This window comes from Atractosteus spatula, chromosome 24 (assembly GCF_055471065.1).
Source record: "Atractosteus spatula isolate fAtrSpa1 chromosome 24, fAtrSpa1.hap1, whole genome shotgun sequence".
NCBI lineage: Eukaryota > Metazoa > Chordata > Actinopteri > Semionotiformes > Lepisosteidae > Atractosteus > Atractosteus spatula.
Window position 1 is genome coordinate 5802160 of NC_142729.1, and position 72089 is coordinate 5874248.

Genomic DNA, 72089 nt, shown 5'->3' on the forward strand with positions numbered 1-72089 from the left:
CACCATCTCTCTTCTTAAGCCCCCAGGAGTCGAATCGGCTCATCGTTGAACATTCTCAGGTATCCCAATTTTACCTCCTCCGCAAAATCCACAAACCCGACACCTCTGGACGCCCCGTTGTCTCAGCATCCAATTGTCTGACCACACTCATCTCTGCTTTTCATGACAGCCTTATGAGACCGCTGGTTGAAATGCTTCCTTCACATATCAAGGATACTAACCAAACCCTCCACCTTTTCAATGATTTTCAATTTCAGGGACCAGAATGTTACATTTCTACCATGGATATCACGTCTCTCTGCCCTGTCATTCTCCACAATTGCGGTCTTACAGCCCTCAAGCACATGCTAGACAAACGCACAGTGCTTGATCCACCCACCCACACCCTTGTACGACATGCAGAATTGGTCCTCATGCTGAATGCATTCTCATTTAATAACCTTTTTTACCAGCAAGTTAGTGGAGTCGCCATGGGCACCAGAATGGGACCCAGCTATGCCAGTATTTTTGTCGGCTGGGAAAAAGAATGCTTCTTCACTTCCTACACTGGCTTTGTCCCTGACCTCTACAAGTGATACATTGATGACTGCGTTTGTGCCGCCACATGCACTAACGACCAGTAATCAGTAATCACTTCCTGCATCACTTCACCAACTTCCACCCGTCCCTCAAATATACAGCTTATATATTCTCCGCTACTCTTCCGTTTCTAGACATAAACCTATCAATTAACCATCTCCGACTCTCTACTTCAGTCTATTACAAACCCATGGATTCACAGAGCTATCTCCTGTACAGCTCATTTCACCCCAAACACTAAAAACTCTCTCCCTTTTTCACAGTTTTTTTCACAGTTCCTTCGGCTACGACTACTCTGCATGACATGAATTTCCAGAACAAAGCACTCAAAATGCACTCCTTTTTCATCAACAGAGGATACCCCACCCATGTTATTGACAGGGCCCTCACCCGAGCCAAAACAGCCCCTGGACAATCAACTCAATCAGGAACCCCCGGCCTTACAACCTAACAATCCTGTGGTACTTCCCTTCCACCCCTACACACTTTCTATCCCTAGGACCATTAACGACAACACTTCCATCCTACAGGATAACCCCTCTATTGGTGCCCTCTTTTTTGACCGCCCCATCATCTCATATCGCCAACCATCTAATCTCATAACCTTCTTGTTCATAGCTCCCTCGACCACCCTCTGCAATCATCCACACCAGGCACTTTCCCCTGCAACAGAGGTCGCTGCATCACCTGCAAGTACGTATTGAAGAAAGATATGCGATGTAAAAAAGGGGTTAAATGATTTCTTTCTGCACAAAGACTTCTTTTGGTACAAAAAAGTCCATGCTTCAGCACTTCTGAGTTATAGCAGGGATGAGAGTTAACTGATAAGAGATTCCAAGTGCGAGGTCTTGAGAATGTTCAAACACAGGTGACCTCCCCCCATTACCATGGTAACAATTTGTGTTAGAAACGGCTGAAGTCTGCTATATTAACTGGAGCTCTGCACCTATAATCTATTTACAATTCTTTGATTGTATTGTTCCTTGCATGCAATAAAACTCACTTGTTCAGCTTCATCTCGGGATCCAGAAATCATTTGTTTTTTACAACAATTTTGGCACTGCGAGCAGGGTCCTGCAGAAGGCACGGAGATTTCCCATCGGCAGGAGAAACACTACAAAGAGGTAAGGACTCCATTTTTATCAAAAGTCCCAACTCTCTTGTCTGACTGATTGGGAAGACGCTCCCTGCAAGGATCGCCTGAGGTAATAGAGTGAACATGAGTTTCTGGTTTCCCCTGGTCCAGGGCAGACACCGGTGTACGTAACTGGGGGTTGGCTGTAAGCCCAGAATATAGTCTGGCAGGCAAAGAAACTGGTGTATTGCGCACAGGGTTCTGGACTGGGTGTGCCTTTTCTTGTTCATGAACATACACACAGCACTCAAACATAATACACCTCATAATAAAAGAGCAAATGACACAGTAGCAGGATTTAAAGGACGTTGAGAGCTGAGAATAGCTCTGACTGGAGCCCAGAACGTAAGTCCACCCTGGGGCAAAAGCAGCAATGCTGGAATTCTGGGGATTGCGAACTACTGATCCAGGAGGAGGGTTGCTCGTGTTCTCGTTCCTGAACAATGAATTTTAAGTCCTCTCTAAAAACTCTGAGAGGCATTAAGATCTGGAGGTAACAGATGCCCCTAGTTGCATGAGTGCAGCAATGCACAGGTTCTTCCAAGTAAAAAACACCTGCCTATGAGCTGTTACCTCCCACGACACAGTAAACCTTCAGAAAATGAACATGTGTGCTAATTGGCTGTTTGAGAAAGTGGTGGAGGTGTCTGATTATGTATCAGACAAATGCAAGTTAAAGGAAAAGGAGGAAAAATACAGGAAAAGCTGAGTTTATCGGGAGAGATCAGAGTGAAATAAAAAGTCAAGGGAGCTTACGGAAAAACTGAAAGCATTAAATGAAAGAAAAGATCATTTACTTACTACAAAAGAGGAGTTTGAACAAAAGCTAAAAGAGGCAGTGCAGGAGAATCAGAAGCTGAGGGAAGAATTAGTTCCTGGTCACACTGCACTGGTTAATGTGTTGCAACTGTCTACTAAATTATATCCTGCTCTTCCAACGGGGAACTAGCAGGCAGGTAACAACAAATATGATTGGGATCAATTCCCACATTGACCGTATGGAGATGGGGGTCTGATTGGGATGACGCTTGGTATGAGTGTGATAAAGAGGGATCAGGGTCTCCCCCATCAGAGGGAGAACGCCCTCAGGTCTGTATTCTCACACGAAGTGGGAAAGGAATTGGTGTAGAAAAGCCTCTAGGCGGAGCTGCCCAAACTCAGTCCCATACCCCGTCGGGGGGTTCCACTCTCGCACCCTCCTTCCCTAACCCCCCCGTACGATCAAATCCAAAACCGGAGGATATTGACCACTGGGCTAAAGTACCACACTCAAAATCAGGAATGCAGCGGACCTGGAGTGTGCTCCAGGAGTTAAAAGATACTTATGGACTTACTCCCCTGACTGCTGCCATAATCCTTCAAAGGACAGGGGAAAAGCGAGCCAGAGAACTTAGGCAGTGGTGTGAGGGTGACGGCAGGGGAGGGCGGTGGCTTAAACAACATTACCCACCAAAAACAGATCAGAAAAAGATACCTGCTTGTCAGCAGAAAGAGAGCGAGGATGTGTCTGATTTCACTGACTGCTTCGTCACAGTCTGGCTGGAACGCTCGGGGCTTAATGATGAAGATGATGTGAATAGTGATGCCTCTGCTGTGATTAAACAGATTAATTTAAGTGGCCTCAAGCCTGATATAGCCAAAACCCTTCAGCTGAAAAGAACCGGAAATGGGGCAAGATACGAATAAACAGTTCGATGAGATAGAATGGCACTATAAATTGAAAGAAATATGTATGCTAAAGTGCAGCAGTACAGTCAGAGTGGACACCCTCCGGCCAGAAGTGTGAAGCCGGCTCTAAACCCCGACTTCCTCCAAAAGGGGAAGGTGCTAAAGGCCTGTGCCATTATTATAAATGTTATGTACACTCTCAGTGAAATTGTAAAAAAACGAATGGCCATTGAAGCCGGGGCTGGAAAAAATTGTGACCCATCATTCGATTTCTCTGATAAGGAGGGACAAAAAAAGCCTGCTTTCATAATTACAGGATTTGAGTAAAGCAGACAAGCGTGCTATCAGGGATCTTTTAAACTAGCCCCCCCCCTAGTGGCCCCCCTACACCTATCTCAGGAGCTGGGTGAAAAGGAACTTAAGTAACAGTGTACAATTAATGGATCTCAAATGTCTTTTATGGGACACTGGGGCTCGTGTTTGTCTGAACAGACTGCTATACAGTGTGGTGTTGAATTTACAGGGAGGGAGCTAGAGGCCACTGGTGTGGGGGACAATCGAATAATACTCAAAGAGACTCAAAAACTAGAGATTAGACTAGGAGATGGAGAAGTAACATTTAACATCACCATGTGGGTAGGTCCTACCCCAGATCTTTTGGGGTAGGATGCTCTGAAATATCTCTGAAATTACTCAAAAGCTAATCAATACATCAACCATCTCACTCCCTTTGTAGCATCCCTCTGCTATTTTTCAACTGCTGACACCTGAGCACCTGAGGTGTTTTTGGTAATTGACATGGCTAATGGGTTCTGGTCCATTCCTCTACATCCAGAGGTACAAGATTGGTTCACTTTTATTATAGATGGAGAACAATATACTTGGACTACTGTAGGTTACCACAGGGGTTTCATAACAGTCCCGCTGTGTATCACATGGCACTTCGGAGGCATCTCCAGGAGTTGCCTCCGGTGGCCTCTGTCGTCCAGTATGTGGATGATATTTTAATCGCATCTCCCGATGAGAAAACCCACAAGAAGGACGTCTGAGACATTCTTGACCATTTGGCTGAAAAAGGGTACAAGGCTATGTTGTAACAGAAAGAATAAGGTTCTGGATCCCGAGATGAAGTAAAACAGATGAGTTTATTGCATGCAAGGAACAATAAAGCCGAAGTCTTCTTTCCCGCAAGAAACAACAAAACTGAAGTATTGTTCAATGTGCCGGTACAAACTTTTAGGTTATATAGTCTTTCCTTGCTGCTTCGGACGTCATTTGGTGTTATGGTAAGGGGGGGGGGGGGTCATGGTATTTGGCCAGTTAAGAGGCCCTGGCCAAATGGTCAGTTTAAGATTATGCCCCCAGGGGGTTCCTTACTCGCATCTGGAATCCTTATCAGTTAACCCCCTTTCCTTCCATAAACCCCTGTTGCTTAGAAGTCTAATTTTCAGGCAGAACTGACTTAAGTTATTAACCCTTTTTACATCTTGTCTCTTACTTCATTCCCCCCTTATAAAATATGGCATACGTCAGGACTGCCTATTTTTACACATACAATGTCAGGGCAGATCTTTCCTTTTTAGATGTACAGGCATGCATTACCATGACATTGTGCGTTCCACGGTTACAACAAGATGTTATTGATGTTTTTGTACAAGTGATAGTTACAATTATACACATAAAACAATCCTAATCCTACAAATACATAAAGTCCTACCCCAGGACCCAAACGCAGACCTCAGCCATGTGGAGATCTATCGTCAGGATCTTGGAATAGCAATATTGACCCAACTCCGATTATAATTTTTTGGCTGATAGATATGCCAACACCCAGAATGTATTGATACCATATCCCCAGTAATGCTCCTCAGGCCTAACAAGCACACTGTTGGTCTTAGGAAGCATCAGACACAGAAACGGTAACAACATCCTTCTTTCTGTTCACTCAGTCTCTGGTGCCGTGGGTCGGTGAAAGTGCGATGCGCGGATCCAGAGATCTCATCCTGTCACTCAGATGGCACAATTAGTAGTTAGTGGCACTTGATATGGTCCCTCCCAGCAGGATTGCAACGTCTGGCAGGGTATCTCTTCTTCACCTACACCCACTCGCCAGGTATCCGGTCGTGTCTCCCCTCTACTGGAGGTCCCCAAGCGTCCGGCACCTGTTCACGAGCCCTGTGCACCGCTTCAGTTAACAAACCTACAATACTTTAATAGAGAGTTAGTAAATTCATCAGTGCGTTAGCCAAACTTGGCCTCCAGGGAGTTTCTTTGGCTGCCCGTGATGATCTCAAATGGGATCAGTCTCACATTTCCGTTTGCTCCAGCCCGCAAACCGCACAGGACTGCAGGTAGAGCATCTACACACGGTGTTCCTTCAGTTGATATTTCCTTAGTTGGTCTTTCAGACTGTGGGTGATGGGGTCAATGTGACTTCCAACTTACCCCTAGTGAGGCAATTACAGCCTGGCACATCTTCCCAGTGTAGTATGCCCCTAGATCTGTATCCAAGGGGCAGGGCAGTCCGTACCACAGGATCATCTTTGTCATACACTTGGGTATGTGCCAGCCCACATCCCATCATCATACAACCCCACATTCTTTACACATTTGTTCTAAACACTATTAAACATCTATTAAAGGCCTCAACCTGAATTCTCCCTTTTCCCCAATAGAGGTTTCACAGGGGTCTCAGACTCCCGCTCTCTCAGTGCCGCTCGTCTGGCATCTGCATCTGCACGGTTGTTACCTTGAGTTACTAGAATTCTTTATTTATTGTGTTATTTACACCTTACTCAAGCTGCTTCTGTCGGCAGCTGTAAAACTACAAATCAGTTCAGAGACAAGCCCAGTATTCTTAACTGGAGTCCCTGCCGTTGTGAGAGAATCCTATTTCTCCATAGCCATCCAGAATTGTGGCCTACATGCAACAAATACGTACACTATATACATATACAGTAACCCTTTAACATCTTTCTTTTTACAATCTTCCATCAGTGCTCTTAACTGGCTTGCTGCGCTGAGGCAGTGGAGGGGCATTTTTCCGATTGTTAGCACCTTGAATTCTGTTGTAACAGCTCAGCCTGTTCTCTGTTCTCCCTCATGCATCAGAGAGGACCCATCAGTAAACAGTATTACATTTTCTTAAATTTTCACGGTCCCCCACCTTTTGGCTACAGCATCTAATGGTATAATAGTGCCTACCTCCATGCTCCTGCGTCAGCACAGCTGCCCAGAACCCTTTTTCCACACTTGCATACAAAGGAATGGTTGATCCATCTGAGGAAACCCCAGTCTCAGCACCTGTAAGAGAGCTTGTTTCAAATTATTACAGGCGGCTTTTGCTGCTGGAACCAAGGCAATCTTCTCCTTGTACTGCACTCCCCCCTTAAGCAGATCTGTTAAGAGTTGTGCTCACCCCATAAAGACATTGCACCCAGGCCCTGTTAAAATTTCACAATGCTAGACACAAAAGGGCCTTATCATAACTGCTTCTATTAGACACTCTAAAGCTGAAGCAACTCAGACTTGTGGGTTTCCTCGTCAGGGGAAGCACTCAGAATACCATCTACATACTGAGTGATCACAGTCAGTTGAAGCCACGTGATACCCTGTTCTTGATAGTCATTCCTTGTAATGCATAATATTCCAACCCAATAGATCTGGGATAAAACCACCCACATTCGCGTGATAAGTGCACGTGAATGTTAAAATCTGGTACTCGGCAAGTAAAACTTGTTGCCCCAATACTCCTGTGGCCTCCTGCCGTCTCCCCATATACATTACTCTATAGCATACTGTTGAACAGAGGAGTGAAACAAGCATGACAGTAGTGCTCCAGTACCCCCTAATAGAGAAACCAACACCCCATTAACAGTACATTTTTATCCACTGGACTGGGACAGACTTAGGGAGGCTACAAGGGATTTACAGGATCTAATCGTTAGGTAAACAGATCTTCTCACAAGACTATTTATTCTCCCCAGTCTCGATTCTAAACCTACAGCGTTTCAGCATGTCTGGTTTCGAGACATTCGAATAAATCCAAATTGTTTCCACTATTGCAACTAATTGTATAAAAATACAAAAACTGTTTATCTAACTACTTTTATGTCCACCTGTACTGTACTTATACGTTTCAGACGCTCTTATATTTTCCAATCTCCTTAAGTTGATTTTCGTCAAGTCTCTTTAGTTACGTCTCTAGCCAGTCCCGCTGGCTAAACACACTCGCACCGTCATTTAGTATACCAAAACTCACAGTTACACACATACATGCCGGCACACAAATTCATAAAACACACATACACATCGAGAATATATTTTTCTCTTCGTACTACAATAATAATAATTGCTTACACTTATATAGCGCTTTTCTGGACACTCCACTCAAAGCGCTTTACAGGTAATGGGGACTCCCCTCCACCACCACCAATGTGCAGCATCCACCTGGAAGAATACACAAGAATACACCACCACACAATGTGCTGTATTCTTGTTTTACTTCTACATTAATCCTTTTAATTCCTGAAGCGCATTCCAGGTTCGCTGCATTCCTAATTTCGGGTGTGGTACTTTAGCCCACCGGTCAATATCTTCCAGTTTTGGATTTGATCGTATGGGGGAATCAGGGAAGGGAGGTGCGAGTGCAGACCCCCTCGACGGGGTGCGAGACAGTTAGAGTGACGCTGTCATCAACAGCGCCAGCCCCCGCTACATCAGGCCCTCTCCCACTTAGGGTGAGAGTACAGGTCTGCGGGCACCCTCTGTTTAAGAAGGGAGTTCCTGTTCCGTCTCTATCACACTCGTACCAGGTGTCATCCTACTCAGACCCCCCGTCTCCATATGGTCACTGTGGGAATTGATCCCAATTATTTTCATTTCCTGCCTGTCTGTTCCCCTATGGGAGAGCAGGATATAACACATTAACTAGTGCAGTGCGACCAGGAACTAATTCTTCTTTTAGTTTCTGATTCTCCTGCACTGCCTCTTTCCGCTTTTGTTCATACTCTTTCGTAGCGAGTAAAGTATCTTTTCTTCCGGGTTTTTGTTTTCCCCGTAAACACACTTTTAAGAAGTCACATCCCAATTTCTTTTTTTTTCCCTCATGTATCTGCCACCACTGGTGCCGGCCGTGCACCAGGGTGGGAGCTACATGCTTGTGCTTTTGCCAATCAATACGCATATGCTTTCTTTACAGGCGTCTTCGCCCCAAACTCCCTCTGACAAACTCAGCTTTTCCAATATTTTTCTCCTTCTTTTCCGTCAGCTTACACTTTTCCGATATATAAACGGACCCTTCCACCACTTTCTCAAACCATCAGTTAGTACACATGTTCGGTCTCTTTTACTTTTGTTGTGTGTGAGGTAACAGCTCATACAGTAGGGGGATGCTTTCACTTGAAAAACCTGTGCATTCCTGCACTCTTTCAGCCAAGGGCGTCTGTTACCTCCAGATCTAAATGCCTCTCAGAGACTTTAGAGAGGACTTACACCGCACTGTTCACAGGTAAGGAACGAGACCTCGAAAACCCCCTTTCTTGATCAGTAATTCACCATCCCCAGAACGCCAGCATCGCTGCTTTTGCCCCGGGGTGGACTTACACACTGAGCTCAATCAGGGCGATTCTCGGGTCTCAACGTCCTTTAAATCCTGCTACTTAATGCTTTGCTCTTTTATTATGAGGTGTGTTTATGTTAGTGTCGTGCGTGTGTATATGTATTCACAAACAAGGAAAACACCAAAAACATACATATATATATCTTCTACTTCTGTTTCCTTTAAAACAAAAAACCACGCCACGCCAATCCGTGCACGATCAAGGCGTGGCTAATCTCAGGACCCCGGGTGCAATTAAGGCCCATACAGATCCTGAGCCTCAGAACTCCGGGCGCAATTAAGGCCCACACCAGTCCTGAATTACGTGCATTTAATGCACCACTCAGCTCCAGAACCCCGGGCCCAATTAAGGCCCACACCGATCCTGAGCCTCAGAACTCCGGGTGCAATTAAGGCCCACACCAGTCCTGAACTTCAGAACTCCGGGCGCAATTAAGGCATACACTAGCTTCGAACGCCTGTACACAATACTGCGGACCGCCTGCCAGACCAAATTCTGGGCTTACAGCAAACCACCCATTACATACACCGGTGTCTTCCCCGGGCCAGAGGAATTCAGGAACTCATGTTTACTCCGTCATCTCGGGCGATTCTCGCAGGGAGCAGAGACTTCCCAATCGGTCAGAGAGAGTCGGGACTTTTTTTTTAAAAAAAGAGGAGTCCTTACCTCTTAGTAATGTGAGCGCTGACCGTCTCTCCTGCCGATGGGAAGTTCTGTGCCTTCTGGAGCATCCGCCGACTACGCCAAATTTGTTGTAACAGAAAGAATAAGGTTCTGGATCCCGAAATGAAGTAAATGAAGTAAAACAGATGAGTTTATTACATGCAAGGAACAATAAAGCCAAAGTCTTGTTTCCCGCAAGAAACAACAAAACTGAAGTATTGTTCGATGTGCCGGTACAAACTTTTAGGTTATATAGTCCTTCCTTGCTGCTTCGAACGTCATTCGGTGTTATGGTAAGGGGGGGGGTCATGGTATTTGGCCAGTTAAGAGACCCTGGCCAAATGGTCAGTTTAAGATTATGCCCCCAGGGGGTTCCTTACTCGCATCTGGAATCCTTATCAGTTAACCCCCTTTCCTGCCATAAACCCCTGTTGCTTAGAAGTCTAATTTTCAGGCAGAACTGACTTAAGTTATTAACCCTTTTTACATCTTGTCTCTTACTTCAGCTAATTACGGCACAGATATGCCTGAACACTGTTCGGGAGCTCCGTTCATTTTTGGGCCTATGTAATTTCAACAGAAACTGGGTTGACACTTTTTCTGAGAGGGTACCCCGGTAGGGTATTACTCGGGACCCTTGGACGATGTTGCCAGGGACTGGGGACCATGTCTACACGCTGTTCAGACCGTCTGTCTAGCAGTGCAGGCGGTTAATAGCTAGTGCTAGACCAGCAACTGATTGTTCGATGCCCTCATACAGTGCACACCCTCATGTCCTTGAACTGGGTCAGCCAGGTTTTTCCTGCTTGATGGAGCAAGCTAATATTGCCATTGAGCATGAAGGGGCTCTAAATCCAGCCACTTTTCTACCTGAACCCTCAGAGGCCTATCTATTGGAACACAGCTTCACTGATGGAACTTTGTTTGTAGATTCCAACGGGGAATGAAAAGCAGGTTGGGCAGTCACTACTGAATATGATATGCAATGTGGGGGACGATTAGGGGTCCCAGCCTCAGCCCCGTGAGCTGAGCTGAAAGCTTTGGTTGAAGCCTGTAAGTTGTCAAAGGGCAAGACCTCCACTATATACATGGACTCGCGATATGCGTTTGGGGTATGTCATGACTTTGGAAGGTTGTGGAATAACAGGATTTTTTTTTGATTTAGTGTCTGAACTACTTGAGACTCTCCAACTCCCAAAGCAGGTAGCTGTGGTAAAGTGTGAGGACCACAGCAAAGAGAACACTCCTGAAGCCAGGGGCAATAAGTTGGCAGACTGGACACCATGTCAGGCCTCCCTGGGGAATGGAGGGAGTGGTTTATAGAAAGACCTCTTCAAATTGTTTCAGTTCGCACTATGAATATCCACACATTCCATGCAGAACAGCTCAGCGAGCTCCAGGCCCAGGCCCCAGGAATTAAGAAATGGACTTATATTGAACGCAATGTGGGGCTGCAGAAGGATGGGACCTGGAGGTGCCAGCGAACAGGCAGATCTGCCTCCCCCAGGCAGTTAATGCCCTATCTGGCACAACAAATACACTCTACAGGTCACCAAGGAGTTAGTCAGATGACTCTACGCTTTTCTCAGAGCTGGGTAGGGACAGGTTTTGCGTCCTTAACGGCTGATGTGGTGTGACACTGTGGAGAGTGCCAGAGAGCCTCTGGAGCTCCGCTGGTTCGGGCTCCAAATCTACGGCATCCTGCACCTGATGGGCCATTAATGCACTGGGAAATAGATTATTGTTCAATGCCATCCTGTAAAGGGAAGACAGGCCTCCTGGTGATGGTGGACCAATTTTCTAGATGGGTGGAGGCCAACCCTGTCAAACGAGAGACTGCTCAGGCAATGGCCAAATATCTCGTGAGTGAAATAACTCCCAGATGGGGACTCCCATGGACTCAGACAAGGGCACGCATTTTACTGGAAAAGTGTGCCAGGTGATGGCTGACCTCCTGGGGATCAAATAGGACCTGCATTGCCCTCATCACCAGCAGTCCTCCAGCAAGGTGGAACAGGTGAACCGAACTTTAAAAGACAAATTGACAAAGTACCACCTGGAAGGAACCCCCTGGGTGGACGCATTGCCCGCCGTTCTGCGTAGCATGCATGTGGGGACAAATCAAACTGTGGAGCTGAGCGCCTTTGAAGTGATCACGGAGTGCCCCATGAGACTGAGTAACTCCCTAGGACATGACAGAGTAAATTTATTGACTGAGCATATTAACTGATTCTTTATTACAGTATTGCAAGTTGCTGACAGAAGCCACCCACGGTGCCCGTGAGCAAGTCTTAGAGGTGTGGGGACTGCCACCTGAAGGAGGGCATGACCTCATCCCAGGAGAGTGGGTGTGGATCAAGAAATTTCCCTCACAGGCTCTCCAGGCAAGGTAGGAAGGGCCCTACCAGATCCTTTTGACTACTGATTCTGCAGTTCGAGTAGAGGGAAAAGATCGTTGGATCCACGCATCGTCTCCGAGCCTCATCTCCTAAATCAGACACAGGATGAAATAATTACTGTTATTAATGTTAATAGTTCCCGTGGGGCTGTCTTACGAGGATCAGTGAACATCATTCCCATTAAGGGGAACATGGGGTTAATTCCTTTTTAGTCCTGTCATATTTGACAACTGAGAAATCTAACCTGAGTTCCTGCTGGGTATGTACCACATTACCAAAATATGTACAAGGAGGACTTCCTATGGGGGTCATTCCTTGGCGTCTCGAGGAGGTCATAGGTATGATCATTTGGAGAGATGGTATAGTGAACTTTAATATGACAAACTATGGAGGTTGCAATGACACTGCTCTAAGTTGCACTATGTTGCAATATTTGCGCGAATGAGGCCTAGAGCCCACGAGCTTCGCAGGCTCTTATGCTTCTAAATATAACAGAAGCCATACACCACCATACATTGCTCTAAATAAGGAACGTGAGGGAAACATATGTTTTCAGCATACCGATGGCCTGCACTTGGTGGGGTTGAGTCGTTGCAACCTTACCATTGTTGTAGATATATCAACCTCTACCTTTCAAATTCCAGGATGGGATCGGCACACCCCACAGTTCGGTATAAGCTTCTTATTTTCAGAGGCATGGGGAGTGCCAAATGGAACATACTTTATTTTTGGAAAGTGAGCCTACCCATGGTTGCCAGCCCAGTGGTCTGGCTCATGTTATTTAGGATATGAGGAAACACATGAGTCAGCCTCACAGCCCCTTCAGACCTAATCATAGACCACAAAGAAATTGGCTGATTGGGTGTATTATTTAGGTATAATATTTCCCCAGTTTGGCACTGGATTTCTAGGTCGAGAACTGGCCTCCACTTTGGAGGAATTAGCAAATTCTACCTCGTCTGGCCTGAAGGCCGTCAATGATGAGATGGTAGCCCTCAAAACAGTAGCCATGCAGAACAGATTATGTACTGTCTGCCCAAGGGGGAACCTGTGCATCAATTGGCACTGAAAGCTGCACATATATTCCTGATAACTCCAAACACATCTCTGATCTGGCCCAGCACATTTACGACAAGGGACAAAAATATCTTGACTACTATACTGAAGATTGGAGAACTGGGTCTTGGTTGAGGTCCTGGGGCAGAACTTTGTTAAAGTATCTATTTGTAGGGTTAGTATTGTTTATATGTGTAATCGTAATCGTCACTTGCGCTAAGACTTTAATCACATCTTGCCATAACCATGTAACTCAAAGTTACGCATGCTTGTACTCCTAAAAAGGCGAGATCTGCCCTCACGTTGTTTGTGTAGAAAATAGGCAGTACTGAAAGTATGCCATATGTAAGAGGACCCGGGGAAGGGTCATTTATAACCGGTATTTCCGGAACGAAATGCTGAAAATACTCGATATAGACCTGGGCAAGATGGCCACCCAGGATAACCAGCTGACCCGCTATTGGGAAAAGTCTACACAGCGAAACAGGGAGACACAGCTGAACGACATTAGGAAACAGGATATAAATGCCCCAGAAGCGATGAGCTGGCGCGGAAGCCGATAAGGTGAAAGCGTGTTGGAAGAAGGAGAGATTTAGGAGTGAACTGAAAGGAACTTAAGAATAACGGACTATTGGATACGGTTTTGACTACGATTACGGATTACGGCTTGGATGCGGCGCAGAGTAGGGTGGACATCCGGATTTAGGAATTTGGATCGTTTAAGGATACTGGCTACGGATTGCGGATCGGACGTGGAGAGACGTACCAGCGAAGAACAAAGAAGACCCGTGTGGTGTGAGTTAGATCTCTTTTACGCCTGTTTTCCCCCGGCGACACCACAATTGGTGGAGGATGCAGGCAGCTCCAGCTCGGATTTGAGAATCAAGGAAAGCAAGTTTTTTTTTTTGTGTGTGTGTGTGTGGGTTTCGCTTTGCGGGTGTGGAGAATAACCATGGAACAATTAATACAGCAATTGTCCCAGGCCACCCTCGCCCAATTTCAGGCTTTAAAGGGACAACAAGAAGCTATCCAAGCGCAACGGGAGGCGAATCAACTTCAAAGCGAAACTAAAGAACGAATTGTAGAGGAGCAAAAATTAGTACGGGAAGAATTGCACCGATTAGGGGAAGAAATCCGGCAGGCCCCAGTAGCGGGGAGAGAAACCATTCGGGCTGAACAAATTGCGCTACAAAAGATGACAGAGCTTGATGATGTGGAAGCGTATCTAACCACCTTTGAAAGAACTGCCTTTCGAAATGCATGGCCCAAAGAGCAATGGGCCGGGAGAGTAGCCCCTTATTTAATTGGAGAAGGCCCAGGCTCAACAACAACAAATCTATAATAGGGGAGCGGTTGCGAGGGAATTTCAGACTGTGGACAGAGTACTGGTCTTAGTCCCAACCCCCGAGTGTAAATTCTTGGCATCCTGGCAGGGGCCTTATGAAGTAGTGGAAAAGGTGGGGCCGGTCAATTATAAGGTCAAGCAACATGACAGGAGACGGCAGCATCAAATCTAGCACGTAAATTTGCTGAAGAAATGGCATGGTTCCGAAGTTCTGCTCACTCACTTCTCCCCGGACCCTCTGGAAGAAGAAACGGGTGCGGTAGCCGTTGGAGACCTGGCTCCGGCTCAGAAACAGGAATTACAAGAATTCCTAACCCAAAACAAAGATGTTTTTTCCCAGACACCTGGTCGAACCCATCCTATACGACATAGGATTATCACGGAACCAGGGAAGAAGGTAAGACTACCCCCGTATCGAGTACCAGAAGTCAAAAGGAAATTGATTAAAGAAGAGGTGGGAAAAATGCTGGAGATGGGAATAATCGAGGAATCCCATAGTGAGTGGGCTAGCCCGATAGTTCTGATCCCCAAGCCGGATGGAACTATTCGATTTTGCAACAATTTCAAAAGGTTAAATGAGATTTCGCGGTTTGATGCATACCCCATGCCCCGTATAGATGAACTAATCGAGCGATTAGGTAACGCCCGATACATCAGCACCCTTGATCTTACGAAGGGATATTGGCAAGTACCGCTGGCCGAAGAGGAAAAAGCCAAAACCGCTTTTGCCACACCTAACGGGCTATATCAGTATAGGGTCCTTCCCTTCGGTTTGCATGGCACTCCCGCAACATTCCAAAGACTCATGGACCGAATACTGAGACCATGTCGTGATTTTGCAGCCGCCTACTTGGATGACGTCGTGATCCATAGCACGACATGGGAACAACATATACAACACCTGGAAGCAGTGACTGGAGCGTTGCGATAAGCAGGATTAACGGTCAACCCAAATAAATGTTGTCTGGGGGCTCGGGAAGCCAATTATCTGGGGTATACGATCGGGAGAGGATTGATCATGCCCCAAGATCAGAAGGTGCAGTTAATTAAGAACTGGCCCAAACCTGCTACAAAGAAACAAATCCGAACATTTTTGGGACTGGCAAGTTACTATCGACGTTTCATTCCAGGGTCTGCCTCCATTGCCGCTCCTCTGCACGACTTGACGAAGACGAGCTGTCCGGAGAAAATAAAATGGACCAACTTGGAAGAGAGGGCCTTCCGAGACTTGAAGACAACCCTCTCTTCTCAACCCGTCTTACAGGTACCAGACTTCAATAAACCTTTCATGGTGGGGTCAGTCTGGCGAGACAATATTCCCTGTGGGCCAACCCGCTACAAGCTAGGGCCAAAGACTAGTCAGTATACGGAAGTAGCAGGGGTGCTAATTACCCTCCAGTAGGCCGTGACACACTGCATTAAACAGCTTGTCATCTGTTGTGACTCGATCAATGCCCAGCACAGCTTCCTGTCACATCTTCCATATTAGAAGAGTAACAGCATAAAGAATGCCCGGGGCAAGGAGGTAAAGAATGAGGAATTAAGAAATGTTAAACTACTCTTCTTTAAGAGTGTTTCCACTTGTAAGATCACATGGCCTCAGCTATCATTTTTTGACACTAATGTGGCTGTGTCTATTCTATCTAATTGCATCTCTGACATAAAAATTTGGATGACTCAAAATTTCCTTCTTCTTAACTGTGACAAGACTGAAGTCATGCTTATTGGCACCCTCCATTAAATTCGTAAAGCCAATCTTGTAACCCTATCTGCAGATGGTTCTGTACTTGAGTTTCAGTCTAAATTGAAAAACCTTGGAGTGATATTCGATTCTGGATAAACATTCGACCCACATGTGTAGCATACTGTCAAAACATCTTTTTTTTTCACCTCAGAAATATCACTCGACTACGCCTTATGCTATCGCTAACTGTGGCTGAGAAGCTGATCAACACATTTGTGTTCTTTCAAATAGACTACTGTAATGCTCTACTCTCTGGGGTATCTAAATCTACTTTGAATAAACTGCAGTATGTCTAAAATTCAGCAGCCAGAATCCTGACCAGGTCTAGTGCAAGTGTTCACATTACTCCTATCCTGGAGTCCTTGCACTGGCTTCCTGTCAAATTCCATGTTGACTTTAAAATCCTCATGCTCACCTATAAGGCTCTGCATGGCTTGGCACCTCAATACCTGTCTGAACTATTATCACCCTACTCCCCACCTCGCAACCTTCGCTCTTCAAATTCTGGTCTCCTTACTGTCCCTCAAGCCCATCTACATTCTATGGGTGACAGGGTCTTCTCCTGTTATGCCCCCAAGCTCTGGAACTCTCTGCCCAAGGATATCGGAGAGTCACCTTCTCTAAACTCATTAAAATCCTGACTAAAAACCTTCTTTAGAAAAGCCTTTACTTAACTGTTCCATACTTCACCCCTCTGCTTTTCTTAGTACCACCATCCTCAGTCTCCTCTGTATATTGTAATTGTTTTATCTATACAGTATTCTTTTTATTTATTGTTGTTGACATTCTGTAAAGCGCTTTGAGAAGCCACATTAGTAGTATAATATTTTTATTACACATTCATGGTTATATAAGGTTATATTGCTCAAGCTTTTTTTAATACACATTGCATGCAAGTCATTTATTACAAACATTTTTACCATAACTATAAGGCTCACGCTTTTTTAATATACATTTCAAGTCAAGTCATTTATCACAAACACACATACCCTCAGATGAGAGAAAAAATGTCACAAAGACAACCATGTGGGTCTAGGTATTAATGATCGTCTCCTAGACGTTTCGGCAGTTATCTTAGAGGCCGGGTCGACCGTCGACATCTCTACAGGGGGTTTTAAAGTTTTGACAGACGCTGCACACCCCAGCGGGGCAGACTTGAGTTTTTCAAGTAGCTCTCTGTTGCCAGCGTTGGCTAGCGATGTGCCCGGTACGTTGATTTTGGCCATAGCCTCAATAAATACATCCCAACCTTTTGGCTTCTTACCGGTCACAACTGGTTGCTGCTGTGTGAGAGCTTTGACAAGATTAATCATGTGAGAGCCCTCAACGGGCGACCCCTTGTACACAAATTCTCCTTTTTCATTCCACGCTATTAACAGTTCATTGCGTGCTATAGTCTTTAACAATATCTTGGCATTTCTCCGGAACCGCTGAGACGCGCTGTCTATAATATACCCAAAATCAGCGTCGATCGATGACGACTGTGGTAGCGCGCGTGATAGATCGGTGGGAACGTTTTCGGGTAGTACAACAGTTAAAGTCCCCTTTTCAGAAGCCTCTTGACATACTAATGTCAGATACCGCTGTAATACTTGACTATACAATTTCACTTTTTCATATTCGGCCAGATGCGAGTTCTGAAAAATGTCTCTCATTTCATCATCCAACCTGCGGGTTGTTATTTGTCTCACATCGCTTTCGTTGCCAGACCGCTCCCGGAGTCGATCGAGCTGTTTCTGAGGTACAAGGTACATTTTTTCAGCGTGCTCCATTATCGGCGTTGTAGAAGCCCCGTAATCAATGGTACTGCAATACTCAACAGTGTCCCGATAAAACCGCCGGACTGGTTCCCAAGAGTCTCTTTCTTTTAAGAGAAAGACCCTTTCGACTCAAAGTCTTTATAAGCTTATGCTTTCTCTTCAGGGTCCCAAACTGCTTAGCAGATAACGGTATGTTCCCTTTCAAGGTATTCAAGGTGATTTCAGCTATGGCTTGTACAAGATCATTTGAAGTCCCGCAGAGAATAGCTTTCCGCTGATTGGGGCCGGTTTTTATCAGAAAATGTAAGAGAGTCAGGTTTCTCCGAACGCGTGAAGACATGTCGATGGACCGAACGTGTTTTTTCGACTGAGTCTATGGTTGCGAGCTCAACGACTTTTAGATTTTTTAAATACATAAGCCGCGGGTACATCTGGGGGGAAAACACCTGTTCGCAAGCGATAGTCATCTGGGGTGTCAGCATTTAAATCCACCAACAAGTAACCAAAAGGTTTTTTAGTAGCATCATCGAATGCTTCCAAAAACAATTTGTCTCTACCGGGGTACATCTGCCGGGACAGGGTTGTAATCTGTAGTTTATCTTTAGGGTTTTTAAACAGCACCATGTACTTTGTATTTAACTCTATTGTTCTACTTTTCCGGTCTTGACAAAACACATTTTGGACAATATACATAATGGTAAGGTTTCTGTGGTGTACGTATTTGGTAAAAGCTTTTTCTATCAAATTATTTTCACACGCAGACTCCATCAAATCATCAACTATAATAAAATTTACTTTATCAGGTGGCAGTAGCTGATCGGCGGAAAACGACGTCGGTAAAACTTCTATAAACTGAATGTATGGAAATTTCACAAGCAACTCCGCGTATAGAGGTTGCCGGCAGCTGTAACACCAGACAATGTTTTCGGGTTTACGAGTCATAACGGTATCACCGTTCTCCAAGAGTTGTTTTATAAAAAAACTTTTACCGCAATTCAAGGGTCCGGACAAAATGCATGAAAAAGGGTGCTTTAACCTGACATCCATTGTGTTAATATCCGTATGGCAACGATGTAAAATTTTCTTGCAGCACCTGTTTGTCGTACACCACTTTCTGGGTTTTCTTTAAGGTCTGGGTCTCAATGCGCCAATCCTTTTTAACACGCACAATCATCGGCTGTTGAATAGAAATGTGTTTAAATTCCTGGCACTCATCATAAGGGTTAAAGCCATAGTCAAAAACCGAGTCCTGCAGACTCTCAAAGTTAACTTTTTTGCAATTGTTCACATTGAGCGTAATACCTTTCACCTTTAAACAGGCTTTCCCTCCAGACAGTTTGTACCTGTATGACTTGGGTCCTGTTGATACAAACTCGGTGATGTGTTGACCAGCATCGATTTCGTTGGTCAGCTCACCCAAGTAGTCACCCAGTTCCGGATTCCACTCACCCTCACGGCTCACAAAGATAACAGAGTCTGTGTCATGGTACAGACAGCGGTCTTGCAAAGCATTTAGCAGCTTGTATAACTCCAAGCGGGTATGAAAATGTTAGTGTTTGAATGGCCTGTATAGTGGTCTTTAGTGTGTTTTCACGTAACACAGGCCGTGGTTTCATCCATAAACTCGCAGGCTGACACCTCATGATAAGGCACAAATAAGTACCTGAACAATTCATCGGTGTTTCTCACAATGGTGGTCTGTGGTAAATTGGGTCTGTGCCCATACTTGCCCCACAAACTGTTCAGGGCAATTTTTGAAAGCCATCTTTTGGCCGGATTCTTTTTAATGTTGCCGGGGTCCAGTCTGACACCCTCTTTTTCATAATATTCTGTGATATATCTTTGTTGTTTCGTGACATCAGTACACCACTCTGGAAACCCCGAAGCTTCCTGTTTCCCTTTCAGATGCAGCTTGATGTAGTCGGAAAATAGATTGTGTTAGGAATTTTTCAAAATGCCAAATTTCGTAAATTTTACCCACCCTATACCCCAGATCTAAGGCTGTCCGTAATTCCAGAGTGCACCAGAAGTTGGGAAGTCATGGTCAGCAGTATTATTGTACTGTGCTGTAAACTTGTTCTGTGCCTAGTCACATTATTTTATAGCGTTTTTATAGCGTTATCAAATCCGGTGGCGCTGTGTGTTAGTTTCCTGACTCCCATGTCACATGGTCTGTGATTGAAACCTGTGAAACTGGTTTAATTCGTCACAGCCAGCACTCCGGCAGAGAGGGGGTTGTACTCGTAAAATAGAAGCAGGCGAGATTTCCAGCGAAAGACACCCCCCCCACCCTCATACGATTCAAATTGTATTACAGCATTGTAATTACACATTGTAATTGTATTACACATTGTACACATGCTTAAAAGAGAAGAGAGAAAACGCAAGCCTTCTTCAGGTGTGAGGGTCTTCTGCTCAGAATGAAATGCTAAAATGTAATGTAGGCTCTGAATGGGTTCAATTATGATTTGGGCTTGATTAAGGTCACTGCCTTTCATCTAAAACCCTACTTGAATCCTTCTAAACTAAAAATCAGTGTTAGTGAGTTCTAAATAAAGAGGTATCCAGGCAACAGTGAAACGGGCGGACAGTCTGGGGAGATCGCCCGTTTTCCATGTAAATAGTTCCCTGGTTCCGCACCCCTTTCACCTTTCGGTGTTTCTCTCGCTCTCTCTCGGGTCACCTGATCATTAGCTCGAAAGATTTCAGTGCTTTGTGTATATTCTAATGGTAGTGGGGGCAGGGTGTGTGGGAACAGGTTTGGTTGAAATTGCATTGGAGATCTATGTTCTTCACACCTGAAACATTTTCTCTGAAAGCATTTTCTTCGCAGTTTAACCGATCTTGTTACAGCATGTTACAGTTTACTATTATTAACCATATTAATTTTAAGTGCTTAATGCCATTTTTTGACCAGGCACGAATATTCTTAAGTCCATATCTTCGCAAGGGAATCAGTGCAAATTGCAATACTAATTAAATGACCGCAGGCACTTTCCACCCCCTCTGCCAGCAGGAACATTCCTATTCTTAGCTCAGCAGCTCATTACAAACCAGGTTTTTTTACACAGCGATACAGCTTTGCGTTGTGAATCTGTTTTTCCGTGTTTACAAAGAAAGTGGAACACAGTGATACTACCTGCTATACAGATACATATGTTTAGATATTTAGACCCTTAAATTAATATCATTATTAATAATAATGATTATAATGATAATAATGATAATCGGCCAGTGAAAGCTCTGTTGTCCTTCACATCAATGCCTGAAACATTTTACCGAACCCAGGATTTTACAGAGAGGGAGGAGGCGCGGAGCTCAGCAGTACAGAACGAACATTCTGCTGCCTGGAGCGCTTATGGCAGCAATCGCGTCTGCATTTATAACTTAGTTTTTGAAATTAATCAAGCAATATGAAGCATCTCTTTTTACTTTTAAGTCCCTTAATTATCATTAAACACATCTTTCTCACCACTTAGACTACTTTTTGATACCATCCTTAGTCAAACCAGAAACGTGTTGTTCTGTCTAATGACATTACAAGTGGAAAGATTACAGATTTTAATCGTCTTTAATTTTGTTACGTTATACATTTTAGAAACGTTTCATCCATATAAACACCACAAAACTATTTTCGATTGTATTTCTGAATAGTATGTTACACTTAGTTCACTGTTTTAAATACATCTAATTAAGAAAGTTAGGTGTTAGCATAAACTATTAGCAATCAATAATATTAAATTTAGCACTGTAATAAGCTGTTGCACTTTCCCCCACATCTTGTAAAAATATATTTTCATTGTTCAAATATACATTAAGTCTGACTATCATATAATAAGTTAAATACAAAACTAAAGAAAAAATAGGGTTAAATATAATTCAAAATATTTTGCTAACAATGTTAACTGTTTATGAATAATAAAATGTATTAACTAAGGAGTAGGATGGCACAGTTGTTAGTATGTTTTTTGTTTTGTTTCTTTTTCATAAATACAACAGTAGTACCTGATGTCTTAGTGGCTTTCAAAATTAAATTATGCATGCAAACCTGTGAACTAGAAAGATGACTAAGATATCCATCCATTTATAATGGTGGCGAAGTGGTTAGCATTGCTATCTTGCACCACTGGGGTCCTAGGTTCAATTCCTGCCATCCTGTGTGTGTGGGGTTTACATGTTCTCTCTGGGTTACATGGTTTTTCTCCATATGTGTGATATGACTCCCTCTCGCACTCCAAAACATACTGGTAAGTTAATTGGTTTATGGGAAAACTGGCCCTGGTGTGTGTGTGTTTGTGTCTGTCTGTCCTGTGATGGACTGGCGCTATGTCCAAGGTGTATTCTGCCTTGTGTCCGTTGCTTACTGGGATAGGCTCCAAATCCTCTGTACTGGATAAAGAGATTAGAAATGGATGGAAGTAAAGGCACTGTGTGGATGGAACTATACACAGTGTTAGAAACCCACTATAAAATGGCAGCATCTCAATGAGAATAAAATATTTTATAGTGCTGGCTTAAGGAAACAGCCTTTCCACCTCTCTTGCACATCAGTATCCATACCTAGTTATTTAAACAAATTGCCTCTAATTATAAACATCTTAATATGCTGGCTCTGTGGATCCGCATCAGCTATGTTTGCCCATTCCTTCAATTCATGTGCATCCAACACACAGTTCAATGCCAGCAACTACACATAATCTAAAATACAATCCTTATTTCAGTGTCTATGTAAACATATAGTCTGTTAACTTCATCATCTTCATCAAAAGTATGCCTAACCCCATTAGGAAGTGTTCTTGTTATAAGTGTATTCCTCAGCTTTCCCCAAATTATCTTCTTCTTGCCAACATCTCTAGTCTTTTATCCTGCAATAACTCAGCCAACACTTAAATCTCCAAAAGCTGCTTGTGTTAATTTCTTTAAATCACAAATATCATGTGTAAATACTGGCCATGTAATACTCTGCATTGTGGAATAATAGTTTATTTTAAAGGGAACTAGAGAAACTAAGAACTAGAGAAATCAAGAAAGGCTTTTTTTCTAGAATTAATAAATGCACATCCTGTTCACTGGGGAAATTAAATCCACACTGAGCAATCTTCAATATGTTCAGAATATGACAGCAAGAATCCTATCAGGGATGCATTACACCTGTTTTCAAGTCCTTGCACTGGTTACCTATCAGATTTCGAGTCAACTTCAAAATCCTTATCCTCCTTATATACTGTCCTACAACTGTTATTATTGATCACCGAATTATTGTACTTGACATGACTTCATTCAGCCTTTCCTGAACGTCTATGACAGGCAGAGAGAGTGCTGTTTCTGGTGCGATCTTTTGCAGCTGACATTTCACTGTTTTAAACGAACAAGAAATTAGATTGCTCATAAATCAGTTATTCTATATAAAAACAGCGTAATTGCCCTCCGAAAATCCTCTTTTTCTTGTTCGTTTTAGAGACCTTGATCGAAACTGATTTTAGATGTCAGAAAGGATTTATTTTCTCTGTATTTCCTACATTGCTTTGTCGAGATTTTAACTTTATATCTAACTTTATATCTAGGCTCAGATTTCAACTATAAATCGTACAGTAATTAATAGCAGTAAATACTGATGTTTTGCGCCCTCTTACCACAAAAATATATGTTTTGTAGTTGGGATTAACTTTATTTCGTACGCGTAGCTACTCCGATTCGGACACCGAACAGTTAAAGATGGCGGCAAATCAGACACCCAGAGAGGGGGGGGGGGGGCGTCTTCTCGCCTCCATAACTAAAATGCCAAATAGGAGTGGCTTAAGCGACATACACAGTCGTGTAACTGACAGTTTGAGGTAGCCTATCGTGTAAATTTCGCTTTGTTGCTGATAGGTTAAGATTTCGAAACTCTGCCCCAAAGTCATGTGACTGATTTTTCACCCTGTTTCGTTGGTTAAACGCAATGATCACAAGCACCACCATGGTAACTGGGATGTGTAGTTTTTAATTCCGTTTGAATTATAACTGTACGTACTGTCTTCATATTTGGCCAGGGCTTTAAAGAGAAGGTGCGCCAAAAAATTTCGGTGCCGTCGTCTCCGCTTTAAAGGTACCCCCGTGCTGGAAGAATTTGACCTCGGAACGTTTGCCCAGCATAGTTATAGTGGACATAAAAACAAGAGTTCGCTGGCATTATATCCTAGAAGACACAGACCGGCGCCAGACCGGTAAATGCTTGATGAACTAGGGATTGGACAGTTTCCAAGTGCTTGTACAATCGATGGAAATGTTCAAATAAATGTGCAAAAGAAATAAACAAAATAATCATTCATTTCTTTATCATATTGGCTAGCTAATGTCCTCTCTTTGCTAGTTAGTGGCTGTGTTTCTGCGTTGGGTAGCAACGGGTGACTGTTCTCAGGCGGAAGATGTAAACAGCTTAATTTTCGTGTTAAATAATTTTTAAAAATTAAAATTCATTCTATACAGCAATCACATATTTGGGTACCGTTTCATAAAACTTTCATGCTTAAAATGTTTAGGGAGAAATGGAAGACTGGTGTGTATTTTTTCTTTAAACTATCAAGACCAGCCATACACAGTACAGTTTATGTACATACAGTAATGTTTATGTTCCTAAATTAATATCGTTTATGACCTTCAGATGCGTTATGCTCCTCTTCTTTTTATGCTCAGCTACTAAAATTTCCCTTTAGTGGTAAAATTCCATATAAATATTCAAAACTAAGCGGATTGAAATGTGCACAGTAAAGACATTAAATGATTAAATCTTTTCACTACCAACCAATGCACCACGAGTGCCCCTGTCGGTCATTTTGGCCAGCCAATCACTTACCGCGGTGCCCTACGGTGCCCTGCGGGTTGGTTACTGTACCGTGGGTTTTTACCGCTCATTTTGAATGGCTGCATCTGTAGATACTGAAATGAGGATTGTATTTTAGATTTTGTGTAGTTGCTAGCATTGAATTGTGTGTTGGATGCACATGAATTGAAGGAATGGGCAAACATAGCTGACGCCGATCCACAGAGCCAGCATATTAAGATGTTTATAATTAGAGGCAATTTGTTTAAATAACTAGGTATGGATACTGATGTGCAAGAGAGGTGGAAAGGCTGTTTCCTTAAGCCAGCACTATAAAATATTTTATTCTCGGTGAGATGCTGCCATTTTATAGTGGGTTTCTAACACTGTGTATAGTTCCACCCACACAGTGCCTTTACTTCCATCCATTTTCTAATCTCTTTATCCAGTACAGAGGATTTGGAGCCTATCCCAGTAAGCAACGGACACAAGGCAGAATACACCCAGGACATAGCGCCAGTCCATCACAGGACAGACAGACACAAACACACACACACCAGGGCCAGTTTTCCCATAAACCAATTAACTTACCAGTATGTTTTGGAGTGTGAGAGGGAGTCATATCACACATATGGAGAAAAACCATGTAACCCAAAGAGAACATGCAAACCCCACACACACAGGACGGCAGGAATTGAACCTAGGACCCCAGTGGTGCGAGATAGCAATGCTAACCACTTCGCCACCATTAGAAATGGATGGATATTTTAGTTATCTTTCTAGTTCACAAGTTTGCATGCATAATTTAATTTTGAAAGCCACTGAGACATCAGGTACTACTGTTGTATTTATGAAAAAGAAACAAAACAAAAAGCATACTAACAACTGTGCCATCCTATTCCTTATTTAATACATTTTATTATTTATAAACAGTTAACATTGTTAGCAAAATATTTTGAATTATATTTTACCCTATATTTTCTTTAGTTTTATATATTTAACTTATTATATGATAGTCAGATTTAATGTATATTTGAACAATGAAAATATATTTTTACAAGATGTGGGGGAAAGTGCAACAACTTATTACAGTGCTAAATTTAATATTATTGATTACTAATTGTTTATGCTCACACCTACAGTAACTTTCTTAATGAGATGTATTTAAAACAGTGAACTAAGTGTAACAAAACATTCAGAATACAATCGAGAATAGTTTTGTGGTGTTTGTATAGATGAAACATTTCTAAAATATATAACGTAAGAAAATTAAAGACGATTAAAATCTGTAATCTTTCCACTTGTAATGTCATTAGAAAGTACAAGTTTCTGCTTTGTATAAGGCTGGTATCAAAAAGTAGTCTAAGTGGTGAAAAAGCTGTGCTTAATGATAATTAAGGGACTTAAAAGTAAAAAGAGATGCTTCATATTGCTTGATTAATTTAAAAAACTAAGTTATAAATGCAGACGCGATTGGTGCCATTAAGAGCTCCAGGCAGCAGAACGTTCGTTCTGTACTGCTGAGCTCCGCGCCTCCTCCCTCTCTCAGTGCCGCGCCGGGTCTAAATATCTAAACATATGTATTTATATAGCAGGTAGTATCACTGTATTCCACTTTCTTTGTAAACACGGAAAAACAGATTCACAACGTGACACTGTGTCACTGTGTAAAAAAAAAACGGTTTGAACACCCTATATTTTAATGAGCTGCTGAGCTAAGAATACAGTAGGAATGTTCCTGCTGTCAGAGGGGGTGGAAAGTGTCCGCAGTCATTTAATTAGTATTACAATTCGCACTGATTCCCTTGCGAAGATATGGACATAAGAATATCCGTGCGTGGTCACAAAATGGCATTAAGCACAATTAATATGGTTAATAATAGTAAACTGTAACATGCTGTAACAAGATCGGCTAAAATGCGAAGAAAATGCTTTCAGAGAAAATGTTTCAGGTGTGAAGAACATAGATCTCCAATGCAATTTCAACCAAACCTGTTCCCACACACCCTGCCCCCACTACCATTAGAATATACACAAAGCACTGCAATCTTTCGAGATAATGATCAGGTGACCCGAGAGAGAGCGAGAGAAACATCAAGGGGTGCGGAACCAGGGAACTATTTACATACAAACGGGCGATCTCCCCAGACTGTCCGCCCGTTTCACTGTTACCTGGATACCTCTTTATTTAGAACTCACTAACACTGATTTTTAGTTTAGAAGGATTCAAGCAGGATTTTAGATGAAAGGCAGTGACCTTAATCAAGCCCAAATCATAACTGAACCCATTCAGAGCCTACATTACATTTTAGCGTTTCATTCTGAGCAGAAGACCCTCACACCTGAAGAAGGCTTGCGTTTTCTCTCTTCTCTTTTAAGCATGTGTACAATGCTATAATACAATTTAAAATAATTAAAAGTTTAAACAGTATCAACTAAACTCCAATAATATAAGTATCGAGTGGTATTAAATAAATACAGCCTTTTAGTATAGATTACAGTTTTCTAAAATGTATTTAAAAAATATAAACGATTACAATCTAATCTTTCCACGTTTGATCCCAAAATCCCAAGAAAAATACATCTAAACGGGGAGAAAGCTATGCTGAAAGTTTATTAAGATACTTAGAAGACAAAGACAACAATTTATGTTGCATTTGTCTGATTGTGAATCAAAAAATACATTTAATTAAACATGCGTTTGTGATTTAAATCAAAACGCGATTTAAATCAATATACATGTTTATATTGTAACGCATACTGTACAGCCTCCATTTCTCTATAAAAATTTAAAAGATCGTTTGCGCAGTCTAAGAGGGGGGGTCTGCTCTCAGTGACAGCTGACAATCCTCCATACACTCAAGTGAAAAATTAATAATGCCAATGTAAACATTGTATTTACAATTTGTTGATAATAGAAATGTTAGGTTCTCTAAAGCTTTGTGATAGTTGACCCAAGCAGCAAAAGATTAGCTACACTGGGAAGATACGACACCGAAGATATGATTAATAACCTTTTAAACCTGAAGGGAGATCTGAAGGGATGAGGAGAGGTGAAACAGCCCTACACATACAGAATCAACAGACATTGTACAGCGTGTACTACTGTGTTGCAGTAAATAAATATAATTATATCGTTATTAATTTCTTTAGATACGCGATTCCATATTATATTAGCAGAAAAGCTTAAAACGATCACTTTTTATACACGTTATTTCACGTTAGTTAAAGACTTCGATGCTTAAAATGTTTAGGGAGAAATGGAATACTGGTGTGTATTTTTTCTTTAAAGTACCGAGACCAGCCATATACTGTAATACTGTATGTTTATGTTCCAAAATTAATATCGTTTATGGCCTTCACACATGTCATGCTCCTATTCCTTTTATGCTCAGCTACTAAGATTTCCCTTCAGTGGTAAAATTCCATATAAATATTCAATACTAAAACGGGCACAGTAAAGACATTTAAATCGTTTTCACAATAACAAACACTACAGCCGTGAAAAAGCAACCGTTGAACTCAAAGGCTGTCTGCACTCCGTCAATTACTGCATAACCATCCAGAAAATATGGCCGACCTTGAACTCGCCAGGTGTGGTTAATGCGTGTTGGATTTTAACGTGCTCTGTGTGTTCGATGTACATAAGTCATTGAATGCTGGGTGTAGAAAATCGTTTTTGCAGGTTGTGGTAATTGTCATGGGGTAGCAACGCGATCGTCTCTTCCTGTAAAAACATAAGTCTGAACATTGCCATGCACACACTAGAGGTGGTCACAAACTGAAAGGGGTCAATGCACACAACGCAAGCAGCCCCCGACTCAGTCACACGCGCCTGTCTGGTCATGTTCATAACCTCGTCCCGAAACCTGACACAGCCTTCTCTTAGAATTGCTACATCCAGTTGGCAGTAGCGTTTCAGTTCAGTCTGTAAGTTAAACACAGTTCCCTTGCATTCTTCATACCAAACCAAATACTCTGCTTTCTCGCTCGGCAGCATATAGTTAACGCCGTAAAGTTCTGGCGGTGGCAATGGTCCTACATATTTTTGGTTTTCTGAAGTGTTCATCAAGTGTGGAAAATGCCCCTTAGCCCCTGTGAATCCCATGGTGGACGGCAATTTGCTTAATTTCATAGAGAGAAAGTTTAGAGAATCGATAAATCTGATGTTCAGAGCTTTTACGGTCATACACATTATTTTACCACCCTGATTAATTAGTTCAACAGCCATCTTTTCGTCTAGCAACTGTCTGATTGCTAGGTAATTGTCATATCCCTTGCCATTGTGGGATATGAAAGAATGGTTTTTAAACGCCCATCGATAAATTTACACACAAAATCCTTTAAGCAAGTTTCACCATAAAATTCCCAGCTTCGTTTATTGTTAATATGAAGGGCATGGACGTAAGTCGAAAAAAATGTACTTGCTTGAAATTTTGGGTTTGTCCAAAGGCGGTATGTAGCACAAGTGTGTGTCAGGGGTGTCGATTACGTTGTTACACCGCGAGCACAGTTTCTCTTTACATTTGTGACTTGCGAGGTTATAAACCCCACATTTCTCACAAGAGGACCTGCTCTCACACTTACTAACACCCGTCGCTACATTCTGAAAGTGTCTCGTCAAACACTGAGAGCTACGACAAAAGACCTTGCAGACCGGGCAATTCTGAATTTCTGCATCAATTTTGCAACACTGGGGATCTAAACAAGTTTTACAAGATTTAACACAGGTGTGCGCATTCTTGTGGCTATATGGTGCATGGCAGTTACTGCAAAAACACGCTGCCCCCACAAAAGCTTTTATATTTAAAACCCCATAGAAATGATCTTCATGCAGTAGAACAAAAAGTATTTTAGAATCTGGTGGTGTGGGACCTGTTGTAAAATATTTCCAATCACCCTGTTTGTGGTACAAAATTTTAATGACTACCTTTAAATGTTTTTCAAAAGCTGTAATGTCTGACAAACTAATTTTCCGATTCTCTGGAAAACCCAACTCTTTGTGCATTCATTTAGCGCCCTGTAACATTTCCCCATCAGTAAAACCTTCATTCAACAAACCGTACACACTACCGGCGAAACACAAATTACTGTCCAGGTAATGTAAGTCGATAAGGTGCGCTTTTTTCTGCTCAATTACCCTGCTGTACAGAACGGATTTAAATCTTCTGCGGGCCAATCCCTGCATATTCCTAACAATCGTCACTACTAATCGGAGGCTGTTATTGGTGAGAACTTCTGTGTGGCTCTGTAAGAGGTCTGAGATGTGGTTTAAAAAGTCGTCAGCATTTAATTCTCCGGAGCGCCTTCTGCGTTAGAACAAGGGTTTGTTAAACCCTCCTGAAGACAAATGCAACTATACAAAATCATTCGGGCCTACGGATGGCGAAAGTTCATCCATTATTCTCTGGATTGCACCATGCACAGCGTCTATAGTCTGTACATACGACGCTATTCTGTCAAGATTAACAAAAAAAAATTCTTCATAGTGCTCTGTTGCTCTAAAATTATTATAAGACCTGTTATAACTACGTATACGCTCAAGGAAAACTAAGGGGTCTCTATTCGCCGCCACCAACCTGATTCACATCGTTCATCACAACCGGTTCTTGGTTTTCAAAGTTATCACCATCCGGTTCGGCTACAGCACCCCCGGCCCTTAAGTTATTTTCCACCAATGCATTCTCATTGTGTGGTTCGGGCTGCCCTTGGGAAATCTGATGCCTCTCTCTGAATCTTTTGCGTCTCAACAAACATGCTTTTGACAGTTTAATTCTTTTATTAACATACAAATGCTTGATGTTAGTAAGAGGTCGGTCTTTTAACCAGTTTTTAGACCGCATGCTTAGTCATTTATCACTGGGGATCTTCGCCAATGAACCATGAAACAGCATTATCAGGTTTTGAAATCCTGAGTTTAGAGCTGCATCCTCTGTAGAAATTATGTCTAAGGGTTAGTAGCAAAAGACTGGATCGGTTTTGGAAACAAGGATTGTACACTTGCTAAAGCCAGTCTTAGGTGCTCTAAATCTCGCTTTTTATCCACCTCATTAGTGCTCACCATTGTTAGTAACTGTGCAATATACCTCACTGCATCTAGCGCATCACCAAATGCCAAGTCTCTAATTGCGTTGTTATTTCTCTCCAAAGGCTTGACACGTTTGGATTTGGTCAGCATATTAACGGCTGTCTTCGACGCTGTCACCACCTTAGGTCCCAGCGTTTCTTCCACATTTTTTTCTCCGCTTGTCGATACAGCTTCTGTGTGAATACAAATAAAATACTTTTTAATACCACGCCAATGCTCCATATCTCAAAATCAGAAAACTACACTAACTAGGATAAAAATAAATATAAAAGACTTTTTAACACACCAAACAATGCAATCTAAACGATCAAAATCAGAAAACTATGTTTACTAGGATGTTTACTGTGGGAGAATGTAACAAGCTACCCAGCCATGATGTTACCCTGATTTCCTTTAAGACACTGCTGGAGCTACTAGCAACCCGGTTAGATTAACTGCATATAGACATAAGACACAGACCAGTCATTTTTAACTTTAAATATGAAGTCTTAAAGGCTAAGCAGTTTAAAAAATAAGACTTTTTAATACCCCAAAACGGAAAACTACGTTAACTAGGATCTTTCAACAAATTAACATTCTAATAAAAGAAGTAACTGTTGCAAGAAGTGGTTCATACCACATCTTGACCACGCTTAAATTATATTAACCTTTTGAGGTTGATTTGCAACGTCTTGAGTTTGTTGTTTCACCTGACGTCTTCGAGCTCACTGGCCGTCGTAATTACTCACCGGTGTTGCTGTGTATCGCTGAAGCTGGTAGTTTGACAGCTGTCGAACCTGCGGACTGCGACGTCATTGTTTTCGGTGCATCTAATGGAAAAGAATGGATACAAGCAGTCACTGCCACATTACTGAACAACTCCCTTGTAATTCCATTATAATAATTCAATATTGCATAATATACGAATATTATACAATGATGCATCTATAGCTAACAACACGGCTACATGAGACAAGCACAGTAACGTTGTAATTTTATCTCACAATAAGTCAAATATACATACCTGAGAAAGGTTGGAAATCGTCATCGTCTATCAAGTCATGTAGTGTTAGGTCTGAAAAAACTGCATCTTCAGAGTGCGGGATTTGATCGCTGCGGTCCATTCTTCTCCAATTTAGTCTCCAGTTAGTCAATCACACAAGACTGACAGACTCGGGCACTAGCCAGCACCTACGCTTCGTGTCCTTATACACATTGATCTGGACCCCCGATAAGCATCCACTTCTAAGAAACACATGTTTTTGTAAGATAAACATTTCTCTACACCCACATATGCTTTAATCTTAGGTACCATGGGGTGTGACTGTGTTGGGATGCAGAAATTATTTTAAAAGAAACATTTTTAGAAAACGTTTTAGAAAAGACTGTTATAATGTTAAAATCTATATTATTGTAAGTCATACATCTGTGTCTGTCTAAATGTCATAGCTGTTAAAATGCGGCAAAAATGTGCTCTGGTGCCTGTGACTGATTCAACGTCAGACCTCTATGAATATTATTAAGAAAAATATTATTTTTATTAACGGTATCGCTATAAGAAAATGTATCTTTTCTTTATAGCGGCGTGTTCACAAACCTTCCTTGATGTTTTGAGGGTTTTATTTTTCCACAGTGCAGAGTTAAGAACATTATTTACATTTTGTGTAAAATACATGTAGTGAGTTATAAATGAGAAAACTTGATATAAATATAAACCTAAAACGTATATACAAAACAGCATTTAAAACAAAAGAAAAATGACAGTATAACCACTATAACCATCAGTTTATTATCACTATTAACTGTGCCTGTTTAAAAAATTAAAACTTTTATAAACCTTTGCTATAAGATCAATTTTAGAGGACCCCGTTGACCACCCCCCCACCCCTCCCCCTGACCCAGGGTGTCTAATTATCCACATGTGTTTGGCCGATAAAGCATACATTATCTCTACACCCCATAACCTTTAACGGCCGATCCAGTTCATTATTCCACTCCCCTCAGGACTCCCAAAGATGACCGCTTCTGTGTCGTGAAAGCTGTCAAGAATGTGTCATTAAAAATAAGCTAAATGTGTCTTATTAAATTATTTTTAAAACTTTAAGACCAGTCCGTTAAAATAAAAAGAACAGCACCACAACGCTCTTCTGAAAAAATAAAATAAGTTTTACTTTTTTTGATTAAATATAATTTCTTTTCTGCGCAAACACATCATTTGTGGTTTGTGTTGCATGTTAATACTTTTAAAGTTTAAAGACTTTTATGTTCACGGTACGTGGAAATTCATTTCCAACTTTTGCAAAGCTGTCGAGAATGTGTCATTAAAAGTAATTTTTTTAAAATTTTAAGACTTTTGAAAAGCTGTCGAGAATGTGACATTAAAAATAAGCTAATTAGTGATTACTTTTCGCTCTCGATAAAACAGGTGTGGTTTTGGGGGTGGGGAGATACGGTGGGGCATTCTAAAACATCACAACCAATTGAAAAATATCTTGAGTTATGTAGGCGCGGTTACGATGTTGGCGTTTATTCTTAAATGCACTGACTTGACAGTGGTGATGCGTGTCACTTGAGCTGTCAGACCCCCCCCCCCGGTATTGACTGCAATGAAGATGGCTTCTTTGAGTGGCTAAACATCGGATTCCTCTGCTCTGCAATGTGAAGAGGTAGGCTGCTAAAATATTTTTTCTGATCGTGGAATTGTTGTTTCAATCTGCGCTTAGTGTATGTCATTTTCAACACTTGGTCTTCTTTTTAACAAAAGCTGACCCCACCCTCTGCGGTGTGTGACAATGGCTGTCATGTGAGCTCGGAAGGTGAATCAGGTGTTGGTGAACCGTCAACGACTGATGATGAAGAGTCGATACAAATGGTAAATATTAAACAGCAGCGGGCGCGGAGGAAACGAAAAACTCTAACTCTAACTCAAAAGAGGCGTTAAAATGGTAAATATTTTAGGTAAAAAGCATGCCTATTTATTTTGTTAAGCCTTTTTTCCTTTAATAGAATAACGAGGAGGTCGACGCATCAATCTTCAAATGACCATCAAGCTTGAATGTTTCATGTCTATGCTTGTGTGTTCGTCAAAATGTTAATAATGATGATGCTTAAGTTTAGCTAACGATGTCCCTAATGTGTGCAATGTTATGGCCCAGATTGTAAAGGCAGTAATGTGTTGCATCTTCAACCACTGTTTAAAGGGGGTTCTGGTTGATGAATGCCTGGCCTGTTTGATTGACCATCCTGGTCAACGGGGTCACACGTCTGGCTGTCGGCTACACAGATGGGTATGAAGATGTGACGTTTGCCGCGTTAGAAATGTATAATTCTCTCAGTTTAACCCGAATTTTATCAGCTGTTCTGTACATCGCCAGGGGCCTGGGTGCATATACCATTACAAATGATACTGAGCGGAGTATAAAACACTTGCTGAGAAACATAATTGACGACCACACGCCACACAAGCATGTACGCGCCGTACTTGACCAAAGAAATGACTCTCCATTCACAAACGGCAGGACTCTGTCATTTATATGACCCAACAAAACCAAAGAGTTGTTCCTGGCCAGTGACAAGCTCACAACCGAGGCTGGAATGATGGTTTACTGGTGAAAGGTGAAGGGACACTCCCAGCTGCAGGGACCCAACAAAGACGGGAATGATGAGGCCAACCAGCTGGCCAAATTGGTCACCCGACAGAGGGCCAGAGAGGATGGCGGAGCTGACCCTCAATCTGTAGTGCTTGAGTCACAGGTTTGTAACACTGATCTTGCGGAAATGCAGAAAAAGGACCCATCAGTTGGGCTAATGTATCTGCATATCACTGATCCAATGGATCAACCTCTTTCGGAGCAGGTGCTGAACCAGTCTCCTGAACTGAAGGAGCTGGCAGGTGTGAAAGACAACCTGAAAATGATAAACGGGTTGCTGGTTTATGTACCAGTCGCGCAAGGCATCCCAAGGTGGGTAGTTTCCTGCTGCCATCAGGGGATCATGGTCCAACATGCTCATGACGAACCCTGTGTGGGTCACCGTGGGAGCAAGGCCACATAAGACACTATCCAACAGGTGGCATTGCTCCACGGGAGACTCATCTTTTGAGATGACAGGCCAGAAGATTACTTCTCCTACACTGTCTCTATGGGGTGGAGAACCTAAGCATGACGGGTGCTGCTACTGCCCATCAGTACATGTCAGACCTGAGAGCATATCTTCAGGCAACCTTTGCTTTTGCCCAAGAAAATCTGGAAAGGAGTGCAGAGTGTAGGAAGGCATACCATGATCGGAAAGCAGTTAACCCAGAATTCGAAGTAGGAGACAGGGTCTTGTACTTCCAATTTGCCAAACCCATGGGAGTGGCCAGGAAGTTCTTACCAAGCTGGACAGGACCCTATGAGATTGTCGATAAGGTATCACCGCTAGATTATCAGATTCGGATTGATAAGGGCAAGCAATCTCTGGTCTACAAGTGGGTGCATCGCAATCACCTCCAGCTGCACAAAGACTAAAGCTGATCAAAGGGGGGGGGGCTCCTGTAGCCGCAGGTAGATAGGTACTACAGGGTAGGTTTCCTGCTGGCAATGTATATTTGAAATTATAGTGGGACTGTATCATGCGCCTCATCTGTGTTTCAGAACAGGAATCTGGGAACTGCCACGACTGGTCCTGCCAGTACTGTGGATTGCCTCTACACAGCCCCTCGAAGTTGTTTAACCCGATCCTTCTACCGGCATAGTCCTGCAGGATGCTCCCGGATTATTAAAATGCAGAACATATACTCAGCAAGTGTATGTACGGCTGGACCCAAATGATGTGTTTCAGAAGCACATCGCCGTGAACAGTAGGGTTTCCCATCACGGTAGGCAGTGGACTAAGGATACTGTATGGCATGCCCAGCTAGACACTATACACATGTTCCACCAGCTAAAGACTGCGATAGTCACACAGGAGGAGATGACAGGCATCAGCCACCCCAAAAGGTTCTTGGGGAGGCTGATAGCTGCTGCCTCTGCCGTGGGTTGGTTGGTTGGAGATAAAGAATTACTGTATGAAATAGCATTTATGTGAACTATCTCAATAGAGCTATGTGATATTAGAGCAATAAAGCCATGTGGAATCCATAAGGCCGGGCTACTTTAAGTATTAGATCTTCTGACAGAAAAAAGGGTATAAAACCAACTACATGATAAAGCCAGGGTGAATTCCTTCTCAGAATGAGCTCGCCTGGTGATGAACTGGCTTAAGGGGGGTAGTGCAGTCTAAAGACAAAATTGCCTTGACCCCTGCAGCAGAAACCGTTTTTAATGATTTGAAACAAGCTTTCTTGCAGGCACTGGTCCTGGACTGGATTCCCTCAAACAGATCATCTGTATGTAATCTGTATGTAAGTGAAAGAAATGGGTTGTGAGCTGCTGTGCTGGTGCAGGAGCATGGAGGTATATGTAGGCATTGTCTGGTGGGCTATTATTCAGGACCCCTCAATGCTGTGGCCAAGGAGCCATGTTTATGTGTTGTGCACATAACACTGCCTGGCTGTATAAACTGTGAATAATCTAGTGTAGAACCAGCAGACCGAATGAAAATATTTAATTGAAACTTGTAAATATGCTAAATGGAAAATTGTAGCGATTTATATAGACTCTATATATACATTTGGTGTATGCCACAATTTGGGATGGCTGTGGAGGAATACGGATTTCCTCAACATGGCAGGGACTCCAGTTAAGAATGCTGGGTTTGTCTCTGAACTGTTAGAAGCTTTGCAGCTACTGACTGAAGTAGCTGTGGTAAAGTGTGGTAAAGTGTAAGTCACATAATAATGAAATGTTTCAGTAACTTGAGGGAACAACTTTGACGATGCAGCTACCAGGCGAGCGGCCCTGGGAGAGCAGGAGTCTGAGACCTCTGTTGGTGAAAAGGGGACAGCTATAGGACATTCAGGCTGAGGCCTCTAAACCAGAGAAATGGACATGGTTAGAAACAAATGTGGGGCTGCCAGCACACCGGATGCCCTGCATACCCTCACAGCCTAATACCCTTTGAAGCCCGACAAATGCACTCTGTCGGACACCCAGGTGTGAGTCAAATGGTGTGCCAGTTACCCAAAACTGGATGGTTTGAAGCAGTAGCCACTTATGTGGTATCTCGATGTGATGCTTATCAAAGGAACTCAACTACAGTTCAGGTGCGGGTGCTACAGCTCAAAAGGCCTGCTCCTGGGAAACCTTTCATGCACTGACAAATTGACAATTGTAAAGAGAAACCTGGGCTCTTATAATCTGTTTTCCCAGTGGGTTGCTGCCACTGCCTCTGTGTCTACCAAACAGTTGATGGCAGAGATAAGCCCTCGGTGGGCACTGCCCTGCCACTTGTATTATGATGACAGGACGCACTTCACAGGGAAAGTGTGTCAGGCTGTGGCTGCATTGTTTGGGGTGAGATGGGACCTTCATTGCACCCATCACCCTCAGTCTATTGGAACAGTGGAACGAAGGAACAGAACTCTGAAAGATCGACGAAACATCAGACTGAAGGAACACCGTGGGTAGATGCTCTGCCTGCGGTCCTGTGTAGCCTGTGGGCTGGATCAAACAGAACTATGTAACAGAGCCTCTTTGATATCATCACGGGCCAACCAACAAAACTTCCTGGAGGGCCAAATCTGGCTAATGGATCACTGAATTTGCTATCTCATTCTCTATTTTAGTATCGTAGGTTGTTAATTGAAACGGTGCATGGGGCTGGTGAACAGGTGCTGGATGCTTGGGGACCTCCAGTAGAGGGAAGACATAACCTGATACCTGGCGAGTGGGTGTGGGTGAAGAAGAGATACCCTGCCAGATGTTATGTAACACTTTGCATCGATTTATATTAATATTATATTTAATTTCAAATATATCTGCAGCAAGTTCACATCCAAGTATTTCAAGATCCTCTTTGCACTAGGACTGTTGTATCCTGATTTCGATGATTCCTCTTGTATCATAAACAGATTTCACTCAGTTGATATTTTTATCTGTTGATGTTAAAAAAAATAGTGGTAACATAGGTTATTCAATTCATTTCACTTTTATTTGTATAGCACTTTTTACAACTGACATTGTCACAAAGCAGCTTTTTACAGATTTCTGGGCCCGAGCCCCCAGTGAGCAAGCCTAAGCGACAGTGGCAAGACAAAACTCCCTCAGATTAAAGTAGGAAGAAACCTTGAAAGGAACCAAAGCTCAAAAGGGGGAGCCTATCCTCCTCTGGCACCAGGTTAATTAAAATGTACAGCTATGTCGTCTATATTGTATTACATGGTGGTGGGAAAAGCAGACAAGTATCTTTAGCCTTTTTAGCCTACTCATATATGGTAATGTTCAACAGTTCAACAGTGTTCAGATTGTTGAGTTAGTTTCCTTTGGGTTGCGATTTTCACTGGGAAGTTGAGTTCAGGGGTGGGGGGCAGGAGAAAGTACGCCAGGGTCGGTCAGTCCAGTGGCCTTGTAAAGTCGAGTCTGGCAGGTGTTCAAGTGAGTAGAACTGCAATATCAGCATAAGCAGAGGCAGACAAGGAAGGGCTTTGTAGAGGATCGTCTGTTGATTTTACGACCGGTTAAAGGAGCTGGATTCTGGACCTGGGCCTCCAAACAGTCCACCTCAGAAGGGATGGATAAAAAAGAAATAAAGTATTAGTGAATGACAATGAAAGCAGAAATTGGTAGGTTGCATGGCATGCTTCTTTTAAGTATTTATCTGTAGGCTTGACTAAACAAATATATTTTTAGCCTAGATTTGGACATTGAGAGTGTGTCTGAATCCCGCACATCTGTTCCATAATTGGGGAGCTCTATAAGAAAATGCTTTGTTGCCAGCTGTGACTTTTTTTATTCTAGGAACAACTAGGTAACCTGCTCCTTGTGATCGAAGTGTACAGGAAGGATTATAAGGGACTAAAAGATCACTCAAATATTGTGGGCCAAGACCATGCAGAGCTTTGTAAGTGAGCAACAAAGCTCTGCTCACTTTGTAAGTGAGCAACCAGTTTTTCATTTTTATCTACTTATTTATGTTTTTTTTTCCTTTTTCTTCTCAATGACACTGATTTCTAATTTATCTATTTTCATCCGCTTCACGTTATCTGCTCCACGTTACGAATTCACAAATGCAACTTCCACTTGCATCGTGAATTTGCTCAACTGAAGACCTTCACCACTTGCTACCGCCTTCTTTGGATTTCCTTCCCGTCTTGATTCATTGATCATGTCTCTGAGGTACACTGCACTGCAACTTCGTCAACTAAAACAAAGCTACTTCCTGGTAAAAGACACATTCGATTACTGCTGTTGTAACAGAAAGAATAAGGTTCTGGATCTCGAGATGAAGTAAAACAGATGAGTTTATTGCATGCAAGGAACAATAAAGCTGAAGTCTTGATTCCCGCAAGAAACAACAAAACCGAAGTATTGTTCAAAGTGCCGGTACAAACTTTAGGCTTATATAATATTTGCTTTTCTGCTTCTGACGTCACTCGGTTTTATGGTAAAGAGGGAGGTCATGGTATTTGGCCAGTTAAGAGATCCTGGCCAAATGGTCAGTTTAAGATTACACCCCTGGGGTTCCTAGCTTGCATCTGGAATCCTTATCAGTTAACCCCCTTTCCTGCCATAAACTCCAGCTTGTTGTTTAGAAGTCTAATCTTCATGCAGAAAGGACTTAAAATTAACCCCGTCTTCACATCTTACTTCATTCCCCCCTTATAAAATATGGCATATGTCAGTACTGCCTATTTTTTACACATACAGTGTCAGGGCAGATTTTTCCTTTCTAGGTGAACAGGCATGCATTGCCATGACATTGTGTGTTCCACGGTTACAACAAGATGTGATTGATGTTTTCGTACAAGTGATAGTTACATTTATACACATAAAACAATCCTAATCCTACAAATAAATAAAGTCCTACCCCAGGACCCAAACACAGACCTCAGCCATGTGGAGATATTGGAATAGCAATATTGACTCGGATTATCATTTTTTGGCTGATAGATATGCCAACACCTAGAATGTATTGATACCATATCCCCAGTAATGCTCCTCAGGCCTAACAAGCACACTGTTGGTCCACCTTAGGAAGCATCAGACACAGAAACGGTAACAACATCCTTCTTTCTGTTCACTCAGTCTGTGGTGCAGTAGCTCGGTGAAAGTGCAATGCATGGGTCCAGCGATCTCATCCTGTCACTAAGATGGCACAGTCAGTAGTTAGTGGCACTTGATATTCCCTCCCAGCAGGATTGCAACGTCTGGCAGGGCATCTCTTCTTCACCTACACCCACTCGCCAGGTATCCGATCGTGTCTCCCCTCTACTGGAGGTCCCCAAGCGTCCAGCACCTGTTCACGAGGCCTGTGCACCGCTTCAGTTAACAGACCTACAATACTGTAATAGAGAGTTAGTAAATTCAACAGTCCATTAGCCAAACGTGGCCTCCAGGGAGTTTCTTTGGCTGCCCATGATGATCTCAAATATCCGGCCCCCAAACTGCACAGGACCGCAGTTAGAGCATCTACCCACAGTGTTCCTTCAGTTGATATTTCCTTTGTTGGTCTTTCAGACTGTGGGTGATGGGGGCAATGTAACTTCCACCTCACCCCAATGAGGCGATTACAACCTGGCACACCTTCCCAGTGTAGTATGCCCCTAGATCAGTATCCAAGGGGCAGGGCAGTCCGCACCACGGGATCATCTTTGTCATACACCTGGGTATCCGCCAGCCCACACCCCATCATCATACAACCCTACATTCTTTACACATTTTCTAACCACTATTAAACATCTATTAAAGGCCTCAACCTGAATTCTCCCTTTTCGCCAATAGAGGTTTCACAGGGGTCTCAGACTCCTGCTCTCCCAGTGCCGCTCGTCTGGTATCTGCATCTGCATGGTTGTTACCTTGAGTTACTGGAATTCTTTATTTATTGTGTTATTTACACCTTACTACAGCTACTTCAGTCGGCAGCTGTAAAACTACAAATCAGTTCAGAGATAAGCCCAGTATTCTTAACTGGAGTCCCTGCCGTTGTGAGAGAATCCTATTTCTCCATAGCCATCCAAAATTGTGGCCTACATGCAACAAATACATACATTATATACATATACAGTAATACAGTAACCCTTTAACATCTTTCTTTTTACAATTTTCCATCAGTGCTCTAAACTGGCTTGCTGCGCTGAGGCAGTGGAGGGGCATTTTTCCGATTGTTAGCACCTCGAATTCTGGCTCAGCCTGTTCTCTGTTCTCCCTCATGCATCAGAGAGGACCCATCAGTAAACAGTATTACATTTCCTTAAAATTTTCACGGTCCCCCACCTTTTGGCTACAGCATCTAATGGTATAATAGTGCCTACCTTCATGCTCCTCCGTCAGCACAGCTGCCCAGAACCCTTTTTCCACACTTACATACAAAGGAATGGTTGATCCATCTGAGGAAACCCCAGTCTCAGCACCTGTAAGAGAGCTTATTTCAAATTATTACAGGCGGCTTTTGCTGCTGGAACCACGGCAATCTTGTCCTTGTACTGCATTCCCCCCTTAAGCAGATCTGTTAAAAGTTGTGCTCACCCCGTAAAAACATTGCACCCAGGCCCTGTTAACATTACACAATGCTAGACACAAAAGGGCCTTATCATAACTGCTTAATATAAGACACTCTAAACCTGAAGCAGCTCAGACTTGTGGGTTTCCTCATCAGGGGAAGCACTCAGAATACCATCAACATACTGAGTGATCACAGTCAGTTGAAGCCACATGATACCCTGTTCTGGATAGTCATTCTTTGTAATGCATAATATTCCAACCCAATAGATCTGGGATAAAATCACCCACATTCGCGTGATAAGTGCACGTGAATGTTAAAATCTGGTACTCAGCAAGTAAAACTTGCTGCCCCAATACTCCTGTGGCCTCCTGCCGTTTCCCCATGTACATTACTCTATAGCACAGTGTGAAGTGAGACAAGCATGACAGTAGTGCTCCAGTATCCCCTAACAGAGAAACCAACACCCCATTAACAGTGTATTTTAGGTTGAACTCCTTTTATGCACTGGACTGGGACAGACTTAGGGAGGCTACAAGGGATTTACAGGATCTAATCGTTAGGTAAACAGATCTTCTCACAAGACTGTTTATTCTCCCCAGTCTCGATTCTAAACCTACAGCGTTTCAGCATGTCTGGTTTCGAGACATTCAAATAAATCCAACTTGTTTCCACTATTACAACTAATTGTATATACATACTGTACAAAAACTGTTTATCTAGCTCCTTTCATGTCCACCTGTACTGTACTTATACGTTTCAGATGCTCTTATATTTTCCAATCTCCTTAAGTTGATTTTTGTCAAGTCTCTTTAGTTACGTCTCTAGCCAGTCCCGCTGGCTAAACACATTCGCACCGTCATTTAGTATACCAAAACTCACAGTTACACACATACATGCCGGCACACAAATTCATAAAACACACATACACATTGAGAATATATTTTTCTCTTCGTACTACAATGTGCTGTATTCTTGTTTCACTTCTACATGAATCCTTTTAATTCCTGAAGCGCACTCCAGGTTCGCTGTATTCCTAATTTCTGATGCGGTACTTTAGCCCACCGGTCAATATCTTCCGGTTTTGGATTTGATCGTATGGGGGAATCAGGGAAGGTAGGTGCGAGTGCGGACCCCCTTGACGGGGTGTGAGACAGTTAGAGTGTTGTGTCATCAACAGCGCCATGCCCCGCTACATCAAGTCCTTTCCCACTTCGGGTGAGAGTACAGATCTGCGGGCGCCCTCCCTTTAAGAGGGGAGTCCCTGTTCTGTCTCTATCACACTCGTACCAGGTGTTATCCCACTCAGACCCCCCGTCTCCATATGGTCACTGTGGGAATTGATCCCAATTATTTTCATTTCCTGCCTGTCTGTTCCCCTATGGGAGAGCAGGATATAATTTAGTTGACAGTTGTAACACATTAACTAGTGCAGTGCGACCAGGAACTAATTCTTCCTTTAGTTTCTGATTCTCCTGCACTGCCTCTTTTCTCTTTTGTTCATACTCTTTGTAGCGAGTAAAGTATCTTTTCTTTCGGGTTTTTGTTTTTCCCGTAAACACACTTTTAAGTAGTCACATCCCAATTTCTCTTTTTTTTCTCATATACAGATGCAGCCATTCAAAACGCGTGAGGTACACCACGGTACCATGCAGTGGGCGTGTTGCATCCTAAAGCGGCATGACGCAGTATCATGCGTCATATGACGTCATATCGGAAAGTATCCGGAATCACCTTGTGAAACCGCCAGGAGGAGCCAATAAAGCTTAACCTCTCATGTACAGCATTTGAGCTTTTAAATTTAAACTGTGTATTACAGCATGTTAATCATCAGACATTAAGAAGTTGGTATATTTTATGAAAGCATTATTGCTCAGTTGGGCAAAAGTGCACAACCTACCTTTATCATAAATATTTTAATTATGCAGAAATATTTTATGCATCAAAGCCTTTACCGAAGATATTACTCATATTATTAATAATGAATGACCTTGGACAAGCTGTAAACTCAAAGTATTACGCTGGTCCACATTATTTGTAACCGTCATTTTAAATGAAAATACTTTATTTTTTCATCGACAAAGAGTAACACCACAGCATTTCGTTAAACTAACTAACAAGGACGGGACATTAGCTAGCCAATATGATAAAGGAATAAATTACTTTTTTGGTTTATTTATTTGAACATTTCCATCGATTGTACAAGCACTGAAAAACTGTCCAATCCCTAGTTCGTCGGGCATTTTCTTTTAGTATAACAGACACAAAAACTCCCTTGCTTTTAACAGAGCGTTTCATAATTTCTAACAACGCAAATTATTTAAACTGCGACACTTATCATTCAACCAGAGCTCAAAACATCACAAGGATCCTGAAGTGAACAACAAAGACTGTATTAAAATATACTTGTATCAGATACATTAGAATCCAAGCTTTTATATCTACGCTTTCTTATCTACGCTAAGAATTAGTCTTTAAAATTTATCGCACAGTAACAAGTCAAATTTCTGGGGCGTCCGTATACCAGAGATTATGGTACCGCTTCAGAAGGGTGTCAGCTAGTCAGATTCCAGGAGCGGAATTATCTGTTTTATAATCGAGAATATGTCATCACGTATCTAAAGAAATTAATAATGATATTAATTTAAGGATCTAAAGATCTAAATATATGTATCTATATAGCTGGTAGTATTACTATATTTCACTTTCTTTGTAAACACGTTTTGTTAACACCCGAATTGCAGGTGGATTCTGTTTTTTGGTCTGTTATGGTCTGTAGCTCAAATCCTGCTTAACTAAAAATTAGACACAAGAAGAGTATTATTGGACAATGTTGTGAGGCTCTGGCGGAATTTCTCTGTAAACTGAAGAGTTATAGAGGAGACAGGTTGTGTATCGCTTCTTTTGATACTTGTAAAAAAACATTCCAATGTTAATGTGACACGGAAGATAATGTGGTGTATTGGTCGTTAGTGAAAAGATTTGATCATTTAATCTATTTACTGTGCACATTTTAATCTGCTTAGTATTGAATATGTATGTGGAATTTTACCACTAAAGGGAAATTTTAGTAGTTAAGCATAAAATGCAGAGGAGCATAACGAAGATCATAAAGTTCATAAACGATATTAATTTAGGAATATAAACATATTATGTAAACTGTATGTTGCTGTTATTGGTATTTTAAAGAACAAATACACACCTGGGCTATGATTCATACAAGTGGTGGTGGATTTGGAGACAAAATGTATTTACATTGGGTTGCTGTAAGTGGAGCACTAATAAGCCCAAAGCTCTACTTATTATTTTACAAGAGAATGCACCTGACAAGCTGGACAGTATGCTTCTCAAAGCGCTTTACAGGATAACAACCAATGAAACAACAGTGGCTAGGCGTTGAAAATACCTGTGAAACTGGTTTGTTTACAGTGTACTGTAGACACAGAGTGTTACACCAACGCATTAGCATGTTAAAGCGATTCCATTGAGGAGTCGGGCGCGATAATTGTTTTGTTCCTTGATATCTGATCTGCAAGGCCATTTGGCTGCACCGAATGTGAATTCTGTCTGAAAAAATAAAAGTATTTTAATCAAGATTCCCTTATAAAATTAACGTGAAACAAAAAAAAAACAAAAAATAAGATACAATCTACAGACTTTCACAACATAAACATATCTTAAAACATTTACATATATTGTTAAATTATTACTTTAAATATATACTTTAAGTTACTGAAACAGCCAGTTAATAAAATCGTTGCAATTTTGTTCTTGTTTGGAGCTGGGGATATTCTGACAACAATTGATTTAAAGACAATCTGTCGAAGTGCAATGAAATACAATATTACGAGGGTACCTTTAAAGCGGAGACAACGAAAATAAAGTTTATTATTAATTTGCTGGACAGAGAGGTGAACATTATTATGCAGAAGATAAAGATAATGATTTATGTTGCATTGCCAGATTGTGAATCAATAAAAATATTAAATTAAACAAGGGTTTGCGATTTAAATGGAAATGGGGGTGACGGGAACTCTTAATCTAAATAAAAATAAAATAAATAAAACAGGTTTCGATAGTTAATAACCACTTTTAATGTGCGAAACACGGGTGATTTTTCTTCCTCCTGATCAGTTTAGAAGTCTGTGTATGCTGTAAGGTTTTTACTTCCTAATTAAACTTTGAAAATACGCGTTTCAATATAGAAGCAGCATATGCTCATGTCTTCCTTCTATGTAGAACAGATCAGCAAGTTTTTTTTTCTCCAATCAGAGGGGTGTCAGATGGTGTCAGCCAATCACCATTCTGAAGCCTACCATAATCTCTGGTATAGGGGTAGCCCAGAATTCTGTCGCATTTTCATTTCAGGAAATTATGAAACGCTGGGTTAAAAGCAAGGGAGATTGTCTGTTATAGTGGACATAAAAACAAGAGTTTGCTGCGGCGTTATTGGAAACCCAATTTTAACACAAATCGCCGGCATTATATCCTAGAAGACACAGACTGGCGCCAGTGGGAGCGTAAAAGAAAATGCAGACGAACTAGGGATTGGAAAGTGCTTGTACAATCGATGGAAATGTTCAAATAAATGTGCAAAAGAAATAAAAAAATCATTTATTCCTTTATCATATTGACTAGCTAATGTCCTCTGTTTGCTAGTTACCTGTGGCTGTGTTTCTGCATTGCGTAGCAACGAGTGACTATATTGTATTACTGTGTTGCAGTATATGAATATAATTATATCGTTATTAATTTCTTTAGATATGCGATTCCATATGATATTAAGATAGATCTAAATGCCTCTCAGAGCCTTTAGAGAGGACTTACTCTGACCACTTAGCCATTCTCTTCAATCTGGAATTATCTGTTTCTAACACCTCTCCCCCACTCTCTGTAAATTTCTGCAACTGGTGATCAATTGATCACCCAAGGTTTGCAAATTCTGTTCTGTCCTCCTTATCCTGTTTCTCTTCCTCTGACCCTCTAGAGGAAAAAATACAGTTACTTGACGGTGCTCTTTTATCTACCCTCGACACCTTTGCTCCTTTAAAAACTCGAACCATCTCCTTCTCTCGCCCTGCCCCCTGGTAAAATGACCATCTGCGATCCACGAAGGCAGCCTCTCGCAAACTTGAGCGTAGGTGTCGTCTTTCCGGCCTAAATGTACATTATCAGGTTACTATAGAGTCTGCTAGATCCACCTACTTCTCTCACATCATTGAAAATCACCAAAACAACCCAGACATCTATAGCGGTGAGGCTTATTAATAAGACAGAATTAAGTGTTGCTGTGCTTTCCCAAATGAGGCCTCATCTCTCTCTTCAAGCTATTCATGCAGGCTGATTTAAAGATGTTTTCTTTTGATAAGGGACAGCTCCCAAAGGGGGATGCACTTAGCTAAGCCTGGCTATCATGATCAATGGTCATCCATTGGCGCCTATCTGTCTAGGGAGTGCCAGATGGACATCTGGACTGCATTCCTAGGTGTCAGGAGTAAGTGACTCATATCTCACCTTGATCAACCAATCAGTGACTGGTAGGGCCGAGTAACCCACGTGGGACTCTGATGCCCATGGAACTTTCAGCCAATGAACGAGCTGAAGTTCCTCCAGGTAAAAACAGGCAACACAGAGGGCCTGAGAGACTATTCTGTGGACTTTTCTAAAGGGAATTCAAAGGAGAATTCCAGGGCAGGACGGCCCAGGAGCAGAAGGCTCCCAAGGGCAGGACATTCTCGCAGTGCGCCTCCTGACCATCCTGAGACTCAGCCCGGACAACCACGGAACGGCCAGTGTGTCCGAGTGCCAGAACTTTCCTTTGTTCTAAGAGTCGAGAGCGGAGGTTGCCAGAGAGTAACCAGAGGATCCACCCGAGGTTAGCACCAGCAGCAAGCCTTGTGAACAGGTCGGAACTGTGGACAGCTGAATCACTATTCAGAACTAGCTCTTCATCAGGAACGAACCGGTCCTCTTCCTGACCTGCTGGGACCCACAGTTATCTTTTCTCCTGTGCGCAAACTTTGCTAGTTAAAGCCAACACTAACTAGCCGGTCAGTGAGCATCAGCAGCGCACCGTCGCAAGCCGCACAGCACAGCCTGGCACCGAGCCAGAGAGCGCGGATTGGACAGCAACAGCCTGAAACTGTTTCTTTGTGCCCGCAGGAGATCTGAATCCCTGCATTCACTGCATTACTGCTCGAGAATTCAATTGTTATCCCAACCAGTTGATATCAATTTAATTCCTAAGAGTTATGTACTTGTTTTGAGTATCTAATGTAGAAGTTATAACCAAGTTCATTTACGAAACGGTCTAAATGAATGACATACTGAACGTATGTCCTCTTGATTTATGTAACTCTTCGTAACTGATTGAATATATATCTTTTGTATTCTGATAACCCTCACGATAAGATCTGTTAGGTTTACATGCATATTCTATGTATTAATAAATGTATCCTCGTGTATTAGTATCTGTGTGTGTGCGTTGTTTGAGTTATATCGCATGGTTGGATTCTAAAGCCATTAAAAGAATCATTTTGTGATTTACTGCTACAATTAATAATTGTCCCAGTAAATGCCCAAACCCTACAAAACTGGTGCCTTCAGAGAGCACACTACACATCTTTTCTCCACCATCAATAGACTGCTCAAGCCAAACTGCCCTACCACATTACCTGCCTCATCACAACTTTGCAACACATTCTTAGATTTCTTTAGTTCTAAGATTGACAACATCCGGCATCACATTCTCTCCACTACGCATATCATTTCCATACCTCCTCCTCATCAAACCTCTCTGGTTCCCGTCTCTCCAGCTTCTCTCTTCTTGACTCAGCATCCCTCAACAAACTAGTTACACGCATGAAACCCACCACATCAATTTTAGATCCCATTCCCACCACTTTATTCCAGTCCTGTTTCTTTTCTCTATGTCCCACTGTCCTCAATATTATACATAATTCCATGAGCACTGGCGTTGTTCCAACGGTCCTCAAAACTGCTGCCATTACCCCCGTGCCAAAAAAGCCTAACATGGCTCTCGACAATCTTAACAACTTTCGCCCCATCTCCAACTTTCTTTCTAAAATTCTAGAACGTGCTGTCACACTTCAGTTACATAACCACCTCATGACAAACAACCTTTTCGAACCTCTCCAATCTGGCTTCCGTCAACTTCACAGCACAGAAACTGCCCTGGTCAAAGTCACCAACGATCTTCTAATAGCTTCTGATTCTGGTTCTCTTTCTATACTCATCCTTCTTGTACTCAGTGCTGCATTTGACACTGTTAACCATAACATCTTACTTTCTCGTCTTGAGACTGTTTGGAGTTTCTGACACTGCCCTCAAATGGTTTAAATCTTACCTCACTGATTGCTGTCACTTTGTCTCTCTCAATGGGTACAGGTCTGAAATTGGTCTTGTTAAGTCTGGTGTCCCTCAGGGCTCAATACTGGGCCCCTTGCTCTTCAGCATTTACATGTTCCCACTTGGTCAGCTTTTAAGATCACGTGGCCTCAGCTTTCATTTTTACACTGACGACACTCAAATATACATCCATACCAAACCTGAAACTGATGTGGCTGTCTCTATTTTATCTAATTGCATCTCTGACATAAAAATTTGGATGACTCAAAACTTCCTTCATCTTAACTGCGATAAGACTGAAGTCATGCTTATTGGTACCCCCCATCAACTTCGTAAAGCCAGTCCTGTAACCCTATCTGTAGATGGCTCTGTACTTGAGCTTCAAGCAAAATTGAAAAACCTTAGGGTTATATTCGATTCTGGCTTAACATTTGACCCACATGTGCAACATACTGTCAAAACATCTTTTTTTCACCTTAGAAATATCGCAAGACTACGCCTTATGCTATCATTAACTGTGGCTGAAAAGCTGATCAACATATTTGTATTCTCTCGAATTGAATACTGTAATGCTCTATTCACTGGGGTATCTAAATCTACTCTGAACAAACTGCAGTATGTCCAAAATTCAGCAGCCAGAATCCTGACCAGGTCTAGTGCAAGTGTTCACATTACTCCTATCCTGGAGTCCTTGCACTGGCTTCCTGTAAAATTCCATGTAGACTTTGAAATCCTCATGCTCACCTATAAGGCTCTGCATGGCTTGGCACCTCAGTCTGAACTATTATCGCCCTACTCCCCACCTCGCAACCTCCGCTCTTCAAATTCTGCCCTCCTTACTGTCCCCCAAGCCCGTCTACATTGTATGGGTGACAGGGCCTTCTCCTGTTATGCCCCCAAGCTCTGGAACTCTTTGCCCAAGGATATCAGAGTCACCTTCTCTAAACTCCTTCGAATCCAGACTCAAAACCCTTTTTTTCAGAAAAGCCTTTACTTAACCGGTTCCATTCTTCACCCCTCTGCTTTTCTTAGTACCACCATCCACAGTCTCCTCTATATTAATTGTTGTATTGTTGTAACTGTATATTGTAATTGTGTCTTATCTTGTGTATTCTTCTTATTTATTGTTGTATTCTTCTTATTTATTGTTATTGTCATCCTGTAAAGCGCTTTGAGAAGCCACCTTTAAAGGCACTATATTAAATAAAGTTTATTATTATTATTATTATAACAACAATTTATAATCAATGTGGAATTTAACATGAAGTCAATGCAGAGATGACAGAACAGGAGCAGTACAGTATGTTCATATTTCTAGTTCTTGTGAGTACTCTAGCTGCCACATTTTGAAATAACTGGAGTCTATTTAGGGACACTGAAGAGAGAGCACAGCATTACAGTAATCCAATCTTGAAGTAATAAGTGCATGGACTAATTTTTCAGCGTCATGGAGAGATAACGGCCTCCTAAGCTTGTCAATGTTTCTTAAGTGGAAGAAGGCTATTTTTTTTAGCCATCCAGCTTCTAATGTCTTTCAGATGGTTTTCTATCTTGGAAAATAAAGATAATTCATCTGGTTTGACTGATATGCACGGCTGAGTATCATCTGCATAACAGTGGAAATTAATGTCATGCTTACGAATTATATGACCAAGGGGTAATAAATACAAGGAAAACAACAAAGGACCAAGCACTGAACCTTGAAGGACTCCATATTTTACCCTGGTAAACTCAGAGTATTCATTATTTACCTGTACAAATTGATAGCAACCTCATACTGTAGGTAGGCCCTGGATCAGGAGAGTGCCTGTCCACATATGCCAACAAGGTTTTCAAGTCTGTTTAATAGAATGTTATAAACTGTGGTATCAAATGCTGATCTTAGATCTAATAATGCAAGCATAGAAATGCAACCATGGTCAGTGGAGAGATGTAGGTCATTCAGTACTTAGACTAAAGCAGTCTCTGTACTATGGTCTAAAACCTGATTGAAAAAATCCAAAGACTCCAAAATTATTTATTTGCAAAAATGAACATAACTGTTTTGCAACAGCTTTCTCTAGGACTTTAGAGATAAAAGGACGATTAGAAATAGGTCTATAATTTAAAAAAGTCACTAGGGTCAAGATTTGGTTTCTTGATAAGAGGTTTAATGACAGCCATTTTTAGAGATTTTGGTACATATCCAAGGTTTAGTGACAAATGTATAATATTTAAAAATGGTCTTCCACTAGTGGGTAGAAGTTCTTTAATACATTTCACGGGGATAGGATCAAGCAAGCAGGTGATTTAGAAGATGTCACTAATGCACTACATTCTGAATATTCAACTGGGGCAAAAGATTCTAATCATTCAGTAAACTCTGCTGCTAACTCATTTATTGTTACCTTAGAGATTAAGGTAAGCGGTAGGTTGTTATAGGTTGAGTTAGTTTGAATTTTGTCCCTAATTTTTATAATCTTCTCATTGAAAAAGTTCATAAAGTCGTTACATCTAAGCCCAATTGGAACCTGCAGGTCAGTTGTTTCATGATTTCTTGTTAGTTTAGAAATTGTATTAAATAGGAATCTGGGATTATTTTTATTGTTTTCTATCAGGCTAGGAAAATGTGATGACCTAGCAGTAGTTACAGCTTGCTTGTAATTTCAAAGGCTATCTTTCCAGGCTATTCGAAATACCTCCAAATTAGTAGAGTGCCACTTGCATTCCAGTTTACAAGAGGCTTGTTTGAGCACATCGAGTATTATTAGTGTACAACACTGCAAACTTTTGTTCACTAACTCTTTTCCTCTTAAGTGGTGCGACTATGTCAAGCGTGTCTTGTAGAGTAGTTTCTAAGCTTTCCGTAATCTGATCAAGTGTAAGTGCATCATAAGGCCAGTTAATACATGTAAATGTGTCCATGATAAAAGGCAAAGAACAAATTCATCCTTCTGAAGTCAATTTTCTGAAAAAAAGACAATTGTATTAATCTTACATTATCAACAACAGAACAAAACAGTTTACAAAACTTTGTTTTGTTTTGTATACAAAAACAAATTGAAATACACTGTTAATGGCAAAGAGTCACCCTCCTATAATCCCCAAGAAAAGTCTTCTAACTCACCAGCATTACAGGCTGAAAGGGTTTGTTACTTGTGACAAAATATGCAGCTACAATGATGAATCATGTTTCTATTAAACAGGTGTTTACAAACAGTCCTTATACAAGATAGGAATGATCTGTTAAAATCAGCAGCTAAAAAGAGAACAAATTCTGTATATACTGTATACAATGCTTGCATCATAATGTTATACTATCAATAATAACGATGCCTGGGAATATATACCAGCTATTAATCCAAAAGTAACCTCTAGTTTTCATATTTATCCTCTATTCATGTAAGAGGTCTTGTAATAAAATATTAACTTCTTCATTTGTAATTATTTCAGTTCATGTACTGTAGGTTTACTGTATCATATACTAACAGTATAAAAAAATCTGTGCTATTGTTTAGCTTAGTCACAGATTTTCATATACTGTTTATTCAGCTGGGAAATGCATTTTTATGTAAAAATCACCTGATACCTAATTCAAGGCCAGTTCCATTATTGAACTGTATCAACAATAAACTCTCCTCAGTGTTTGTCAGTGTAAATAAACACAAGAGTGAGCAATAACTCCATTGTAGATCTAAATGCTCTGATCAACATGTATATTATGCGTTTTGCAAACCACAAATACCTTTTTTCAATAAAGTAAACAGTGATACCAATAACTCAACATGTGGCCTGTACATGTCTTATTGACCTAAGAAGTCTAATCCAAATTTTTTTTTCATCTTCTCCCGCTGAAGAACACAGATTGTGTGCGTACATCTTCGCAGATTAACCAGCAAACTTGTCCTCTGTCTGCATGAATTCTGCTGAGGAAAATATCACCAGATCGTGCAGCTTCTCAAGCTGTACTGAGCTGGATCAGATGGAACAGGCAGCTGACAAGGAGAGTGTTTTAGAGTGGACATAATCCCCATTCCCCCTGTTAGCATCAGTGAGTCAGGGGGTGTGAAATGCTGGCAAATTATGTAATCATGGATTTTCTACATATGAATACAGGCTGTACCTGCCACTAGACTAGATGAGACAACCCTGACCCTTCCTTTTGCAGGTGGTGAGCCCACAAGATGGCCCCACATTGTCATTTCAGGCTGAGCCCGGCCGAGTTATGTGGGCTGCCTGGCCATCAATCACTAGTTGGTGAACGTCACCCCCAGGCCTGGCTCCATTTGATCTTAGTTTGTACTGTCATGAGGGTCTTTTTTGGACCGTTCTTTGTCTGACCTCTCAATTCAGACCTGTTCACCAAGTTAGACCCTACCAGGACCACGAGGCTCCAGAAGACATAGCTCTGCGCATCCCTGAGGTACACAAGCCCCACCACCCGACAAGGTGATAATCCATGGGGGGGATCGAAAGAATGAGATCGCGGATACAAGCGGCAGAAATTAGGTTTCTCCGGAGGGCCGCTGTGCTGACTCTACATGACAGGGTGAGGAGCTCAGCAATCCGGGAGAACCTCAGATTACAGTTGCTGCTCCTCCAGATCGAGAGGAGCTAGTTGAGGTGGTTTGGGCATCTTATAAGGATGTCCTCCGGTCGGCTTCCGCTGGAGCTGTTCCGGGCATGTCCCCCTAGGCGGAGACCCCGTGGCAGACCCAGGACACGTTGGAGGGTTTATATCTCTCAGCTGGCTTGGGAGCACCTGGGGAACCCGCAGGGGGAGCTGGAATCTGTTGGTGGGGACAGGGAAGTCTGGGCTGATCTACTTGGCCCGCTGCAACCGCGACTCTCACCAGGAAAAGCAGAGTGAAAATGGTTGGATGGATGGAATACAGTCTGTCTTCACTATTAATCATAGTTATAGTACTTTCCTGAATATTTTCACAAAATGGAAAATGGGTTTTTGTCCATAAAAAAGTAACAGATTCCAGTTGGTTACATTCCTATTCGCTGTTAATATCAGTCATGTGGCGAGTATGTAGGAATTTATTGTCCTAGCAATAATGTAAAAGATCCACTTTACATTTTTTTTTGTTGTTATACTCTACGACATGAAAAAGAGAGACAGTCTAATAATATTTTAAGTGACTTAATAGAAAACTGTCAATGGAAATGTGTAGATTCTTGCCTTTAAAATTTGGTTGCCACTTTGGTGATGTTGAGGTTTGAAGAGGAAGAGTCTTTCTGAGGACTTGACGTCACAAGATGCCAGACATCAGAGGCAAAGGTCACCTCAACAAGTTGATCAGAACCAGGGAGGCTCAGCTTCGGGATGGACCATCTGGGTCTGAAATCTGTGACCAGAGGCAATGGACCTGTCCCCAGTCCCGAGTCAGCACAGCTGTAGGGAGCCACCCCAGTCAGAGCCTGAGAACAAGGAATCCACAGGGAGCTCAGGCTAACGGAATGAAGCTCACCAGGCATCAGAGTGGAGAGAGAAAATCTGGCTCCCTAAATGGTCTCTGCTCAGGTTGTGAAAGGAGTCTGGGAAAAGGGAAAGTAAACCCAGATAGTCCAAGAGAAAGAGCCAACCCTGAGATTCAACAAAAAAGATTCCCCTGTACAGAAGCTGAAAAGGTGGCAGAGACGAGGGCAGTATGAGAGAACACTAGTACAGTATGTTGGACTCGATACAGAACAGGAATAAGGCTGCTGGGTTTCAGATAGGAAGACTGCACGGTGAAAGCCCTGGGGTCCTGGATGGCAGCCTTTGTCATCTGAAGCAGATCTGAGCTGCTGGGTACAAGTGTCCAGTGAAAAAGAGTCCAGGGTTCCAGGGTGAAGGCCAGGAGCCATCATGCAGACTGGAGTGTGGAACAGAGTGCAGATTTGGACCTGAGACAAGTACCTGGTGCAGGAACGAAAGGTGAAGTGAAGTCCTGAGCTTGAGACAGACTGCTTCAGCAGTAACAAGCGAAGGTAGCCAGGCAGCCTCAGCTTCGGAGCAGAATTCTGTGCCGAGCTCCCAGAAAAAGGAGGACGCTCGGGTATCTCGGAATCCTGATGCCAATCCCAGGGGTGAACAGGTATTCGATTTTGGAGCGGAATCCTGGTGTCAATAAGGAAGAAAAGGGGTGCAAATGGGCTTAGCATTCCAGGATAAGATGACCACCCTGAAAATCCACTGAGACATCTGACCGTCAAACTGGAGATCAGGAAGCAGTACTGCAAATGGAGTGTGGTGTGGAAATGAATAATGATGAGTCTCTATGCAGCCTGGCTGTGGTCACATCCTGCAGGTGTTTCCCAGTGCTGGCAGCTTCACCACTGGTGGAGTTTTGTCACCGGCAGATGTGCACAAGGAATTCACATGGGATCCTTTTTTTAAAGTTTAATTAAAAAAAATTGGAAAGACCATGGACTGGTTTCCAGAGCTTTTCACAGGACAGGAGTATTATAAGCTGGTAGCAGGGATTTAAACACAAGGACTCTACTCCTGACTCCTGTGCCATCACCTCATCAATTTCAGTTAGATTACTGTAAAACTGTAAAACTGCACATATTGGGTTTTGTTTTTGCTGTCAGCTTTTAGGGGATCATTTATGCAAAACTTCTCAAGTTGGCAAAAGCTATTACAAGCTTGTCTCAGTACAAAGCTTACCAGTCATACATGGAAAATTACATTTAAAATGATAAAACTGGGGCAACAGAACAAAAGTACACTAGACATACACTCACAACAACAGTTAAATGAGAAAAAAGAACACTGGTGTAGCACCAATGCTTACCAATAAACTACAGATTTAAGTGTTGGGAAGGAATTTCAGAAAGGCTTCATTGTGGCCTTGACTACAGATTCAAGCATGAATGAATAAAGGGAAGATTTGCCTTCTCTGATAAATAGCTTTTACAACACCGACCACGACATTATAAATGAGGTCTGTCCTTAACTTTCTTAATGATGAGTGGTTCCCACATGGCTCCTCTCAGTCTGATACCAATGCAATTAGACTCTCTTTACTAAGAATCTGCACTAGAGGTCAAGGTCCATTATCCAAAAGATGACCAACCAATGAGTAACCTGCAGGTTCACCTGGAACCATCACTAGCAATCACCACCTATTATTTAAATTACTGCATCCTGCATTCTGCTTGAACATTGGAGTCAATACTTTGGCAACATTACTGACTGTACTTGTATTCAAAAGTATTGACTACAACTAGAAGCAAACTGAATTTCTTCACACCTTTGGCTGTGGAGCCTTTATCAGGTGTGAGAGAAAGACTGAAAGTAGGAAATAAATAAGGCAGAGAAGAACAAAAGATGGATTACAGTATGTAAGGAGGGTGGGTGTAGGATGGAAATAGGCATGAAGCAGTTGAAAATGACAGGAGGAGAGGTGTGAAGCCAAAACACGCAAGTAAATAGAGAAGATTTAGAAGGAGATGAGCCTGTTGTTGAGAGAATGGAGAAGGTATGATCCTAGTTTCAGGGTAATTTTGGTTTCAGATAATAGCAGTTCCAAAACCCCACTGTGAGGATGCAGAGAGATCAGTATGATCATGGCTGTCAGAGGTGAAATGGGGAACTACTGGTTTGGAAAGAGCTTTGATCCTCATACAGTAGCTCTGTCATGTTCCCTGAAATGGTCTGCCAGTCTCCTTCCTGTCCATTAACAGGGTATTCACTGGTAATGAAAAAAGAGGGTATTTTGAGGGCCTGGATATAGAAGCCCATGTCAACACTGCATATTTGACGGAGCCTGAGGAACTGAAAAAGGGAGAGAGTTTTAAATGTGTGTGGGATGGAAGGAACTATCTACAGATGCAGCCATTCAAAATGCGCGGTAAAAACCCGCGGTACAGTAACCTACCCACAAGCCACCGCAGGGCACCGGAGGGCACCGCGGTAAGTGATTGGCTGGCCAAAATGACCGACAGGGGCACTCGTGGTGCATTGGTTGGTAGTGCAAAGATTTAATCATTTAATGTCTTTACTGTGCACATTTTAATCAGCTTAGTTTTGAATATTTATATGGATTTTACCACTAAAGGGAAATTTTAGTAGCTGAGCATAAAAAGAAGAGGAGCATAACGCATCTGAAGGTCATAAACGATATTAATTTAGGAACATAAACATTACTGTATGTATGTAAACTGTACTGTGTATGGCTGGTCTTGGTAGTTTAAAGAAAAAATACACACCAGTCTTCCATTTCTCCCTAAACATTTTAAGCATGAAAGTTTTATGAAACGGTACCCAAATATGCGATTGCTGTATGGAATGAATTTTAATTTTTAAAAATTATTTAACACGAACATTAAGCTGTTTACATCTTCCGCCTGAGAACAGTCACCCGTTGCTACCCAATGCAGAAACACAGCCACTAACTAGCAAAAAGAGGACATTAGCTACCCAATATGATAAAGAAATAAATGATTATTTTGTTTATTTCTTTTGCACATTTATTTGAACATTTCCATCGATTGTACAAGCACTTGGAAACTGTCCAATCCCTAGTTCATCAGGCATTTTACCGGTCTGGCGCCGGTCTGTGTCTTCCAGGATATAATGCCAGCGAACTCTTGTTTTTATGTCCACTATAACAGACAATCTCCTTTGCTTTTAACCGAGCGTTTAATAATTTCCTAAAATGAAAATGATTTACTTTATTTCCCTCACGGGATCAATAAAAGTATCTATCATCTGTCTAAACTATGGGACAGAATTCTGGGGTCTCCCCATACCAGAGATTATGGTAGGGCTTCAGAATGGTGATTGGCTGACACCATCTGACACCCCTCTGATTGGAGAAAAAAGACGTGCTGGTTTGCTATACATACTGTACCAGGAAGAGGATTTCTTTCTATTCAAAACGTGTATTTTAAAAGTTTAAGAAGTAAAAACCTTACAGCGTACACAGATTTCTAAACTGATCAGGATCGTTATCTTTGTCTTATGCATAATAATGTTCACCGCTCTGTCCAGCAAATTAATAATAAACTTTATTTTATATAGCGTTTTAAACGAATAAGTAATTAGATTGCTCATAAACCTAATCACTTGCTTTTTCTTTTTATTTAGGCTCAGATTTCAACTATAGATCGTATTATTAATAACCATAATAACAACCAACCAACAAAAACAACCATATAAACATAATACCAACCAAAAACATAGATAACAACCACAATACAAAATCAAATATATCAAACCATTTTACACTCGCAAAGTCCTCCAATTATCATAATCCCGCCCCTTATGCAAAACCAAACCTTCCTCCCATCCCAGTTTATCCTGTTTATCATAAACAAAATCCACCTCAATTTTCAACATAAAGCATTACACAAAATCAATACCTCAACACTCCATACTCAACAACGATAATTCACAAACAGCCAGAACATGTAACTCCACATTCCCAAACAGACCTAATTTCCATAGCCCCGCTGTCACGCCCTCTGTAGCCAGAGGGCGCTCCTTCTCTGTCCTGTCTCTAGTTTCCGGTCTGCTGTCCTTCCTGTCCCTCTCTTTCCCTTGGGCTATATATTTCCGGGTCTTGCTCTCTGTCCTCGCTCAGCATTGACGTTCGGATGTCCTGAGACCCGCCTAGCACCAGGGCGCCCCACGTCCGCTCCCTGAGGGCATAGGTTTCTATACGGCATTCCTGAACTCTTTGCACTAATGAGCCCGGGCCTTTTTCCCGTCTCGCCACTACGCATATGGGTCTTTTTCCGCTCTCCTGCTCCCCACGGTTAGTCCCTTTGGACGTCCGTGACACCCGCCCCTTATGCAAAACCAACATCCCTCCCCTGTTCTCTCCCTCCCCTGGCGGTTGTAATTGTTTTTATTTTCAAATAAATTTTAGCAAAGTCATGTATTTTAAAAATCTTAAGATTTTTATATTTATGTCTTTATTTAGTGGTTTCATTAGTGACAAAGGCTAAACTTTCTTGGAAAAATGTCTTTTATGTAAACCATGTTTGCTATTAATTCATTCAGGGCTAAAATATGTTCATTGTCTTCTAATGAAAGAAGGGTTCCTTTCGCCGTAGTCGGGTTGAAATTAGAAGCTTGCCACGCCCGGACTGTTACACCAACGCATTAGCATGTTAAAGCGATTTCATTGAGGAGCCTAGCCTTTAACTAGTAAGTACTGTACTTACTGGGTTTTTGAGTGGGGGGGGAGGTGTCTTTCGCTGGAAATCTCGCCTCCTACTTTGAAAATACCCGTGAAACTGGTTCAATTCGTCACAGCCAGCACTCCTGCAGAGAGGGGGGTTGTACTTGCAGTGTATACAGTACACGCGTTATGCTCTTCGTTAATGTCTAAGCCGGAACATATCATTATATCTCATTTTGTATTTCTTAAAAAAAAATCGTTTTCCCAGCCTAACAGTATTGTTTTTAACCTGTAAAGCGCTTTGAGGAGCCACCTTTAAAGGCGCCATATACAATAAAGTTCATTATTATTACTATTGTAAATTTGCTGGACAGAGAGGTGAACATTATTACACAGAAGACAAAGATAGCGATTTACGTTGCATTGTGTATCGTGCTGCTTTAATACAGTTTTAAATAATTAAAAGTCTAAACAGTATCAGCTTTATTTATGGGTTTTAAATAATGGTGATTTAAACGCGATTTAAATCAATATAAATGTTTATATTGTAACGCATAGGTGACTATTCACTGTTATTAAAATGACTTAAATTCGATCATGTTGTGATATTTAGAAATATACATTTGTTTGGTGCGAGTGAAGTTTTATTTAATCTCTGAGCCATACTGATTCTTCTGGAAGCCAGTTTCTGCCAGGGAGTAAAAAAAAAAACACACTATGGTATTCTCTCCAATGCAGTGCAGTTAAAAATATACCTCTGATGCTGCTCCTAAATGAATATCATTTATGACCATCAGAAACTTTATGCTCCTTTTCTTTTTTCCAGTGGATTGAACAGGGAGAGGCATTTCATGATGTACTTTTCACTGATGAAACAACAGTGGCTCTGGAACAGTTTTCAACCATGTCGTTTTATAAAAAGGGGAGATATGTACACGTTACTGAAGCTAAAAGTTTAGCCTTTGTCACTAATGTAACCACTAAATAAAGACATATAGAAATCCCTACGTTACAGACTGTATATGGCTGGTATTGGTAGTTTAAAGAAAAAATACACACCAGTATTCCACTTTCTCCCTAAACATTTTAAGCATCAGAGTCTTACATGTGGTTATTTCGGAAACGTTTGTACGTGCTCCTTCTGACCATGTTACTGTTTACTGTTACTGACCATATTAAGTTTAAGTGCCTGTGGGCACTTTTCCTGTCCGTGGGGGGTGGACCGTCTTTCATTTGAAGGTTAGTCTGTTCTACTCTGAGAATGTAGAGGGGGTGGAAAGTGCCCGCGGTCATTTAATTAGTATTAAAATTCGCACTGGTTCCCTTGCGAAGATACGGACATAGGAATATTCGTGAGTGGTCAAAAAATGGCATAAAAACAACAAAGTGAAGGCTGTGAAAACATTCACAATGTACTTTATACACAAAGCAAATATACCCCCCCCCTCTCTCAATTCAATTCAAGCTGCTTTATTAGCATGACAGACTGGTACAATCAGTGTTGGGTATTTACTTTGTTTTGAGATGCCACTTTTAAAGGTGATATATAAAATCAAGGCTTTAACTTGCTTTAACTCCGCAAGTCTGAGTTCTTGTGTCTGTCCTATCCGAACCCGAAAGTATTACAATATGTATCTTTATAGCAGGTGGTGTACAGCTTTTTAGTATAGATTACACTTTTCTAAAATGTATTTAAAAAATAAAAACGATTACAATCTAATCTTTCCACGTTTGATCCCAAAATAAATCTAAACGGGGAGAAAGCTATGCTGAAAGTTTATTAAGATACTTAGAAGACAAAGATATCAATTTATGTTGCATTTGTCTGATTGTGAATCAAAAAACACATATATTTAAACCCGCATTTGCGATTTAAATCAAAACGTTATTTAAATCAATATAAATGTTTATATTGTAACGCCTAGGTGACTATTCATTGTTATTAAAATGACTTAAATTCGATCATGTTGTGATATTTAGAAATATAAATTTGTTTGGTGCGAGTGAGGTTTTATTTAATCTCTGACTCAGTGGTGGCCTGGCACGGTGAGGTGCGCTGACAGCTGTGTGGTGTGGCGCAGTTGTGGCCTGGCACGGTGAAGTGCGCTGGCAGCTGTGTGATGCAGTGGTGGCCGGGCACAGTGAGGTGCGCTGGCAGGTGGGTGATGCAGTGGTGGCCTGGCACCGTGAGGTGCGCTGGCAGCTGTGTGGCGTGACGCAGTGGTGGCCTGGCATGGTGAAGTGCGCTGGCAGCTGTGTGCTGTGACGCAGTGATGGCCTGGCATGGTGGGGTGCGCTGGCAGCTATGTGATGCAGTGGTGGTCGGGTATGTAGAGGTGCACTGGCAGCTGTGTGTTGTGACGCAGTGGTGGCCTGGCACGGTGAGGTGCGCTGGCATATAATGAATATATTCATGTGCATCCAACACACAGTTCAACGCTAGCAACTACACAAAATCTAAAATATGAGCTCTACTTGCCACTTACAATACCAACAGTACCAGCTAACTTTAGTAGTGACATTTTCATGGATCTTTTTAACAATAAAATTTACAACATCAGACTTCAGACACAATTAAACAGGCCTCAAAAAAGTCTGGTACAAACATTTTCAGCATGGTGAAACATGGTGAACATTTCCACCACTGCGTCACACCACACAGCTGCCAGCGCACCTCACCGTGCCAGGCCACCACTGCATCACCCAGCTGCCAGCGCACCTCACCGTGCCAGGCCACCACTGCATAACACAGCTGCCAGCGCACCTCACCGTGCCAGGCCACCACTGCGTCACACCACACAGCTGCCAGCGCACTTCACCGTGCCAGGCCACCACTGCGTCACACCACACAGCTGCCAGCGCACTTCACCGTGCCAGGCCACAGCTGCGCCACACCACACAGCTGTCAGCGCACCTCACCGTGCCAGGCCACCACTGTATCACACAGCTGCCAGCGCACCTCACCATGCCAGGCCACCACTGCGTCACAACACACAGCTGCCAGTGCACCTCTACATACCCGACCACCACTGCATCACACAGCTGCCAGCGCACCTCACCGTGCCAGGCCACCACTGCATCACACAGCTGCCAGCGCACCTCACCGTGTCAGGCCACCACTGCGTCACACATATTTCAGCGCCATATATTTCATGGATATTATGGAATATAATGGATGGATATCTTTGTTATCTTTCTAGTTCACAGGTTTGCATGCATAATTTAATTTTGAAAGCCACTGAGACATCAGGTACTACTGTTGTATTTATGAAAAAGAAACAAAACAAAAAACATACTAACAACTGTGCCATCCTACTCCTTAGTTAATACATTTTATTATTCATAAACAGTTAACATTGTTAGCAAAATATTTTGAATTATATTTAACCCTATTTTTTCTTTAGTTTTGTATTTAACTTATTATATGATAGTCAGACTTAATGTATATTTGAACAATGAAAATATATTTTTACAAGATTTTACATTAAGCACTTAAAATTAATATGGTTAATAATAGTAAACTGTAACATGCTGTAACAAGATCGGTTAAACTGCGAAGAAAATGCTTTCAGAGAAAATGTTTCAGGTGTGAAGAACATAGATCTCCAATGCAATTTCAACCAAACCTGTTCCCACACACCCTGCCCCCACTACCATTAGAATATACACAAAGCACTCAAATCTTTTGAGCTAATGATCAGGTGACCCGAGAGAGAGCGAGAGAAACACCAAGGGATGCGGAACCAGGGAACTATTTACATGGAAAACGGGCGATCTCCCTAGACTGTCCGCCCGTTTCACTGTTACCTGGATACCTCTTTATTTAGAACTCACTAACACTGATTTTTAGTTTAGAAGGATTCAAGTAGGGTTTTAGATGAAAGGCAGCGACCTTAATCAAGCCCAAATCATAATTGAACCCATTCAGAGCCTACATTACATTTTAGCGTTTCATTCTGAGCAGAAGACCCTCACACCTGAAGAAGGGGGAGGTGTTTTTCGCTGGAAATCTCGCCTGCTTCTACTTTACAACCGGAGTGCTGGCTGTGATGAATTAAACCGGTATTACAGGTTTCAATCACAGACCATGTGACATGGGAGTCAGGAAACTAACACACAGCGCCACCGGATTTGATAACGCTATAAAAACGCTATAAAATAATGTGACTTGGCACAGAACAAGTTTACAGCACAGTACAATAATAAATGCTGACCATGACTTTAGAAGCATAAATTACCTTACACTCAATTTAAACACAAGCTGTCTTTAGCCCTCTAAGCTGGTTCATACAGAAATGTAGAGATCCAGGCTCAGAACACACAGCTTCATTAGCGAATACATATGCAGGACAACTAGAGAAGACGTTTTACAGAGGATGGATTTTTAGAAATATCCCATCAGTGACATCACTGAAGTCAACTCCTAGGTACTGTAACTGTCGTGTGGATAGTTTCACAAGAATCAGACAAAGGTTTAAGCATTGCTTGTTCTAGATAAAACTGCAAAAAAAAACAACAACCCATAATGTACTTCTTTGCGGCTCTGTTTGCCCAAATCATATATTCACAACGTGAAATCTAGAAAATAATATTACGTAACCAAAATCCGCAATATGGAAACAGAACCTGTGTAATTGTTGATAGATGATGTACTCGTAACATTTTTTCAAGACGAACTACAACATTTAAAAAATGACTTGTATGTACTTGATATCTCTAATCAATCCACGGGTCCCAGCGCAAAACGAAACTAAAACGCATACAGTTTCGCGCTTCTTATTAGTTGCTCAAAAGTAATTTGACCGTATGAAATGCATAATATAAACCTAGAAACATATACGTGAGCAGTACTTAAGCACTGTAGTATCGGTGTTAAGACATACCTCTCAAATACTGTAAATCAAGTTAAAAATATCTCAAGACTGATTCTGGTCATAATGAAACCATGTTTCGTGTATGTTTTCTTTAAAGTACCGAGACCAGCCATATACTGTATGTTTATGTTCCAAAATTAATATCGTTTATGGCCTTCACACGCGTTGCAGTATGCTCCTATTCTTTTTATGCTCAGCTACTAAGATTTCCCTTCAGTGGTAAAATTAGATATGAATATTCAATACTTAAACGGGCACAGTTAAGACATTAAATATACATATACATACTGTATACAGTACAGTTTTCATACGGTAATATGTTTATGTTCCTAAATCAATCTCTTTTATGAGCATATGAAAGGCATGGTGAATCACTGTACTTTGCATGATTGGAAACAAATGCGTGATTGCGAAATGCTGTGGTGTTACTTTTACAAAGACGGTCAATGAAAAAAAGAATGTTGACCAGGGCAATACTTTGAGTTTACACTTACAGCTTGTCCAAGGTCATTCATTATTAATACTATTAGTAATATCTTCATTAAAGACTTTGATGGCCACAGCTCAAACATGAGAGGTTGAGCTTTATTAGCTCCACCTTGCGGAAATTCCGGATACTTTTATTTTGCTTGTCGTATTATAGGAGAATTTACGGTAACTCGCGGTATTTACCGGTAGCTTGCGGTAGACTGCGTACAGCGTACCGCAAAATAATGCGGTATCGCCTGCGCATTTTGAATGGCTGCATCTGTATCATTCCATCTAGTTGTTCGGGATTAAAGTGGTCCAGACAGCCTTTGGCTTTTACCAGCATTTAAATATCATCGGGGTGTAACGTCCACACATGCAGGAATCCTTGTGATTGCTGTGGTTAGGTATCAAGGAGTCAGAAATGTATCTAACCAGTGGTGAAGAGCTGGTGGATATGTGTAGTAAATACTTACAGAGCTGGTAGGTGGCCAACTGACCCAGGGGTCCCATCCTTAGCATTACCTGTTGGTAACTGGAAATTACCTGTTGGAGCCATTAGAATTGGGTGAGCCGCATCAATATCCAGGATATACAGAGGAGACTCCCCATGCCTGGGATTCACACCAAATTCCAGGTCCCCCTGTAGCTGCACGGTCTCCTTTTTTTCCCTTCTAAAACCTTTCTCTCCCTGTAGTATGTTGGAATTTAGTCTTTTCTTTTTTTTTCAAGTTCTTAATCCTTCTGCTACGTCTGCATCATTTGCAGCATCATAACTACTGCTTGATCTGTTTATCCTTCTTTTTTCCCATCCTATCACTCTGTTTGCTCTTTACTGTTACTTCCAGGTTTCAGTTCTTTCTTAATCTTATCCTTTTGGATTTCTTACTTATATATTCCTCCACTGATGCCTTTTTCACATTTTTTTGCCACCGTTATGTTTACAGTCTTGACAGCACTATGTGTTAACTCAGTTCCTACCCAGGCTTCTTGCTTAGTTGACTCACAGAACCACAGAAGATTCACACACAGTTCCACCCCAGCTGTGTAAGCCCACTGCAGACAAGCCTTACACACAGCTTCATTGTTTGCGAACACAAAACCACTGTAAGGCTTTTCCTTAAGCCCTATACAAGGGCTTAATAATAATAATAATAAAAATAATAATAATAATAATTCTTAGTTAAACTGGAATCTAAAAGGTGTGTGCATTTCAGTGAACAGTTCACTCAGATGTAGCTGAAGTTCTGCTCAGTGCTGCCTGCTTCTCCTTAACTGCCCACTGGGCCTTGAGTGCGAGTGTACGACTCCCTCTCAGTGGGCTGCTGGGTGGCAGATACTATATACAGTAGACACAGAGCTCCAGCACCGTCACAATACATTTGGATGCGCAGTGTTTCAGAGCAAGACTGATGGTGAATGACGTGAACGAGATGCAGCTGATGGAACCCTACTCAGCAGACAGGTGGCAGCACCAGCTAGATTAACACTGAAACAGAGGAAAATGCTGTGGTGACCCAGAAGAGCAGTGGGTACTAAATGAGCAAAATATTCCATTCCCTGGATATAATCCCTGTCTCAAACAACTTTTGGAAGAGTTAATGGCTTCTGAATAAAATCTCTCAATTCCTCAAGTACTGTAAGTAAGTTAAGTACGGTTAGGGGATTAATCAATCTTGAGTGCTTCTGGTACTCTAAACACTCCATTTTCTTTGCTCATACTATCCAATGCAAAGCTTTGTCTTTCCACTACCTAAGGCATAATGTTGGTTTCTTACTTAGTTAACAACTGAATGAAATACTCATTTAGTACACCAGTCATTTTCCTTTCTCCGTCTACAAGATTCCCAGTTTTGTACCATACATGTTGGGTTTTTTTCATTATGACGGTTCTTTTGCTGTTGCAGTATTGATAGAACATATTTATTTTAGCACCCACTGTAATACTTCTTGAGTTTTTTATTCTTTCTAAAGTCCTGTCTTTTCCTGTGCTTGTAATTCATTATATGCTTTATCTTTAAATAGAACCTATTTTATAATAATTTTTGAAAAAGTGCTCTTTTCCCTTATATTGTTCCTAATTGATTTGTTGTACCATTTGGTATACTGTTCTTAGCTTTTGATTGACTCCTATTTTGTATAAATTTGTTCTGTGCTTCATGTAGAATCTATTTTAATAGTTGTCATCCATTTTCCAATGATTTCACATCTATCCTGTGTCATTTATTTTCTTTTAAACTGTCTCATCTCTTCAAAGTGTGATATGCAAAAAATAAGATTGTATTCAACCTGAATGGTTTAAAAATATACTTTTGTTTGTTGAAGTAGTTCAAGTAGGTAGCTGCATCAGCATGCATAGGCTGCAAAGGAACAAGTAAAAGGTTTATTCCACGCTGAAAAGAGAAGAAAAGAAACACAACATTTTGAATGTGGAGCCTTCTTCACACCTGAACGTGTTCCTTTGAGGTTCACCATGTTATGATCACAGTCCCCTAATGATTTCCTAATATTTTCCGTTCTGTCTTGATTGTTTAAAAAGACAAGATTTAAACTGAAGTTTTATTAAGGAAAAGGAAATTTATTTTATGGCAAGTCCAACACAGCAATACAGACAAACATCAACAAAGAATACAAACGACAGTGTTACAGGAGATAAGAAGGTTGTTTTACATTGTATGTGAGTGAGATTGCTCCAGTCTCACTGTCTCACAAAGATTTCTCCAGTCTGTTTCTGTTACATCAAGGGGAGTCTAGATGAGAGTAGTATAAATTTACAGTGGAATGGGTGTGCCACACAGTCTGTGACACTCTTCACCTTTTTCATTTAGGTTTTTTTATTTCATCTGACTGATTCCTGATAACTAATGACTAACAATTTACTTTTGCGATTTCTCATTGTTAAACCTTTGCAATACTGCACTTCAACATGAAAATGACTGAAAAATATTGCCAATGCAACTAAGGTGTTCATCAGGGGAAGAAAAGGTAGAACATTTCACTGTACAATTTATTTTCTGTGCTAAATTCCAACTCAGTATGCCTTTCACATCATAAAGATAAAAAAGTGATGTTGATTACTTGCAAGATTAAGCAAGAACTTGAAGTAAGATGTAAAGACGGGGTTAATTTTAAGTCCTTTCTGCATGAAGATTAGACTTCTAAACAACAAGCTGGAATTTATGGCAGGAAAGGGGGTTAACTAATAAGGATTCCAGATGCAAGCTAGGAACCCCTGGGGTGTAATCTTAAACTGACCATTTGGCCAGGATCTCTTAACTGGCTAAATACCATGACCCCCCTCTTTACCATAAGACCGAGTGACGTCAGAAGCGGAAAAGAAAATACTATATAAACTAAAAGTTTGTACCGGCACATTGAACAATGCTTCGGTTTTGTTGTTTCTTGCGGGAAACAAGACTTCGGCTTTATTGTTCCTTGCATGCAATAAACTCATCTGTTTTACTTCATCTCGGGATCCAGAACCTTATTCTTTCTGTTACAACAAACTCAAAGGGCAAAGTCTCTAATATCTTTTCAAGTTACGACACATAGAGTTTGGTGAGCTTAATAGCTTCCAGACTTTGCTGTAATTCTTCAAAGGGTTTGTTGAATCAAATACGAACACTCTGTATCTACAGACACTCTTTACATTCTGAACTTAAAGTGAGTACTTGAACTCTTATGGTCACTTGAAATAACTGAGTTGATTTGGGAAACTGCTGAATGTACTGTATTAGCTCATGGATCATTTATGGATTTAACAAAAATAAAAAAAAAGTATTATAAGTATAATTATTCAAATTAATATAATGGTCTAAAATTAAATAAAAATAAGCAAAAATACAGTTTTTAATTTTCTATAACCATAGTTTCGGTGGATCCTGTACACATACTAAATACTTTTTTATTTATTTACAGACAATTGACATCTTGTTTAAAATCTCTCCTTTTTGGAAACCAAAAAGGGCAGCATGTTAAATGTGAAGTGTACCAAATCACATTTCCAAACTAATTTATTACAGCAAATAAGGTATACTTAACTTATTGATATACTGTATGTATCAAATTTAAAACCTGCAAAAAAGTGACAAAAAATCCATATTTACTGTACAGTCGTTTGCAAAAGTATTCCCTTTGTCTTTTATACCCTCATTGGCATAATTTCAGATTATGTGCACACATTTTTTAATCAAACCTTAAATGCTGAAACTGAAGATATTTATGGGCAAAAGAAGTGAAATCCAGGCAAAAACTGCAAAGAAAAACCAAAAATTAAAATATGTTGAAAGCATACTTTTTCACTCCATTTGCTTTGGAATACAAGTCATGGCATCTTTGTGGAATAATAATTTCTGTCCCTCAGTCAGATAGTGAAGTTCAAGTAATCAAAGAGCTTTCAAAATAATAGTAACATAGTGTTAGAAAGGCTATAATATCAGGACAAGACTATTAAAAGAGGGGATATTGCTTTGAACTCAAAATCAGTTGTGAAAAGCTAAAGTTAAAGTCAATCAAGCTAAAGTGTTGAAAGAGTATCTGGACATCCATCCCAACTGAACAGCTAGGCATAAAGGAAAGCGAGAATTAACAATATCCCAGGGTATTGATAGAGTGGTAAACCCATGTTAAAAATCTATAAAAGATTATTTTCTAAAGTATTTTGGTTGGATAAGAGAAAATCGTAACATTTTGGTCTAAATGCAAAGTGATATATCGATAGTGTTCCTCATGTAGTTATCAGCATCTGTAGCATTAATGATGGTGGTGGCACCATAATGGTATGGGACTGCTTCTCATTAGCAGATACAAGGGAACTTGGAAAACCTTCAGTCAACTAATAACCTTAAACTGGGGTCAAAATGCAGCAGAACAGTGGTTCAGAGCCAAATCTACACTGGAGCAAATTACCAAGAATAAAGTGAATTTGCTTGAGTGGCTAAGTCGCTAACCAACTGGATAGATCTTACACAATTTCACAAAGGAAAATGGTGGGGAAACTCCACCACACCAGTGTGAAAAGCTAGTACAAACTTATCTAAAAAGACTAACAGCTATAATTGCTGTCAAAGGTCTTCCTACCAAGTACTATCTGAGGGGCATAAATACATAATCAATACACATATTTTACTTTATGATTTTCTTTTACAGTTTATGCTGTCGTTTACCTTCTTTCACCAAAAAATATGTTCATTTTCACTTCAAAGATTAATTAAAATATCCATCAATTATCCCAGGAAGCAACGGGCATAAGAAGAGGGAGAGGATACTCTCTGGGCAGGACACCAGTCCATCACTGGGCACACACAGACACACGTCCTCTTAAACCAGGGATAACCACAGGCCAATTAACCTGCTACCCAAAGAGTATGTCTTTGGACTGTGGGAGAAAACTGGAGCACACAGAAGAATCCTGCCCGAATATGGGAAGGATACACCAGCTCCATAAAGACAGGACCCAAGGTCTGAAATTGAACCTAGGGTCCAGCGCTGTGAGTCAGAAATGTTAACCACTGAGCCACCATGGCACCCTGATTAAAAATATTCACATTACATTTACAATATTTGTAATTCATAATTTGGCAAGGCACTCTAGATGTTATATTAGAGACACCCATCATGAAGAGTATGACTCTAGAATATGTGAAGACTCCGCTATAAGACTGAGGCTCAGTTTCCATTGCTGTCACATTTCTCTGTGGGCAGAAAACAGAAAAGCTCAGTTAGACACTCACATGAGCAACAGTCTACACACTAGCATTAGACCCATACTGATACAGCATGAGTTTACCTACACTATCCTTTTACAGCTAATGTATCCTAATGCCACTGCATAGTGACAGTGTCTTACCTTTCAGTTTGTCTTCTTCCTGGTGGAAAGCCACCCCATCCTCCCACTCTCTCCATCTCAATGTGGTGTTCTCCATCAGAATATGCTTGGACAGTTGTTCTCTGAACTGAATAGAGAGAGGTGAAATATCACTTCTGCAAGGCTGAGTCTAAACTGGAGCACATTGATCCAGTAATATTAACACATCACAGGGACAGATACTCAAGCCAGCAGCGGTTCACACCTCTCAGTTGCCCTGGGGACACTGTAACATTCCCACGAGTGATCGCAGTCCTCCCGTGGGCCTTAGGACTCAGCCAGGTCTGTCTTTCAGTCAAACAATACTCCCTGAGCTTAGCACTTAGGTGTCAGCCTGCAATTTCTCCATTGCTTCCCCGAATGCACAGTTCTGTCACAACATACATGTTTTAGTGATGTTATAATACGATTAGTTTACATACTATATTCGGTGTTGCTGTTTGGTTTGTAATAATATTTGGTTTCTGTTTGCATTCCATTAGGTTTTTCCATGTCTATGTGGGGAAAATTTAAATCTCCCATATGTAGCACTACATCTGTAGCGCAAAGAATTCTAATTTTGATATACTGCTACAAAATAGTGGGGTCAGAAAATAACCCGAGCCTTAGGCAAATGTGATTTCTTTTAATTACTCTGCACATCTTGAGAAAGTCAAAAATCAGGCTTAAACCTGACAGACCAGACTAACAATTATGTATTGTGATGCCACATGGGGCGGACACCACTACAGGGCATTATACGGGCAGGCCCATGGCAGCTGACACCCATCACAGTTTGTTCATATAAGAGTAGTGTTATCTCTTTTCATCTCCATCATAATCTTTAGGACCTGAGGCATACTGTGACCAGATGAGAGAATATCCAGATCGTTTTTCTCCTCTAGTTCAGTCTCAGCTATAACCTTAATATGGAAAACTGAGCCCTTTACACATTGTATCCTAGGCTCAGACATCTGTACTCCAAATACACTGCCCTTTGTCAGTCAATTTCAGGTTTTACTAATCATCACTAGGCCCATTGTACATGATAGCCTGGGCTTAGCAAATCGTACACCTTTCAATCTTCTCTCACAAATTCTTTACAGGACGTAGCAGTGAAAGCCCCCCATCTCAGTCATTCCCATTTGGCCAGAACCTCTATACTGCCTTCTTAACCTTACAGGTGGCCCAACACGGCAACATCCACGGCTGCTACTATTAGGTAGACTTTCTCTGCTCCTTGATTACTTTTATTGCTCTGAGCTAATGCTCTCAATCTCATATGTAGCCTCTTTGCTCTTTACACTTTGCCAGGCAGTCCTTGGACTTTGTGACTTTGTGACTGCCTACAGTCATTGGTACCTCCATCCTGTCCCACCAGGCTTGATCTAATATATCCAATCTAATCTGCAACACTAACACATAACTCACACCACCCACAGCCACCGGTGCCTCCACCCTCGAACCCCAGGCAGTCTACTCACAGCTCACAGGTGGCACACACCATTTCCAGCCACTACTGCCTTCACACAATCATCTCACTTATAGCTTCCAACACAACTCCCTCGTGCCTAGACCTCACTGTCTTCACACACATGCATCTTTGATGACCCTCACGATCCTGTCACCACTGCATGTCCACAACACAAGATAGCCCAAGAGAAGTAACACTCTTCTTGTGCCCATCTAGAGCCTAACCAGAGTCCAGAAGTTGTACCCCACCCTGTACTGCGCATGGAGAGTGAGGGCCTTCTACCACCTCTCTGGTCTTCACTCACACTAAGTTACTTACGTTTATTACACAGAAACCTCAACCTTTATGGACTTTCAATCATCCAAGCCTGACCTGCCAGTCAGCAGTCTTGCAGTTCAAGCACCACTGTTCCATCGCCGTGCCTTCAAACAGATTGTTCACAAATGGACAGATAGATCCCTTCCGAGTTCCTGTTCTTAATCTTTTACCTTTCCAGGTCACTACCTTGTCACTTCACTGGCCCGTAAAATCACACCCACA